The following is a 60948-nucleotide window of genomic DNA, read 5'->3' on the forward strand; positions in this document are numbered from 1 at the left end:
GCATCCTGAAGTGCGCTACGTTACGTGAGTCTCGGAACACAGCGCACTTCCGTGAGACACAAAAGCACTTTAAACAGTCGTTAAGAGTGTGGAAAAAAGGTAATAAAGAGAGAAGGTGGTTTAGTATCGGTATGGGGAGGGTTCATAAACGTTTAAATTACCGTAAATAATAAGATAATTAGTTTGTCGTTATACCGTGGAATTTTGTGTTTTACGGGTGATCCTGGAATGCATTCATTGCGAGTAACGAGGGATTACTGTATAAAAATATATATACAGTGATCCTCTACTGTATATACGTGTGTGTGTGTGTGTGTGTGTGTGTGTGTGTGTGTGTGTGTGTGTGTGTGTGTGTGTGTGTGTGTGTGTGTGTGTGTGTGTGTGTGTGTGTGTATGTATATATATATATACATATATATATATATATATATATATATATATATATATATATATATATATATATATATTACCGTTACTGTATATATGCCTCACACCCTTAGCCAACTGGGATAGGCTCCAGCTCCCCTTGACCCATGGCCGTGGTAGATGAATGAATGAATGAATGAATGAATCAATCAATGAATGAATGAATGAATCAATCAATCAATCAATCAATCAATCAATCAATCAATCAAAGTGATGCTGGTGCCTGGATGGTGTTTCCTGGTGTTCCGTCTTGATCTGGTTGTCATTACATCGGCCTCCAGCTCATCCTGTCTGGATCCCACCGATCTTATGGATGTGTGTGTGTGTGTGTGTGTGTGTGTGTGTGTGTGTGTGTGTGTGTGTGTGTGTGTGTGTGTGTGTGTGTGTGTGTGTGTGTTCTGATCCCATCCCATGGACGTGCAGCTGGTGTGTGGATCATGTGCTCCCCTCTGGAGGTGAACCGGTCATGATGGTCCTGCTTCTCCATCAGTGCACAGAGCAGCAGCTCCACCTGATCGTCTCGTGGCCCCTGATCCCAGCAGGGGTCCGAGGCGGTATGGACCTCCTCTCCCAGTCAAACCAGAGGTCTCCAGGCCGTTACATGTTCTGGTGAACTCCAACCAGCCACAGAAGGTTCTCCCGTCCTGCCGCACGCGGGTTCAGGGTATCTAGAACATGGATTGGTTTAATTGAATTTCCAGTGTCCTCCAGTCCAAGTCACCAGAGGAGAGATAATTCTCTTCTCCACATCGATGCGGGCCCTCTGCTGGGCGCGGTGAGAGGGGCCACAGACCTGCTGTTTGCTAGCAGGATCTGCCACAATCAATTACACAAGCCTTGTTAAATACCCCCGCGGTTTCCTGACTGCACTCGCCCCACCCTGACAGCCAACCGACACCAACCAGCAGCCGCTGAGCAAATAACCCAGATCAGCATCCGCATGCAATTTGGTGTCTTCAGCCGGTTTAAGCTGGCTGAAGTAATGCCATGAGAGGCTGGAGCTGTTCTTGTTCAGGAGGGGGGGTTGACGGGGCAGAGTTTTGCCCCCACAGTCACACCACCTATCTGTGTTCCCTCACCGGCTTTCATCTTGCTCATTCAGCCGAGGGTCCATCCTGGAGCCGGTCCATGTTACAGTCAGTCAGGGTCGTCCTGAACCCTGTAGGGTATCCGGTGCACCAGGACCCCATCTGGGGGCAGAAACGCCTCAAAGTACCACCCCAAACAGACGCGGACCTCAGGTCTGGACTGAGCGATCCATGTTCCGTTCACCTCAGAGGTCGTGGAATGTCCCAAACGGAGGCGCATGATTGGCCGTTGGGCTTGGGTGAGTCACCAGGTCCTCCGTCGTCAGGTCGCCATGACCCCACGGGGAATGTTCCTGCCCCACCCCCGATAAGATTTACACGTCTTTCTTCTTTCTGTCAGGCAGTCTTTGAAACTTTGATTTGTTCTTAAATGAAACCTGGTTTTGGACGTGAAACCTAATGTCACTAATGGATTTTTTTTAGCGCGGCTTCTTAAATTCTTTCTTTGAATTTTTGAACTTCTCTAAAGGATCACTGTTGAACTCCAGCTGTTGTGTTCTTCTTCTCGTGTGTCAGTCACTTCTTTCATCCAGACCAATACGAGCTCTTTGTGTGTCCAACATTTTAACAACTGTCATCTCTCAGAAAGTTCCTACGGAGCGGCGCTCTCATTGGATACGCGATGGACTGTGTAAGCTGATTTGTCTCTTTTGTTGGACGCTCTATAGAGACGGGTTTAAGTGCCTTGGTGGAGCGCCAATTCACCCAAATGTTCAGCACTCGCTCATGGCCTCTTCTCCATTTCCAGTAACCCAAAAAAAACATGTCATTGTGAACCCTGACTCCGTCCTGATCGACATCCACTCTCCATAAGGAAGCCAAACACACACCTGAACAATTAACTCCTGCACTGCCATCCATTTAGCCCAGAGGGAAGAAAGGAGCGAGTCACCCGGGTTCAGGCGAGAAAGAAACCAGAAGAAACGCCAGGATAAAATGGTTTTCTAATGAAAGACAGAGAAAAAACATGTTTTCAGTCCCTGCAAAGTAACTGTCACCGGAGTGACAAGGAGATACGATTGAGAGCCTCCGTTCATTCAGCCGGTTTGTCTGAAGCGTTCAGCGAACAATCACTGGAGTCATGAGGGTTATGTTTATCGTGAGGCCTGGCCGGCGTGGAGCTGCCTTAAAAGCCACGCTGAATTAAAAGCGAGTGCGTTCTCTTCATGAGCCGGTGATGCTGGAGCGCCGTATTGATTGTGGTTCAATGCAGCAGTTGATGGTTAACAGGAGCCTGATGTCAGCCTGACCCGCCGTCTGGTCCATTTACACCGAGGCCCGGACCCGGCTAATGCGTTCAGCTGCTTTAAAAGACAATACGGTCAAAACGAGTCGCGGTGAGATCACGGGTGTGGAGCCGACCGCCCCAAAAGACGAACATCCTTCAAGTGACAATGAAACAAGATCCATCAGATGAACGCCCATCAGAAATACCTGAACTCGTTTCAACAGAAGAAGTGGTTCTGATCCAGATCAGGTACGGAGACGAAGAATTCTGGGATATTCTGGAATATATCCCAACTGGGATAGGTTCCATCAGTGTGATGGAACCTATCCGATAGGTTCCATCAGACTGCCAAGGCTGAGCCACCGCCACCCCAACAAACAACAACCCGGATCAGAAGCTCATTATGGGATCCAAAATATTCAAGAGCATAAAAAATGTCAATGTTAAAAAAACAAAACAAAACATGTTCTAGTTAGTTGTTCAGTTAGTTGTTTAAGTTCGTTGTTCAGTTAGTTGTTTAAGTTCGTTGTCCAGTTAGTTGTAGTGAGTTCAGTTGGGGATAAGACTTGATGTAATGATGGAGACGTATTTATGTATTTACTTGGATCTGTGCGGCAGCAGAAGACTAGTTATTTCCGGCTTTAACTAGTCTTGTTGTCGTGACACTGGTGATGATGTGAGTCAACAGTGAGTTCACACGTGAGGAGCGACACACACACACAACGAACCGTCAACGTCTGCTGTCAGTGGACGTTTGGACGGAACCACTGGAGATGTGTCCAAACATCCACAGGAAACTAGTCTCTAGTCCACTAGTCTCTCAGACGAGTCTAACTAGAACCAGAAGAGAGAGACAGAGAGAGAGAGGGAGGGAGGGGGAGAGAGGCTTCCACCCCCCCACTACTGGAGTCTGAGCAGCATGCCTTCATTTCAGAGCTCAGGATCCTTCCAGAAATCATTCAGGATATCTGTGTTAAATAATGCAGCCACATTTTTTTGTAATGTAAAAAGCTAGCTTTTAGCAGCGTTAGCGGGACAGTAATGCCACCTGACAATCGCTCCCCAAAGTCTTGGCTGTGGCCTCCAGGAAGAGCGCGAGCCTCCTTGTGATTGACAAGGACAAAAAGACTAGTCCCCCCCCCCCCCTGTTTTTGAATTGTCAACTGCAGCCGGGGGATTTGAGAGCGGAGGATGAAACCGCGCCTTTGACTACAAGCGCTAACGACTCCAGATGACAAGTGTGATTACAGGATTGAGGAAAGTCATGTAGGGTATCCAGGTAAGAGAAGTCTCAACAGGACACTCAATTATTCATAACGTTGGGGAGGGCGAGGAGTTTCAAGGCCAAACAGCTCAGACACGTCAAGGTGTATACCAGATACTTGAGCAACACTCCACCATGTACAGGTACGCTGACAGGACTGCATGAAGCGATGCTTCGACACGTCAGATCTGTAGCTGTGTGTCGGTCAAAGGTCAGGGGGTGGGACCTTGTCGCTAACATTATAGCATCAGCTTCCTGCCCATAGGGCCGCACCTGTCCAGGACCACCTCAGCATTTACTGCGTATACTTGAGTACATAATGATTTCAGTCCCCCAAGCAGGAATTGCGTCTTTTCAGTGGAATTCCACTAATAACTCAGGGTCAGAGTTCAGAACTAGCTGGTCAAGGGTTTCATGAAGACCTGAATCCTGACCCCCACGGCCCCAGAACCCTCTAGCGGGTCAGGGGGTTCTTCCATCACCTCAGGTCCTGTGAGGTGTTCTGTTGAAGAACAGCTGATTCTCATTGGAACGGCGCTGCCAGTGGCATCATTCATCATCCTCAGCAGGGTCATCGGCCACCACCACCAGTGTCTGGACTCAAAGGGGGATAAACATATCACATGTCAATAATTACAAGTCATATGATGTAAGTGTTTATGTTAAAGCATTAAGACCAAAAGCAGTGAGGGGTTAATTAGATAAGAAATACAAACTGAGCAGGAAGCGGATTAAAAGAGGGTCAGAAATCCAATAAGAATAAAACAAGTCAAACCAGAAAAAGTGGAAAAATACAAAATACAAATATGTGTGTGGATAAAACCTGTGTGGATAATCCACCTGGACAGGATGAACAGCGAGTAATGAGAAGAAAACCAGGAATAAACAGACCACAGGTAAAAGGAGGAGAAATAAGACAGGTGGAACTGGGGGGAGGAGGCAATCAGATGGTGGAGAGAAAATGTTTGGGGGGGGGGCACAGAAATAGACGAAAAATAAATAACATACCTCACTTTAATTATAAAGGTTTTTAATTATTACAAACACAACACATATCTATCTATCTATCTATCTATCTATCTATCTATCTATCTATCTATCTATCTATCTATCTATCTATCTATCTATCTATCTATATATATATATATATATATATATATATATATATATATATATATATATATATATATATATATACACACACATATATATGTGTGTGTGTGTGTGTACACAAATAGATATTTGTATAATTACCTTTGTATAACACATATATATATATATATATATATATATATATATATATATATATATATACACCAATAGATATTTGTATAATTAACTTTGTATAACATAATGTTTGTGTTTGTTTCTTTCTACCACTCAGTTTTAATGTTTGACTGCTTTAGTTGATGAAGCTGTTTTATATTTAATCCGTTTTTTGATGTCACGTTGGAATCTTGAACTGGTTGTAAGTCGATGTTTAAAACAACAGTTACCAGAGTCTTGTGGTTTTTTGGTCGACGCCCGTGTTTTACTTCAGGCGTACGATCGTCTGCAGACGGGCTGCAGCTCTGAACACGTCTCACCACGTTAATAAAATATGGAGGCTGCGTGTTTTTACCAGGAATTAGTTAACTCAGATTCTCTGAGATTAACAAGTGGATTTCAGCCTACTGTAGGTTTCCTGTGTTATTGTAGGTTATTTACTGTAGGGTTATTTACTGTAGAGTTATTTGTTTTAGGGTTATTTACTGTAGGGTTATTTATTGTAGGTTATTTACTGTAGGTTTATTTATTCTAGGGTTATTTACTGTAGGTTTATTTATTGTAGGTTATTTACTGTAGGTTTATTTATTCTAGGATTATTTACTGTAGGTTTATAAATTGCAGGTTATTTACTGTAGGTTTATTTATTGTAGGTTATTTACTGTAGGCTTATTTATTGTAGGTTATTTACTGTAGGTTTATTTATTCTAGGATTATTTACTGTAGGTTTATAAATTGCAGGTTATTTACTGTAGGTTTGTTTATTCTAGGGTTATTTACTGTAGGTTTGTTTATTCTAGGGTTATTTACTGTAGGTTTATTTATTGTAGGTTATTTACTGTAGGTTTATTTATTCTAGGGTTATTTACTGTAGTTTTATTTATTGTTGGTTATTTACTGTAGGCTTATTTATTGTAGGTTATTTACTGTAGGTTTATTTATTGCAGGTTATTTACTGTAGGTTTATTTATTGTAGGTTATTTACTGTAGGTTTGTTTATTCTAGGGTTATTTACTGTAGGTTTATTTATTGTAGGTTATTTACTGTAGGGTTATTTATTGTAGGGTTATTTACTGTAGGTTTATTTATTGTAGGTTATTTACTGTAGGGTTATTTATTGTAGGGTTATTTACTGTAGGTTTATTTATTGCAGGTTATTTACTGTAGGTTTATTTATTGCAGGTTATTTACTGTAGGTTTATTTATTGTAGGTTATTTACTGTAGGTTTGTTTATTCTAGGGTTATTTACTGTAGGTTTAGTTATTGTAGGGTTATTTACAGTAGGTGTTTTTTTTAGATTATTTACTGTAGGTTTATTTATTGTAGGGTTATTTACTGTAGGTTTATTTATTTTAGATTATTTACTGTAGGTTTACTTATTTTAGGTTATTTACTGTAGGTTTATTTATTGTAGGGTGTAGGTGTGCAGTCAGAAGACACTGACTGGAACCCCCTCCCTTCATGTAATTTTGTACTTTATTTCATCGTGTCCAGAGGTATCAGTTCTGGTGCCTCTTGAATGAAGAACCTGGTTGAACATGTTCAACTCAAATTAAGAGTAAAACTGTTTTCTTTGTCCTACTTGACAAATTGGTTTTATATTTAGATTTCTGCAGGTTATACTGGGATATTTTTCCTTTTGCATCCACATCCCTCCATCAGGAACCAGAGAGCTGTTGTTGGCGTGAGCAGCCAGCTCTCCGGAGCTGCAGCTGATGTGTTTTGAGCGATCGGACTGAAGCGCTGCTCCATCTTCAGGCTGAATTATCTCCGTCTGACCCATGACTCGTCTGTCCCTCCCCAGCGCTCGCCGGCGCCGTGCTCAGTGGACTGCAAACATCTCGCTGGAGCGGCCACATGCTTCCACGGAGCGCCGCGTCCCGGACAGACATCCACACCAGATGCCGTGAGCGCCCTGGGCTCCGAGGCGTCGCTGCGAGGGGGGAAGCCAGAGCGGGGAAATAAGCACCTGTCATGTGCCAACTGAAGTGTTAAGTGCACAAATTGTGGAGGCGAGGCTGACGTTTCCGCAGGGGGGGGACAGCTCTGGGTCTGGGTGCCATGTCAGGCCCTGGCATATCACGGGGAGGTCCACCTCCCCATCCAGGCCGCCCTCGGCCCCGCCGCACGCCAACGGGCACAATGGCAACTGTTATTTACTGGATGTCTGCCTCATTTCCTAATATTCATCCTGGCTGGCCATCACAGGGCCACAGGGGCTGAGTACCCCCCCCCCGTGTCATCGCTGAGGGGCGGCAGTGAGGAAATAATCTCTGGCAAGCATTTAGATCATTTATTCAGAGCGCTGGGGTGTCAGCCACAAACTAAATTGCCCTGATCTGTGTCCCCGGGCCCACTCTGCGCCTCTCGCTTCAGGTTGGGCTTGAATGCGAGCCGTGGAAGGTGCGTGGAGCGGGTGTCAGCGGGCCTCTCCACAAATAACACTAATGCCACATGAAGGTCTTTCTGTGGACAGTGTGAAAGTGAAAAATGTCGGATAAATTGAGCGTGCCAGGGGGGCTTTACGGCTGTGAAGCGCCGCGGCCGGTCGCACACATTGTTATGACTGTGGCCGCTTAGGGTCATGGGAGCTGACAGGCGGCCGCTGGTGGCCATGGAGACCAGGCTCATGTGGGTTTAACAGCATCCAGAACGCCGTAACATCAGTGACCCGAGCTGCTGACCCAACGCCTATGTTTTAATCAACGTGTTCTCGTAGACGACGAGCTAATCCGAGGAAAAGCTAGGTGGGACTGGGTGGGCGTGGCCATCCGCAGTAGCACACAGGTGTAAAAGGCAGCTAATTGTTTTGGGTTCCTGTTTCCCTGATGCTGAGAAAGTGTCGTCGGAGTCGGGGTGAAGTCTTGTCTGTGTCTCTGCTGCCTCCTACTGGATGAACTCCTCCTGGGCTCGGCGTTGAGCAGTCCTTCTGCTTCACGCAAGACACCTGTGATGAGTTTCATGCAGTGGAGACACCATCAGTACCTGGTACTGGACCACACTAGACCAGGAGTGTACTTCACCTTCACCAGGATGGCTTGTTGGCGCCATCTAAGGGCAGACTTGGTGAAATGTTGGCAGTCATAAAAATGATATTAAACTGTTACAGAGCTCAAAGCTAAAAACTAAACCATACAACTGTAACCTGGGTTCTAACCCAGCTGGGTTCTGTGTGAAATGCAGGGTGTGAAGTGAACCTGTTGGATCGTCTCCAGAGTCTTGAGGGCACCTGACCACAGGTTAGTACGACATGGATCTGAATCACCATGGATCTTCACATGGTGACGGAGGTCTCTGGCAGACCGGTTGCCTGAAGGTGGTTGACTGACTGACTTGACTTGAAGCTTCTGGGATGTTTGCTGGTGGACTAAACAGAACCGGGGTGTGTCCATGGGGGCAGGGGCACCAAGCTGAGGACACCAACCTGTCATGTGACGCGTGGGTTTGTGTGTCAAAGGAGCACCACTGCTGCATTCCAATGAGTTTATTTAGTAAAAGTCATCAACAGCAAAAACAGTTCACAGGAAATTACAAACCTTGAAAATGCGAAGCATGTTCCAAATACAAGCTAATAAAGAAGACACGGAATTAAAAAAGCCAGTCTTTCTGTATACAATGATTATCTATTGTTGTAAATAAATAGTTCTATGTGTCACGACACAAAGAGTGGAAGCTTTAGGTCAGACGGCGCCATCTGGTGGCGTCTCCAGTCAGCTGACAAACACAGACTGGACAAAAGGTCGTCATGGTGGTGAAACCTGGTACGTCCATCACACAACAGGTGTGACATGAAAGTAAAGAGTCACTGACGTCATGGAGACATAATGTGAAGAACAGTAGAACATGCTATGAGCCGGTACCGAGTCCACAGACACACAACAGAACCGACACACCCGTCTCCACGCAACAAGCAGTCCATCAGTGGTGCTATAGTCTACCACAAAAGCACACACGTACCCCAATCACCATGGCAACCCATAGTACAACTAGTGATACCACCAGTAGTACCACCAGTATTACCACCACTAGTACCACCAGTAGTACCACCATTAGTACCAGCAGTAGTACCACCACTAGTACCAGCAGTAGTATCACCAGTATTACCACCACTAGTACCACCAGTAGTACCACCACCAGTACCACCACTACTACCGCCAGTAGTACCAGCAGTAGTACCACCACTAGTACCAGTAGTAGTACCATTAGTAGTACCACCACTAGTACCATCAGCAGTACCACTACTAGTACCGCCAATAGTACCACCACTAGTACCAGCAGTAGTACTACCAGTAGTACCACCACTAGAACCACCAGTAGTACCACCACTACTACCGCCAGTAGTACCACCACTAGTACCACCAGTAGTACCGCCAATAGTATCACCACTAGTACCACCAGTAGTACCACCACTACTAACGCCAGTAGTACCAGCAGTAGTACCACTACAAGTACCACCAGCAGTACCACAAGCAGTACCACCAGCAGTACCAGCGGTGCCAACGATACCACCAGTGATACCACAAAAGTACCAGCGGTACCAGCAGCGACATCACCAGTGATACCACCGGCGATACCACCGGCGATACCACGTACCAGTGATAACACCAGCAGTACCAGCGATACCACCAGTACTGGCCATACTGTTACAGACGTAGGTCCTCCAGTCGTCTCCTGCTGGAGGACGGAGGAGACAGGATGAGGAGTCATTCAAGCTACAGCTAAATAGACCAGTACACCATAATACCAACCCACACCAGAGATGGCAGAGTATATACTGTATATATGTGTGTGTGTGTGTGTGCGTGCGTGTGTGTTATACTTTATATATACTGTATATATGTGTGTGTTTTATACTGTATATTAATGTGTATACATATTTGGAGCTCAAATGTGTGTACAGTGAGGACCCACAGGAGATCATGTATGATATGTACATATGATGAGGACTGAGAAGAACACATCTTTCATTCAGGCTAAACATGACGAGCTGGACATCACAGTTTGACATCACAGAATGACATCACGGCGTGACACCACGATGTGATGTCACAGTGTGACATCACTGACATCACTGTGCCACATTTAGTTTAGAGAGGTTAGGATTGTTTTCCACAAACTGCTGTGAGACCGATCGTAGGTTTTGCCACGAGTTGAGTCGCTAAGCCGTCCATCAATGGTCTTGAGCTCCTGCAGGACACACACGTTACATACGTGTAATGTGTGTGTCCAACATATATTACATGTATTGATGAACGTTACGGTATGTATGAACCGTGACGCTCATACACACCAGCTGTCTTTAATGAACCAGAGGTTGGGTCCTCTTAGTGACAGACGAAATACACGAGGCAGAACCTGGAGGAGCTGCTGGCGCCACGTTGGTCCTCTGTGGTGTTCAGGTTTTCAGTTGATAATTAGCTGGTTAGCATAGCATCGGAGAGGTGAACTACGAGACAGAGGTCAGGGGTCATGAGTAAGACGACTCCCTGTTAACCCAGACATTTGTGTTGTCATGAGAAGGGATATCTAGAACATTCAGACTGTTTCCACTCAGAGGAAGTCCAGCTTCAGTTAGCTTCAGATAGCCTCAGTAGGCTTCAGCTTCAGTCAGCTTCAGCTTCAAATAGCTTCAGCTTCAGTCAGCTTCAGCTTCAAATAGCTTCAGCTTCAGTTAGCTGTAGCTTCAGTTAGCTGCAGCTTCAGTTAGCTTCAATTAGCTTCAGCTTAAGTTAGCTTCAGCTTCAGTTAGCTTCAGCTTCAGATAGCTTCAGTTTCAGTTGGCTTCAGCTAGCTTCAGTTAGCTTCAGCTTCAGATAGCTTCAGCTTCAGTTAGCTTCAGCTTCAGTTAGCTTCAGCTTCAGATAGCTTCAGCTTCAGTTGGCTTCAGATAGCTTCAGCTTCAGTCAGCTTCAGCTTCAAATAGCTTCAGCTTCAGTTAGCTGTAGCTTCAGTTAGCTGCAGCTTCAGTTAGCTTCAGCTGGGTTCAGCTTCAGCTTTAGTTAGCTTCAGCTCCAGTTAGCTGTAGCTTCAGTTAGCTTCAATTAGCTTCAGCTTAAGTTAGCTTCAGCTTCAGTTAGCTTCAGTTTCAGTTGGCTTCAGCTAGCTTCAGTTAGCTTCAGCTTCAGTTAGCTTCAGCTTCAGTTAGCTTCAGCTTCAGTTAGCTTCAGCTTCAGATAGCTTTAGCTTCAGTTAGCTTCAGCTTCAGTTAGCTTCAGCTGGGTTCAGCTTCAGTTAGCTGTAGCTTCAGTTAGCTACAGCTTCAGTTAGCTTCAGCTGGGTTCAGCTTCAGTTAGCTTCAGCTTTAGTTAGCTTCAGCTCCAGTTACCTGTAGCTTCAGTTAGCTTCAATTAGCTTCAGCTTCAGTTAGCTTTAGCTTCAGTTAGCTTCAGCTGGGTTCAGCTTCAGTTAGCTTCAGCTTCAGTTAGCTTCAGCTTCAGTTAGCTTTAGCTTCAGATAGCTTCAGCTTCAGTTGGCTTCAGCTAGCTTCAGCTTCAGATAGCTTCAGATAGCTTCAGTTAGCGTCAGCTTCAGTTAGCTTAAGCTGGGTTCAGCTTCAGTTAGCTTCAACTGGGTTCAGCTTCAGTTAGCTTCAGCTTCAGTTAGCTTCAGCTTCAGCCAGCTTCCGTTTCAGTTATCTATCTGAAGCGTCTATGGAATATCTACACAGCCGGTCAGACGGTTGGAGCCGTGACAGCCCTGCAGCTCGGGTTAAAAGAGAGCCACTCTCGTCCCACTGACCAGTTAACCTGCTTGTTTGGGGCTTTTAGCAGCTAAAGCTAATCATCGTTAACGTTTAGTTGACAGTAAACTTAAACATTCACTGGATTAAAGTCTGTAAAAGTTTGAATCTTGAGGGAATTGAGCAGAAGGCGTGGCTTCAGCGGCGCTCAGTGTAGGTGGCGTTTGGTTTGATGCCCAGGCGTGGCGTCGCACCAGCGTGACCTCATGCGACGTCCTCTTGAACCCAGCAGACACATGGAGGGATTGATGGCGGCCAGCAGGAGGCGCTGCTCACAGATCAGCTTAATGTTCTTCTATGAGCAGCTGGTTCTGAGGACGACATCACAAACACCTTCGTCTTCATCAGCATGTCCCTCACTGCTAAAAGTCCTCGTCAAACGTAGATGGAACAAATTCATGGATACAGGATGGATGGATGGATGGATGGATGGATGAAGCCCACCTTACTGTCAGTGTTCTGGATGTTGTTGTCTGGGTCCCCCCCCTCAGAGCCCCCCCTCTGGTCGTTGTTATTCCCCTCCTTCTCCAGGTCCTCCTCTCCAGATGACATCCTGGACAGTTTGGACGACTTCTGCACAGAGACACACCATATCTAATAGCATCTGATAGCATTTGATATCAGTGACTTAAGACTCACTAAAGCAATGTGTTTACATGTTTTCTTTGTGTTTACATGACGATTACATCATGTTTACGTCATGTTTACATCATGTTTACTTCCTGTTCCTGATGTTTGTGTTCTTTGATGAGACAAAAATGAGATGAAATGGTTAAAGATCCACGACTCGTTCATCAGCTGCACCGCTGCTTTAACCGGTCCCTTTAACTGCACACTAACCCTATGGTAACACACACACACACACACACACACACACACGCTGCATGCACCACATGTGCTGTGTGTGTGTGTGTGTGTGTGTGACAGCCCAGTTTCTAGGCAACAGCGGTTGCTAAGTCAGGAGCAGGATGCTGGTGATGCTTCAACCTGCTTCCATTTCGAGTAGCAGAGACCCTGCACACACACACACACACACACACACACACACACACACCACACACACACACACACACACACACACACACACACACTTGACATCTGCTGGACATCTGACAGTAGTTCTGTCACCGTCACCCTGAGGTGGAGGTGCCCTTTCCCTTCAGCTAACGCTAGCAGTGCTAACCAGCAACCGCTAACCGCTAACCCATACTGATCGGCGCTGCATTGATCAGTCCCGATCACATTGATCCTGTTTTGTCCTCAGTACCTTGGAAGCCGCCGTCTTTTTCCGTTTGGGCCCCATCTTGTCTTCCTTCAGCTTCCCCTTGTCATCTTCCTCCTCCACGGAGTCGCCCTCCTCTCCCTCGCTGCTGCCGTCAGCCGTCGGCCCCCCCTCCTCAGTTTCTGATGAGCTCTGCTGGTGGATGTCCTGAGCAGAACACACGAGCGTAATCAGAACCCTGGACCAAAACCCTGGCCCAGGACCTCGGACCAAAGCCCTGGCTCAGAACCCTGGACCAGGACCCTGGAGCAGAACCCTGACCCAGCTCACTCCAGCTCTGCTGACCCACCTGGTATCCCGTGAACTTGACTCCAGGGTTGTTCTCGATCTCCCAGAGGCCCTCGTTGAAACCCTTCCTCTTGTTGGACTTGCCAAACTTGTCTTTGAACTCCTTGTAGGGTAGAAGATCCTTAGAGCCCAGGAACGCCCTGAAGAAGAGGAGCAGCGTTTAGAACCCGTCTATTGTGGGGGCTTCATCACCCACAATGCCCCAGTGAGACTGAACCCCAAGAAAACCCACAATGACCCCCAGAGCTCAGCTACTGAACTGGTGACCCTGTAGTTCCATGTGGATGAAGCTGCTTTTACGTAGACCCCCCTCCTGTCTGGTTCCTGTCTGGTTCAGCCTCACCAGCAGGAGACGCTGTGGGGATGAGAGACAACTGACAAACTGACACCTGCTGGTCTGTAGACGCAGGTCGGCGACGTTCAGTAGCCAGACAAGACTCACATCCCATAACATTTAAACGTTAATCAATATTTCAGCTCTTTTCCAACACGGCTAAAAGTAAATATGGTTGTCCACCTTCTAATCCTCCACCTTCTAGACCTCCACCTTCTAATCCTCCGCCTTCTAGACCTCCACCTTCTAGACCTCCACCTTCTAATCCTCCGCCTTCTAGACCTCCACCTTCTAGACCTATGCCTTCTAGACCTCCACCTTCTAATCCTCCGCCTTCTAGACCTCCTCCTTCTAGACCTATGCCTTCTAGACCTCCACCTTCTAATCCTCCACCTTCTAGAACTCCACCTTCTAGACCTATGCCTTCTAGACCTCCACCTTCTAATCCTCCACCTTCTAGACCTCCACCTTCTAGACCTATGCCTTCTAGACCTCCACCTACTAATCCTCCGCCTTCTAGACCTCCTCCTTCTAGACCTATGCCTTCTAGACCTCCACCTTCTAGACCTCCTCCTTCTAGACCTCCACCTCTAGACCTCGACCTTCTAGACCTCTACTTCTGGACCTCCACTTATAGACCTCCACCTCTAGACCTCATCCTTCTACACCTCCTCCTTCTAGACCTACACCTTCTAGACCTCCACCGAGGGCTGCATCATGTAAAGACCACTGGGCAGACAGCCAATCATAGTTCAGGAAAAATCCAGAAAAAGGGTTCCTACGTTTCGTGGGTCCCAAAGAAGAAGATGGGGTACTTGTTGGCCGGAGGTTTGACCGCCCCCTCTGGAAGCTCGTCGATCTGCAAGCAGAGAAAAACCGTCACTGTGGGGGGGTTGTTCCACTGGTCACAGGTGGGGGGGCTGATGCAGACCCCCGTTGTGGAGCAGCAGAGGCGCTGCAGGTGCCCCCCCCCCCGGTCCGGGGCAACGTGGAAATAACCACATAGTAACACGTGTACGGTGTGACGCCATCTGATTGGTTGCTGTGGAACCTGATTCGGTGTAAATGAGCGGGTGTAACCCGGGTTACCTTAGGTCAGCTCGCGCGCGCCTCCGTTAAATGAATGAATGAATGAATGAATGAATGAATGAATGAATGAATGAATGAATGAATGAATGAATGAATGTTTAATTAATGAGCGTGATTCTATCACGCGCGTTCCGTTTCCGTTGTTTTCACTCAACATGGCTGAAAACGGAACCCCCCCCACGCACCCCCCACCGGCGAACACTCACCCTGGCCGGCCAGTGCGGGTATCCCTTCATCTTGGCGAACACCAGGTCTCCTGCGGTGAACTCCCGCGGCCGTGGGCGCGCCATGGCGCCGCGGGGAAAGGGGCGTGAGATGCGGGGGTGTCGTGTGCGCTCCTCCCGGGCCTAACGCGGCACTCAGCGGTCCGCCATCCGCGGTTTGCGTCAACACCGCGGTTTGCACCGAAATGAATAATGAACCTGCTCAGAAACCTGACGCGCACCTCCACGCGTGAACGGCCACGCGTGAACGCGACCGGGAGCGGCTTCAGACCGGAGGAGACACCGGCGGGGAACAGGAGCGAAGCCGCGGACACGAATTAACACCTCATCCTCACTGGAGACCCCCGCCCACCCCCATCCCTCCTCCAGATTGCACACAATGCCCCCCTCCCTCAAAAAAAAAACAAAAAAAAACGGTCACCGAGTAAACACGGAGTGGTTTGTTTGTTTGTTTGTTTGTTTGTTTGTTTGTTTGTTTGTTTGTTGTGATATAAATGTGACTTTGTAACTAAACACACATGGAGGGTTGTGTTCACTGTCATGCTGCGTCCCCTAACCCCTAACCCCTAACCCTAACCCTAAACCCTAACCCTAACCCAATTCAAAGGTCTTCCTTGTAATAATCAAACAACAACAACAACGCCTGAGAACAATCCAAAGATATGGCCCAGGTGATGGTGTTGGAGGAGGAGACATGGAATCCACATTTCTCAGCTTTGACAAACTTATTTTCCGATAGACTTGGTAACACTTCCCTTTCATGGCTCACCAAAGATTCATAATGTTGCAAATGTGTGTTTACAGCAGTTTTGCACTCACCCCCCCTTTTTTAAAAGAAAGTGATAGGCTGTGCAATATTTCCAAATTTCGTTTGTTACGGTAAAAACCTGACATGTGAAATGATGACTAAAGCATCCAAAGCTGTTTAAATCAATCTACTGGACTTTAAGAAAGTTTCTCAAAGAGAGGCCAAGAGGCTTCTTCAGTTCTAGTGGTGGTTGATCTTGTCCCAGCTTACTAAATAATCATTCCCAGTGACATGAGGGTGGTTGGGGTTGGGGTGTGGACAATGATTGTGTTTTTGAAATGTCGAGGTGTGGCCAGTGATTATGCTTTAAGGTACACATCATTGGTTTTTACTGAAAAACAACCTCTCTCCTAACTGTCTCTACCTTAACCACCTATTCAAACTGTCTGTACCTCTCTCCACATTGTGTCTACCTCCATCCAAACTATCTCTACCTCAATCCAAACTATCTCTATCTCTATCCAAACTATTTCTACCTGTCCAAACTGTCTCTACCTCTTTCCGAACTATCTCTACCTCTACCTCTCTCCAAACTATCTCTAACTCGATCTAAACTATCTCTACCACTACCTCTATCCAAACTATATCTACCTCTCTCCAAACTATCTCTACCTCCATCCAAACTATCTCTACATCTGTCCAGACTATCTCTACCTCTCCCCACACTATCTCTACCGCTATCCGAACTATCTCTAATTCAATCCAAACTATCTCTATCTCTATCCAAAGTATTTCCACCTGTCCAAACTATCTCTACCTTTATCCAAACTATCTCTACCTCTCTCAAAACTATCTCTACCTCTCTCCAAACTATCTGTACCTCTATCCAAACTATCTCTATCTCTATCCAAACTATTTCTACCTGTACAAACTGTCTCTACCTCTTTCCAAATTATCTCTACCTCTACCTCTATCCAAACTATCTCTACCTCTCTCCAAACTATCTCTACCTCTCTCCAAACTATCTCTAACTCTATCTAAACTATCTCTACCTCTACCTCTATCCAAACTATCTCTAATTCAATCCAAACTATCTCTACCTCTATCCAAACTGTCTCTATCTCTATTCAAAGTATTTCCACCTGTCCAAACTATCTCTACCTCTTTCCAAACTATGTCTACCTCTACCTCTATCCAAACTATCTCTACCTCTCTCCAAACTATCTCTAACTCTATCCAAGGTATCTCTACCTCCGTCCAAAATGTCTCTACTTCTCTCCAAACTATCTCTACACCTATCCAAACTGTTTCCAGACTGCCTCCTATCTCTCACTGACCACATGTCTTCATCAAACAACCACATTCTGAATTTATTTCGCTGTCAAAAGTCACAACAAAATACAAACCACTTCCTCAATATCAGCTGCGAGGCTTCGGAGATCATCACTTTCAGGTCCTCCCCAAAATGAAGCATGCCTGGATACACGCATCGAGTACATGCCCTCTCCCCTACTCTGCACGTGCTTCAAAGCCTTGATTCGGAACATCACATCACTATATTTCACCTTTTTTGTTAAGTACATAAATTCACATGTGTTCATTCAGAGTTCTGATGCCTTCAGTGAGAATCTATAATACTGTATAAATATTCATGAAAATAAAGAACAAGCTTAAGAACAAGCTGAATGAAAAGGTGTGTCCAAACCTTCGGCCAATACTGTAAATAGATACATAGAAAATGAGAGAAAGACAATAGATTGATAGATATAATTAGATTTTAACAGAATATCTTAAAAGTATCTTAAATCTATTATTGGTTTAAGATACTTTTAAGTAATTATTGGTTTTTGTGTTATCTGACACTATTGCTTTGGGTTTTTTGTATGATTGAATAAATCTAATATTACAGAGGAATAAATTAAATCTTAAATAAATTCCAAATTAATAAATAAAATATAAATTAAATAAATCTAACATTACAGAGGAATAAAGCTAATGAGCCGTACAAAGAAGTTATGGCAAACAGTAGTTGAAGCTAGACTAAGGGTTAGGGTTAGGTAGATCTGGAGAAAGCTGATGACAGGGTGTCCAGAGAGGAACTGTGGTATTGTATGAGGAAGTCTGGAGTGGTAGAGAAGTATGTTAGAGCGGTGCAGGACATGTATGAGGACTGTAAGACAGTGGTGAGGTGTGTGTAGGTGTGACAGAGGAGTTCAAGGTGGAGGTGGGACTGCATCAGGGATCAGCTCTGAGCCCCTTCTTGTTGCTATGGTGATGGACAGGCTGACAGACGAGGTTAGACAGGAATCTCCATGGACTATGATGTTTGCAGATGACATTGTGATCTGTAGTGAGAGCAGGGAACAGGTGGAGGAGAAGCTAGAGAGGTGGAAGTTTGTCCTGGAAAGGAGAGGAATGAAGGGACCCAAGTGGAAGAGAGAGGTTACAGGGAGAAGAGATCAAGAAGGTGGAGGATTTTAAGTACTTAGGGTCAACAGTCCAGAGCAATGGAGAGTGTGGAAAAGAGGTGAAGAAGCGTGTCCAGGCAGGATGGAACGGGTGGAGGAAAGTGTCAGGTGTGATGTGTGATAGAAGAGTTTCAGCTAAAATGAAAGGAAAGGCGTACAAAACTGGTGAGACCAGCGATGTTGTTTGGTCTAGAGACAGTGTCACTGAGGAAAAGACAGGAGACAGAGCTGGAGGTAGCAGAGATGAAGATGCTGAGGTTCTCTCTGGGAGTGACCAGGATGGATAGGATCAGGAATGAGTACATCAGAGGGACAGCACATGTTAGAGGTTTTGGAGATAAAGTCAGAGAGGCCAGACTGAGATGGTTTGGACATGTCCAGAGGAGAGATAGTGAATATATTGGTAGAAGGATGCTGAGTTCTGAACTGCCAGGCAGGAGGCCTAGAGGAAGACCAAAGAGGAGGTTTATGGATGTAGTGAAATAGGACATGAAGGTGGTTGGTGTGAGAGAAGAGGATGAGAGGACAGGGTTAGATGGAGGCAATTGATTGGCTGTGGCGACCCCTGAAGGGAAAAGCCGAAAGGCAAAGAAGAAGAATGAATCCATTTTTACATTTAATAAAGAAATATGTCAACGACATTAAACATTAAATAGAATGAATTTGATGATTCCTTTCCCGTGTGGGAGGGGGTCAGAGGTTGTCCCGGTGGAGCTCCGTGAGGCTGTGGATTTTAATGCTGTACCTCCACCTGCTTACCACCAGGGGGCGGAAGTCGTCGGTCAGACCGTAGAAGAAGAAACTGCTGAGCCCAGAGGGAAACGGTTCGGGTTCGTTTGACCTCCGCACGCAGGTAAATAACGACCCACGGACCAAACACGTGACACGCGCGTGGATTACGTCAATGGAACCGCGTGCGCCGTGTCGGTCCACGCTGGTGTTCGGCTAAAGGGACGCGTTCCGCCGCGGTGGGTAGCATTAGCATGCTAACGAGCACCTCGACGGTACGGAAGTGCCGTCTTTGCTCAGCGCTCGCGCGAGCAGACACGCGCGTGGAGCAGAAACACGCGCACCACACGGACTGGACTGGAGGTACCGGAAGTAACGGTGTCCTCCAGTAGGAACCAATGATGTAGGAACCAATGTTGTCCTCCTGTAGGAACCAATGATGTAGGAACCAATGTTGTCCTCCAGTAGGAACCAATGATGTAGGAACCAATGTTGTCCTCCTGTAGGAACTAAATGATGTAGGAACCAATGTTGTCCTCCTGTAGGAACTAAATGATGTAGGAACCAATGTTGTCCTCCTGTAGGAACTAAATGATGTAGGAACCAATGTTGTCCTCCTGTAGGAACTAAATGATGTAGGAACCAATGTTGTCCTCCGGTAGGAACTAAATGATGTAGGAACCATGTTGTCCTCTGGTAGGAACCAATGATGTAGGAACCAATGTTGTCCTCCTGTAGGAACTAAATGATGTAGGAACCAATGTTGTCCTCCTGTAGGAACTAAATGATGTAGGAACCAATGTTGTCCTCCTGTAGGAACTAAATGATGTAGGAACCAATGTTGTCCTCCTGTAGGAACCAATGATGTAGGAACCAATGTTGTCCTCCGGTAGGAACCAATGATGTAGGAACCAATGTTGTCCTCCTGTAGGAACCAATGATGTAGGAACCAATGTTGTCCTCCTGTAGGAACCAATGATGTAGGAACCAATGTTGTCCTCCTGTAGGAACTAAATGATGTAGGAACCTATGTTGTCCTCCTGTAGGAACTAAATGATGTAGGAACCAATGTTGTCCTCCTCTAGGAACTAAATGATGTAGGAACCAATGTTGTCCTCCTGTAGGAACTAAATGATGTAGGAACCAATGTTGTCCTCCAGTAGGAACCAATGATGTAGGAACCAATGTTGTCCTCCTGTAGGAACTAAATGATGTAGGAACCAATGTTGTCCTCCTGTAGGAACTAAATGATGTAGGAACCAATGTTGTCCTCCTGTAGGAACTAAATGATGTAGGAACCAATGTTGTCCTCCAGTAGGAACCAATGATGTAGGAACCAATGATGTAGGAACCAATGTTGTCCCCCTGTAGGAACCAATGATGTAGGAACCAATGTTGTCCTCCTGTAGGAACTAAAGGATGTAGGAACCAATGTTGTCCTCCTGTAGGAACTAAATGACGTAGGAACCGATGTTGTCCTCCTGTAGGAACTAAATGATGTAGGAACCAATGTTGTCCTCCTGTAGGAACTAAATGATGTAGGAACCAATGTTGTCCTGTAGGAACTAAAGGATGTAGGAACCAATGTTGTAAAAGTCCTAAAACTACCAACCAATTTATGATTACAATAAACGTTATTAACCAGTTCAGGAACGTCAGTTCATGGGTGGAACCTAAAACCGGAGGTAGAGATGGAGATGTTAGAGGTAGAGATGGAGATGTTAGAGGTAGAGATGGAGATGTTAGAGGTAGAGATGGAGATGTTAGAGGTAGAGATGGAGATGTTAGAGGTAGAGATGGAGATGTTAGAGGTAGAGATGGAGATGTTAGAGGTAGAGATGAAGATGTTAGAGGTAGAGATGGAGATGTTAGAGGTAGAGATGGTGAAGTTACATTAAGGAACTACAGGATTTAATTTATTCTGTGCTGTTTTCCTGTTCTTCATCCTTCAGGTGTTTCTGGTGGGGCTCCTCGTCGCCGTCCCTCCCCGTCTGGAAGATGTTTGAGCAGAAGAATGGAGACGACCACAGCGATGATGAGGACGAGCTGTCGGCCAGCGATGAGTCCGAGCCTGAAGAGCCGCCCAGCAGCACTGCGTTTGTCCCGGAGCTGGAGGATGAGGAGGAGGAGGAAGCTGAGGCGTGTGCGCCGGCGGCTGGAGGCGGAGCTCTGAGTGTGTTCAGCCTGAGAGGAGGGAGCTCCGCTTTCACCAACCGCAGCCACAGCATCTTCGACGGGCTGGACAGCGTCGCCCGGCCAGGCTCCTCCGGGCCGAAGCAGGGCGGGGCCGTAGGCGGGGTCTCAGACGGGGTGTTCGCCCGCCCTCTGCCGCCACGGCCCAGCAGGAAGACCAGCCAGGCTCCGCCCAGCTGCCCCACGCCAGCCAAGAAGAAGGGACCCCCCGACTACGTGGTGCACCCCGAGCGCTGGACTCACTACAGTCTGGAGGACGTGACCGAGACCAGCGACCGCGGCAACCGCATGGCGGCGCATCACTTCCTGTCCAGTCTGCGTCAGAGCAGGGAGCAGCAGGAGGAGCTGGGCGGGTCGTCAGGTGACGGCCAGCAGAGGGTGGTGTTCTCCAAACCCAGGAGGCTCCTGAAAGAACACCTGTCCCCCGTCAGGGACAAAGAGAAGGAGACACACCTGAGTCACCTGGAGGAGGAAGAGGAGGAGGAGGAGCTCAGTGAGGAGAAACGGAAAGCTGGAGGACGGAGGAAGGACCAGAGGGACCAGGAAGGAAACGTCGATGAGGAAACAGAAAAGCGACCTGAGGAGAGCAAACAGGAGCAGAAACGTGAGGAGGAGGAGACGGAGGAGGTGCAGCCCGGCTTCACCTCCTTCAGGAAGAGCAGGCTGAAAAACTACAGGAGGAGCTCAGGGCAGGAGGAGAACTGAGCTAACCGCTAACCGGAGGTGGAGGTCTGGATCCTGCTGGCACCGCCCCCTCTGACCAGTGAAGGGACGCACCTGAGGACACCCCAAACGCACCCGGAAGACCAGGAGACGACGTGTGTGTTAGCCTGAACGTCACGTCCAAGCAGCTAATGTTAGCATGTCTGTAGCTAGTGGCTAATGTTAGAATATCTGTAGCTAGCAGCTAACGTTAGCATGTCTGTAGCCAGCTGCTAACGTTAGCATAGTCTGTAGCCAGCAGCACGGTTTTTTTTTGTTCTAGTAGTCATAAATGCTTGCTATATTTGTTGCCATGGTAACGTGACCTGAGCTTTGGTTCTCACACGTGACTCAGGTGTGTTTTGTGTGTCATCAGGTGTGTGTGCGGTTCACGTGTTTGGTCTCGTCACGAGACATGAGGACATGAGTCACATCCTGTTCTTACCAGGTGCAGTCACATGACCACCAATTCAAGAAAGGAAATCATCCAAGAATTTCAAAATAAAGGTCGGCACAATCTTTAAAATGTGTCTAGAAATAGAACTTAAATGTGGAATAGTAACTTTAATGTTTCCATCGTAGGTGGTGTTAATGTGTGTCGCTCCGGTGTGTGTGTGTGTGTGTGTGTGTTATGTAAATATCACATGTGCATCTCTGTTGTGGTAAATTAAAGTTGTTTACAATGTAAACATCTTTTTTTTTGTTCTTAAATGAACAAACCTGATGTTTCTGGAGCGTCTCTTGTTCTTTATACAAAATAAATGCAGAGAATCCGTTTCAGTGGGTGTCCGTCCATCAGCACACACACACACACACACACACACACACGCACACACACACACACAAAACAGTCACCACACGGCGCTGACAGTCTGATAAACATTTATTTCAAGCTTGTTTTTGGACATTTTTAACAACACTATAAAAATTCAAACAGTTTTTTCCAACACATCCAAACAATTTCTATAAAACTACTTTATATTATAGTTCTTTTCAAAAAAAATAAAATGTAGCATAGATATAAATACCAAGGCACACAGGTTGGTAACAGAAAACACACCTCGTTACAAAACAAACACCGAACAGCCACACAGTCTTCTTCCCTTTAAAAAATATATTTAAACTGGCTTTACTCTGTCAGCGAGCGCCGGATGTCGTTACGGAGTTCTAGTGTAAGTTTCTACATCGTTCAAACGTGGAAATGGACATCCCAGATCGCCAGGAGAGTTTGCTGACAACACACTTTTATACTCTTGAACATGTTGCGTCATCACTGACTAGTTTAGTTTGGAATGTCAAAGCAGTGCCATAAAAAACTACATCTATAAAAGAATAAGGAATAAACTAACCCAACAGGAATAAATCAAGCAATCAGTAAAGGGGATGTGGACGTAAAGAGACTATAAAGTGATAAATGTGACAATTTTCATTTAGCTTTACTTTCATTGGTTGATTTATTTCTGTAATACTTTTATTGCTACTTTTTGGAATGTACATTTATTTCCCTTTAAAGCATTTTTGTGTACGACTAAAAGTGCTTTTACTTTGACACCACGTCTGTTTTTACTCTTATTACTTTTTCCCTTTAGTTTTTCTCACACGTGTTTAGATGGCATCGCTCCATTGTGTGTGTGTGTGTGTGTGTGTGTGTGTGTGTGTGTGTGTGTGTGTGTGTGTGTGTGTGTGTGTGTGTGTGTGTGTGTGTGTGTGTGTGTGTGTGTGTGTCACCACTGCAGGTCTAAGTGCGGGTGCTTGTGGAGGTGACACACCAGCTCCTCCTCCGTGGGCTCCTGGATCTGAGCCCTGCAGAGACACGGATCAGGTGTTGGACAGGTTCACACTATTAATCCGGATCAGGATTCAGTTTTGGATCAGGATCCAACAGCAGTGTGAACGTACTTAAAGATGAGCTGGACAGACGTTTCATAACTGATGTTCTCTACCTCCGTTACAGAACAGCTGTGACTGCGGTCCCACTTATAAATGAAGTTCTGTAGGGAGACAAAAAGAACAGGTATTGATGTGTTCTTACTAGAACACATGACTAGAACTTCGTCCAAACGCCGGAGCGTTCAGGAACAACGTGACGTCATCAGCAGAGAGGATTCTGATGAGCTGGGATACTAAACCAGTCTGTACTGCACACTAAACCAGTCTGTACTGGATACTAAACCAGTCTGTACTGCACACTAAACCAGTCTGTACTGCACACTAAACCAGTCTGTACTGCACACTAAACCAGTCTGTACTGCATACTAAACCAGTCTGTACTGCACACTAAACCAGTCTGTACTGCACACTAAACCAGTCTGTACTGCACACTAAACCAGTCTGTACTGCACACTAAACCAGTCTGTACTGCACACTAAACCAGTCTGTACTGCACACTAAACCAGTCTGTACTGCACACTAAACCAGTCTGTACTGCACACTAAACCAGTCTGTACTGCACACTAAACCAGTCTGTACTGCACACTAAACCAGTCTGTACTGCACACTAAACCAGTCTAGGTGTCTACTCCTGGAGGAGGGGAAGACACCAGGACTCCCCAGGAGGAGTCCATACGGTTCTGATCTGACCCGTCCCGCCACGTCTCCACTGACCTCCAAGATGAGCGCCACAAACAAGTTGACCCACATGACCGAGGAGGTGATCCACCAACACACAAAGTAGATCTTCGACCATCTGCAACGGAGCAACAGAGGAAACTTCACCGTCAGCTAACGCACAGCCGATGAGGAGGACGATGTGTGAGACGTGTTGTGTGCTTCGTCCTACTCAGTGGTGTATCGGGTGTAAACATCAAGGAAGACCTGCCAGTTGTTGATGACCATCACGTCGTACAGCAGCACGATGGCTGCCTGGAGGGGACGAGGAAGAGAAGGAAGTTGGTGTTCGTTGATGAAACAGCTTAAAACCGATCCCACGAGTCACAGACAGGAAGGACACGAGTTCTACAGACAGGAGGGTGAAGATCCAGACTCACGGCAAAGTCGTCAAAGTTCTTTGGCCAGTAGCCCAGCTGTTCGTAGGTTCCACACGCCATGCTAATGTTGGAGGTGATGTTCTCCATGCTGCTATAGAACACGGTGTCAACACGTGTTGGGGTATCCATCACATTGATCAGATGTCACACACAGATTCACACTCTACCCGCTTCCAAGTTGGGGTTTGATGGTTCCTTCAAACAGCCAGATTCCGACCATAGCAAACACGTAGTACACCACCTGGGGGGGAGGGGGGAGAGATGAGAGGTTCTCCACCCACAAGACCAGGAACCACATCAGAGCTGGAGCTCAGCTGGAAGGTTCCACTCACCACCAGGATCCCTGCAAAGGCTCTGAGGTTCTTCACCAGGTCCAACAGCGTGCTCGCCACCAGCGCCATGAGCTAACGGCAAGAAGAAGGAAAGGTGTGTGTGTGTGTGTGTGTGTGTGTGTGTGTGTGTGTGTGTGTGTGTCTGTGTGTATCAAATGCAGTTAGCTTAGCACACGCTCCAGTTGCTAACCTGTACCTTAATGTTTGGGATGATGCGCAGGAAGCGGAAGACGATCAGCATGTTGACCAGACGAATCATCTCCCAAAGAGACAGGAGACTGTGAAAAAGACGCTCCCTGTAGACACACACACACACACACACACACACACACACACACACACACCCCGGTGTGCATCTATTAATTGGTTTCTCCAGTCTTTTAGGAACTAAAGGCTGGAGAAACCATCTTTTTGCTCATTTTGACTGATATTCTGTTGTGGCACTAATGATTGTCTACCTGCATCAAACACTAAACACAAACCAAACACTTACGACTGCGATAAAGGACTCTTGTAGGTGATGAATATGGTGATCAGTAGAACCTGATGGGACACAAACAAACATGATTAGTGATAAATTCAACAATGATAAATGATAAATATAAGTCGCAGCCCAAATGTTGACATCCCAGAAGGGGCATTTTAAAATAATGTCCAGCTCCTGCCCACCAGTGATGATGTCATCACCTCTGGACTTTCTGTCCGATGACAAAGCACAGAACTCAGCTGGTGTTTGTTTGAATGACAACAGGAGTTTCTACCTAGTTTCTACTTCTAAGACAGACAGAGATGAGGTTAAAGCTAATTTAGAGCGCTCCATTGATCATTCAAACACCCAAATGTCTCTGGGGCTTTATGAATACAATCACTGGATACAAACCCAGTGAGTCCTGTTTATAGAGTCAGAAAAACACCAATCAAATGAGTCAATACTTTGATTTGATTTGTCTCATAAACATCAAGCATTGTTGTCTCCTTTAACTTGTAATCTGGAAAACTCTCCTCTTGAAACTGTTCTTGATGATGTTCAGCAGCAGCTTCAGCGTCAGAAGTCCCATAATTCATAATTCTCTATCAGACTCTGAGATCCCTGCAATGTGGAAAACGTCTCGCTTAGTGCTGATTCCAAAAAAGGTAGATGCTGGTGGCACCTTGTCCAATCTGAGAACCACTGAAATGTGGGGTGAGCGTGGACGATGCCATATTGTTTATGCTTCATACAATCTACCAACACCTGGAGAAAGACGGTAGCTCTGTTCGAATAATGTTTTTTTAATTTTCTTATAATGCTATTAATAGTTTACAACCAATTATTTTAACCAATAAGTCATTGAGTTTTAAGTAGCACAACACCACTGTGGCCTGGGTTTTAGACTACCGGTACCTTTAAATCGTCCCCAGTTTGGTTTGGACGTCTTTTCATTATAATTACAGAGAAAGAAAAAGAAAAAAGGACAACCAAAGAGTCCACATGAATGTCTGAAGCAAAGTGGTTTACAGTTCTGGCAAATACCTTCATTTGTTTGCAGTCTGGGTAAATAAAAGATTGAATGAGTGATTATCTCTTGTGTTTGGACAGTCAAATGTGTTGTGGTGCCTGTGGGCATGGCACAGCGCCTAGCATCAGGGACTCACACGACTTTACTACCTGGCGATGGCGTCTGAACGCCTTTACATGTTTCACTTGGAAAAACACAAGCAGATGGCAAACCTGTTCCCGCAGGAACACGACTGGAATTGTCAAGAAAAACAGAAGAATAAGTCCAGAAATAGTTTCGAAATAAGTCAAGAAGACTTGTAAACAACATGTTAACTAACTAACCAGACAGATTTTACATGGCGCCACGTTTAGAACAATTTGCCTTCGATGTGATATCCTGGAAGTTACTAAGAAAAGTTACTGCTGTTCTCTGTAACCACATGGAGTCCACAGCAGAACATTTCAGTGGTGTCGACTGAGGAGACACTTTCATCCCTGTCCTCGCTCTACGTTTGTCAGGTGGGTTGTTAAGTGGATTTTCCACCACGTCTTCAGAACTGTCCTTTTATAAATGAGAGTTAGCGCCAAAGTTACCAATAGCAGGACGGTGCAGAACCCATCGAAGATGTTGTTCCGGTAGGACAGGTAGCCTCTCCAGCCAAAGGCAAAGATCTTCCCACACATCTCAACCAGGTAGTAAAGGATGAAGCAGAGGTTGATGATCTGACAGGGAAAGAGAACACATTACGTACATGTTCCCTGTTCACATTATGTACATGTTCTCTGTGCACCAGGTGATGTGAAACCCTGTATGACAAACACATGTGGCCATGTTGACCTGAGGGGTCATCACATTTCTCCTGGTGTCCATTGGGTCAGTCATATGTTTGTGTTTGTCCTGAAGTGAGGAACCTATTCAGTAGGAAGGTCACCAAAGAGACTAGGAATCTCCTTTGAGGTCCACGACCCTCTGTAAGACACTTGACGACTGTTCACCTCAATGATGTGGTTGTCTCGGTCCACTGTGGCTTTTTCTGAGTTCAACACCAGGACGGTCTGAAACAAACAAAGGGAACATCGGTATAAGATAGCTTAGCATGCTACACTCGACAGGCTGCCTAACAGTCAGCCTCATTAAAAATCTCACTTTACTGTTTTAGAGAGAGAGATGTCTTCTGTGTCTACAGACACAATACATGTCCCGTCACAGTACTAGTAATCCTCAACTTATGAACATCCGACTTACGAACATTCGACCCTCGAACATCTGTAGATACGGACAAAAGTGCGTCACCATATCCAATCATCCTGCAGTTCCCCTTTCTACCACAACGCCTGCAGGGACAGCACCGCTACGTTCATGCAGCTCCAACACTTGGCTCCCCCCTCTTGTTATACCCCCCTCTAAATGAGTGATGTATTCTATATACGATGTATAAGAGTGATGTAGCTTTGATCTTTGACCGATGCAAGTAGGTCAGGGTAAAATTTTTAATTCGGGTACGTACAGTGGATCATCAATATCAACAGCTAACTCTAAAGGCAGGCTAAATGCTACATGCTACTGTTTGTAGGGTGAGGAATACTTGTTCCAATGATTAATGAACGCCGTCAAGAGAAAGTCCATGGGGCCCCTCTGACTCCATACAGAGCATGTTTCCAATATTTGTTTATCGATTGGCATTTTCCAAATGTCTGCTCCGCAGTAGTTACTGCACCGCAGCTCTCATTCAAAACAACCAACCTGGAAGAGGCTGCGCCTCTGTGGTTAGCTGTCTGACTACTAGCATCCGACCACAGCAGGGCGGTGTCTGGTGTCACTGATCGGTTTAATGGTTGTCAGGAAACAACAACCGTCGTTCTCTTGACCGTTTCCCACGGTAATATTTAAGCTGTGCTCACTTCAGTATTAATTTACACTTCGTGGTGTTTTGTGTTTGAACTGAAGGTCAGTGTCTTTTGAACCTGTTACATCAGAACACAACCAGTCCTCCATGGATCGGTAACCTGGTTACGTCATATGAACTGCATGTATGTTCATGTATGATAAGGGTTGTATGTAAACTCACACATACGGCCAACACGTGGGCCAGAGCCACCACGTTACCCAGAACTGTCAGGTAGTAGTGACTGAAGACCTTCTGGATCTTCTGGAGAAGAGGAGACTCGTACTGGGGCAATGGAGGATGCTGGGGAGGACAGACACACGGGTCAGTCAGACAGACAGACAGGTCAGTCAGACACGTCAGACAGATGGGTCAGCCAGAGAGGTCAGATAAGCAGACAGACAGACAGGTCAGACAGACAGGCAGACAGACCAACCCACCTCCTGGACGCGGTCTTTGTCCAGCTCATCAAAGATCTTCTTGAACTGGTCCCGGTCCATGTAGCCCACCTCCCCATGCTGCTGCACCTCCTGAGCAGAAACAGTGGAGCTGAACAAACTGCAGAGGAACCTTCTCTTTCATTGCAAATGTTTTCTGGTGAAAAGGATCCATTAGAGGAAGGTTTAAGTTACCTGTAAAGAAGTGACGACTACCTGAGCTGATAACCAGTAACCAGTAGTTCTAACAACTGGTTGGGGGGAAAGGATGCTGTTTAGGACTGATAGCTGGTTGGGGGGCAGAGAGTGTTTAAGACTCGTAGCTGGTTGGGGGGACATGGACATTATTTAGGACTGGTAGCTGGTTGGGGGGACAGGACACTGTTTAGGACTGGTTGGGGGGACAGGACACTGTTTAGGACTGGTAGCTGGTTGGGTGGACATTAACATCTTGTGACTTCTGTCTCTGCTGTTGCCTTGACAACTGAACGTCCCCAATGTGGCATAACGTTTAAAGTCTCATCTTAATTTCTATAGGTCATGATTAATTAGGAGCAATATCAAATCCTCTTGTTGCTTAAAACCATAAAACTGGCTGTGTGTGTTTGTGTGTGTGTGTGTGTGTGTGTGTGTGTGTGTGTGTGTGTGTGTGTGTGTGTGTGTGTGTGTGTGTGTGTGTCTGACCATACAGATGGCTGTTCTGTAGTAGTTTTCCATCTGGACCCTGTTCATCACCTCCTGCACCATATCAACGCCCACCTGGACCCTACAACGTAAAGAGCACCAGTTACCAGTTGGGTGGCAGTAGCCCAACTGGGGTGGGTCTCGGACTGGAGACCAGAGGGTGGCCGGTTTAAGACCCACGTGGACCAAAAAGTCCTGGCAATGGAGAGTTGTTAGTTCACTCCCTGAGCACTGTTATATTCCGTCATCGATCTCTAGTTGTGATATTACTTTTAAGTTACGGATGTTGGGCAAACAGCTGTTTCTTGGTTAGATTTGATTGTAGCTTTCGAAGCATTCGCCCCATACCAATATATCCTCTCTCTCTGGGATTGCTGGTACAGTAGCATCCCAACAATTCCCTATTCACTTGCCTGAGGTATGGGTTCATCCTCAGCTGAAGTTGTATCCATCCGCAAACACGTGGTAAAGAACACGATCAAGTCTCACTGATGTTGTATCCATGTGTTCAACAGGGCCCACGAACCATGTCTATGTGTGTGTGAATGCGTGTGTGTGTCTTACTCAGCAGTGTCCTGAGCTGCCTGGCGGGTGAGGACCTGGAAGGCGGCTCTGATTCCCAGACGTCTCCTGATGATGGACGTCTGGACTGACATCTGGACCGGGACAAGAACAAAGACCCTCTTAGTCCTGCCTCCACCCGTCTGACGTTCCAACATGTGATGAGCCACTGGTCATGTGACTGTTGTGGGCGGGTGAGAGGAGGCGGAGCTTACCAGCAGGTACCCCCTGAACTGGTTGTAGATGATGGCGGTCAGTAGGTTCATCAGGCAGTAGGTTCCTGCCAGGGAACCGACACGTTTACACAAACAGAACCCAACGACCAATCAGCTCCAGCCCTGAGAGAACCAACAACCACAGCCTACCAATGACGCTGAAGATCACAAAGAAAATGCAGTAGGCTCTGTTCAGGGAGTATGCCGGGATCATCACTGCGGGACAGAACACACACATGGGTCACAGGGCTGGGGGACTAAGGGGGGCACTGATCGAGTCAAGAAATGGGTTCGGTACCATCAGGGTTGTTGGCTGTGGTGAGCAACACCAGCAGGGACGTCAGCGAGGTTGGCATGTTCGTGAAGTAGGACCTCCACTCGCTGTTCTTCTGCACGTCCTGCAGGGGACAAGGAGGAACCAGGTCATCTGATCCTTGACCAGCAACAACCAAACCAAACCCCTTCCCTTCATAAGACCATCTGATCCTGGACCAGCAAAGAGGCATAGGGTTTGATGGGTGGTATGAAGGTCTTCTGGTGGAAGGCTGTGATTGGTTGATAGGAGAGGAGGAGCTTTTCCATCACCCCTACAGATGCCCCGGCAGACGCCCCAGCAGAAGCCCCAACAGTCTGACACCCCAACAGTCACCCCAATAGTCACCCCAGCTGAGGCCCCAACAATTGCCCCAGGAGACGCCCCAGCAGGCACCCCAACAGTCTGACACCCCAACACTCCCCCCAGCAGAGACCCCAACAATCACCCCAGAAGACACCCCAACAAATGCACCAGCAGACTCCCCAGCAGACACCCCATCAGACGCCCCAGTAGATACCCCTGCAGACGCCCTAGCGGGGCTGGTCTCACCTTGGTCTTGGCAAACAGCAACATGCCGATCATGGTGAACAGACAGAGGTGGACGGCCAGCAGCAGAAGGACGCTGAGGGAGGACAGATGTGAATGAGGACGTAGGTGTGAACAGTGTTCACACCCTGTCTGCAGATACCACTACAGACGACCTCCAACCACAGGCTGTCTGTCATCTGGACTGACGTGCTGCTCTTCTGCTGTGGTATCGACGTCTGTGCTTCCCTTACTGACAGTTTGACTCACGTTCTGACACGTCTAACATGTCCACAGTGTCCACAGGGTTGACAGTGTCCACAGGGTCCACAGTGTTCACAGTGTCCTCAGGGTCCACAGTGTTTAAAGGGTCCACAGGGTCCACAGTGTCACACTACAGTTGCAGCCACATGTCAGAGGGCGACTGACACGCCCACTGACCTGGAGTGTGACCTGTGGGGTGTGTGTGACCTGTGGCAGTACATGTGACCTGTGGGGGGCGACCCACCAGGTCTCACCTGGCGATCTCGGGGAGCGTCCTCTTGATGCACTTCAGCGTCTTCTTCATCAGGGACGAGTTCTGAAGGAGGAAGAATGGCCGGAGGAGGCGTCGCACCCGCAGTCTCTGAGGCACAGGTGAGAGGTAGAGGACTGTCACACACACACTGTCACACACACACATACTGTCACAAACACACACTATCACACACACACTCTGGTATCTGACAGTTTCCGGCTACAACATGCTAACATGCAAACAGCTCACCTCATCACAGTCCATGCTGACAGACAGCACCCAGTCAACGATGGTGACTGACAGGACAACCATGTAGCCAATCAGCCATTTGGTCTTTTTGAACTCCTCCCAGCCAATCAGGTAGCTCTGATAGAGAAACACAGTGGGACCGTTTCTGGTTGGACAGGAAGTAACAGGAAAGTGGAAACATATCCACACTGTGGAGCGCCACACCGGACGGGGCTCACCTTGGCAGTGAGATCCAGACAGAAGATGATGATGCAGACAACCTCGATGGTCTCAGTGAATCCACAGGGGGGCTCCCAGGTGGGGGAGCGAAGCCGGGGGTCCGAGGAAATGGACATGGAGGATGGGCGCTCGATAAAAGCCAGCAGTAGCACCACTGCAATCGTTAGGTTCAAACCCCTACGGTGGACAGAGAGGGTCGATGTTCAGACCAACGGAGACGAGGAGGAAGCAGGAGACAAGGAGGCAGCAGGAGACGAGGACAGAGCAGGAGACGAAGAGGTGAACTCACCACTGACAGATCCTGGAGTAGTACCATCGATACAGGCGGAGCGACCTGGCGTCCACCCGGTGGTTGATGGACCGATACTAGAAGCAAGAAAAAATGATTAGTAGAGGCAGGCAGGACCAGGGTCAGGACTTGGACCAGGACCAGGGTCAGGATCAGGGTCAGGTCCAGGGTCAGACATTCCTCAAGTGTCACCTGGATCCAGAAACAACAACACAACCACACTCTGGAGATACGTAACAGCTAGACTACAGAGTCAACTACAAGATCAGTGTCTCCACTGTTTGTCACCATAGCAACAGATCTGGATTGTGACCCGGATCAGAAGCACGCTTTACACACTCATAGACACACCATAAACAAATACTACAAATATAATTTCATAACTTCTGTCTCTGCCAAGTCATGTGACAGCCTCCAGTCTCTACTGGGTCGTGTGAAAGGCTCTTTATCAGTAACGGAGACACACTCACCTGGATGGCGTCCTCGATGAAGACCACAGCCTGTTGGATGTAGAGCTCGTCATCGTCTGTGGACAGAGAGAAGAGAGCGCGTAGCAGGACCATGTGGACGACCAGCACCTTTACGTGGACGACTAAATCCTTTACGTGAACGACCAGCACCTTTACATGGACCACCAGCACCTTGACAAGTCCCGGACGCAAACACAGCCTCACTGGCGTCTCATCGGCCCAGACGCGCAGCGTGCGTCTGTTAAAGCCATTCACACATGTTGTGTGAAGAACTGGTCGGATGACTCTGACAAGTCGGTTTGTTTGTTCTCAAGGTAAAACTGATTAATGCGATCGTGTATTGGGAGGAGCCCATGGTTAGGGTGTTGTTTCTGAAAAACACTTTGTACCGTTAGAGAAAGAAGAACTCCCTACAGCAGCGCCAGAAGGCGTTCAGGAGAGCCTATCACTTGTAGTTGTGCTTCAGATGACATCATCAGCGTCTTTATAGCAATTAAAGGAGCGCCACCTAGAAAGATATCATGAAATTCACCTCTACTTGACAAAGACCCACAAAACCTGTTGGAAAGAGGCTAGAGAGGGCTTCAATCTATTCTAACCTGAACGTGTCATGTGAGCAAAAGTCACTTCAAGCTCACTATGTGGACTGACTGGGGGGGGGGGGTCTGAGAACCTCCCTTCATGACCTGCTGAGGACATGAAGGTGAGACGGACTTTGTCCCTGTGAGGACAGCAGTGGGATTTGTGGAGTATTGGGTTGGTTCCGCCCCAGCCTCAGAAAAAAACAAACAGAAAACTTCCCTAATAACAGAAAAAGCCCTAAGGTTAGGCTCCTCCCACCTGCACGCTGCTCTACTATTGACAACATCGATGGTTTGACTCCCTCTGTCGTCCAGCTTCACAACCAACAACACGCTTGTTGCTGCAGAGAGCTGAATGAGGCAGCGCTGGTGCCGATACTGGTCCAAACGGTTGTACTGGTTTCTGGTGCTGGTCCAAATGGTTGTAGTGGTTTCTGGTGCTGGTACTGGTCCATATGGTTGTACTGGTTCTGGTTGAAAGTGAACCCAGTCTTAACTGGTGTTCAGCAGCCCAGATGTGACCCTGTATGGGTTGGTGACCTGGGACTTTTCACCTCCAGGCATGATACCCCTGCCTGGCCGGGAGGTGGCGCTGTTCACCCATTCTGATGACGCTGTGACCTAATGACCTAAGGGGCATCAAACACTGACGACAGCTTGTGTGTGTGCATGTGTGTGTTGTTGTGGGGGGGGGGTTGACCTGGTTGAAGGGAGGGCCAAACTGCCACCAGGACAAACAACATAATGCTCGTTTCTCATTGGCTCAGAGCTCCAGACTCCATCAGCACACATCCTTTAAATACTGGAGGAACTCGACTTTCTACACCAGTCACAGAGCACAATGTTCCATTAGTTTATCAGAACGCACTGGAGAATAAACCCATGACAGAAACACAGCTATAACCCAACTGGGCTGCAAACATGTTGTGTGTGCTGGTTAGACCAAAGCCCTGGACCTTTGGTGATCACTGGTTCCCTGTCCCCTTCCCATAGGTTCTAGTCCCAGGTACCAAGAATTAGCAACCAGAAGACAATCAGAGCAGAATGGATTTGCGTTAGTCTACGATGTATTCTCATTGTATTCTCATGGTGTTCTCATGGTGTTCTCATGGTGTTCTCATCGTGTTGTTGTGTAGTCATTTTGTTGTTATTGTGTTCTCATTGTGTTCTCACTATGTTGTCAGTGTGATATCATGTGTTCTCATTGGGTTCTCATTTTGATCTCATTGTGTTATGATTGTGTTGTCAATGTCATCTCATGTATTCTCACTGTGTTCTCGTTGTGTTCTCATTGTGTTATTGTGTTCTCCTGTTCACATTGTGTTGTTATTGTTTTGTCATCATGTTGTCATTGTGTTTTTATTGTGTTCTCATTGTGTTCTCATTGTCTTGTTATTGTGTGGTCATAGTGTTCTCATTGTGTTGTCATTGTGTTCTCATTGTGTTCTCATTGTGTTATTGTGTTCTCCTGTTGTCATTGTGTTGTTATTGTGTTGTTATTGTTTTCTCAATGTAATCTCATTGTATTATTATTGTGTTGTTGTGTTCTCAATGTGGTCTCCTTGTGTTCTCATTGTGTTACTGACAGTAACAAGTGAACAAACCTCCAATGAGGTCGTGACAAGTAGAAGTCCACACATACTGTACTTCGTAGAACACGGGGCGGCACTGTGGCGCAGTGGGTAGCGCTGTCGCCGCACAGCCAGGCGGTTCCTGGATCAAGTCTATGTGGGTTCTCTCCGGGTTCTCTGGCTTCCTCCCACTTCCAAAAACATTCAGTTGAATTAGACGTTCTAAATTGCCTGTAGATGTGAGTGTCTGTGTTTGTTTGTCCTTTGTGTGGCTCCGTGGTGCACTGGTGTCACGCCCGGAGTGTACACTGCCCCAGCTGTCGCAGGTACCCAGCACCGGTGGCATGGTTCTAAAGTTTCCATCCAAAGAAAACTTCCCGTCACCTGTCACACACTGGCTTCGACCTCACCTGTCACACACTGGCTTCGACCTCACCTGTCACACACTGGCTTCGACCTCACCTGTCACACACTGGCTTCGACCTCACCTGTCACACACTGGCTTCGACCTCACCTGTCACACACTGGCTTCGACCTCACCTGTCACACACTGGCTTCGACCTCACCTGTCACACACTGGCTTCGACCTCACCTGTCACACACTGGCTTCGACCTCACCTGTCACACACTGGCTTCGACCTCACCTGTCACACATTGGCTTCGACCTCATCCAATCAGACATTCAAAGCAAATGAAAAGAAAAGCTTTCCAGACAAATAAAATCTAACTCAGAACATATTCCATTAATCTAACATGCTAGACGTCCCGACTAGGAAACATTCCAAACACATCTTTAGCACATTCACGCATCAGGTTCTACATCAGGTTCTACATCAGGTTCTACATCAGGATCTACATCAGGATCTACATCAGGATCTACAGCTAGATCTACAGCAAGATCTACATCAGGACCTACATCAGGATCTACATCAGGATCTACATCAGGATCTACATCAGGATCTACATCAGGATCTACATCAGGATCTACATCAGGATCTACATCAGGATCTACATCAGGATCTACATCAGGATCTACATCAGGATCTACAGCAGGATCTACAGCAGGACCTACAGCAAGATCTACATCAGGACCTACAGCAGGACCTACAGCAGGATGTACATCAGGATCTGCATCAGGATCTACAGCAGGACCTACAGCAGGATCTACAGCAAGATCTACATCAGGTTCTACATCAGGATCTGCATCAGGATCTACAGCAGGACCTACAGCAGGACCTACAGCAAGATCTACATCAGGTTCTACATCAGGATCTACATCAGGATCTACAGCAGTACCTGCAGCAGGACCTACAGCAGGACCTACATCAGGACCTACAGCAGGATCTACATCAGGACCTACAGCAGGATCTACAGCAGGATCTACATCAGGACCTACAGCAGGATCTACATCAGGACCTACATCAGGACCTACAGCAGGATCTACATCAGGACCTACAGCAGGACCTACAGCAGGATCTACAGCAGGACCTACACCAGGACCTACAGCAGGATCTACATCAGGACCTACAGCAGGATCTACAGCAGGACCTACAGCAGGATCTACAGCAGGACCTACACCAGGACCTACAGCAGGATCTACATCAGGACCTACAGCAGGACCTACAGCAGGACCTACAGCAAAGAGCAGGGGAAAGACAGAAGGACAGAAGGAGAGTGCCCTCTAGAGGAACTGCAGTGTTCTTTCAATGGATTACCAGTGAAGGGACAGCTGAGGAGAACCCTGAGGGCCCCACCCACCACGGAGTGGCCCCACCCACCACGGAGACGGAGCGTGCTGATTGGTTACTGGAGGGGGACCGGTAGCTGTACCCAAACAATCTGCCTCTGTGGGTGATCAGAACACGTTTGTCCTACAGTCCCTGAAGGTAACGTCTCTACCCAGCAGCTACACAGATCGAAACAGGGGGTCACACACACACACACACACACACACACACACACACACACAGACACACACACACACACACAGACACACACACACACACACACACACACACACACACACACACACACCTGATGACTCAGCATGGAAGAGCAGGATGTGTCACAGCAGCTGTGATACAGCCTACAAAGAGACACCAGTTTAAACATCTGCTGATCCACACAACAACATACAACAACATACAACAACATACAACAACATACAACAACATACAACAACATACAACAACATACAACAACATACAACAACATACAACAACATACAACAACATACAACAACATACAACAACATACAACAACATACAACAACATACAACAATACACAACAACACAAACACAACAACATACAACAACATACAACAACATACAACAACACAAACACAACAACATACAACAACATACAACAACATACAACAACATACAACAACATACAACAATACACAACAACATATAACACGCAACAACACAACAGTGACCGTGTGTCCCAGACAGGGACGAGAACCAAACACACACACACACACACACACACACACACACACACACACACACACACACACACACACACACACACACACACACACACACACACACACACACACACACACACACACACACACACACAGTATTCAGTCGTGACTCACTGATGTGTGTTTTTAACTTATCTTGGTCATGTGACTGTTCGCTGCTTCCTCTCAGCGCCTTAACTTTAACTTGGGACTCAAACCCACGTCCTTCACGGGGGGGTGGGGGTGGGGGGGTGGAACAGGGTCACAAACTGGGCTCTGACCGGATGAACCACGTCTAAAAGCGAAAGCACCTTCAGTGTGTGTGTGTGTGTGTGTGTGTGTGTGTGTGTGTGTGTGTGTGTGTGTGTGTATCCCAAGGCTGATGATAGGGTTCCCACCCCCCCTCCACTCACCTCCCCACGGCGCCCCGGTGACGGGGTCCGACGGCCCTACGCTGCCCGGGGGCCCCCCGCGCTCCACGGTCCCCGGGGAGCCGTAGGCTGCGTCCGTGGACCCAGCGATCAGCCGGTCGGTCTCCATGCGGGACAGTTCGCGCCTGATTTGCGGTGAGAGCCGCGGACCTGCAGGTAGGTCGGTAGGTCGGTAGGACGAGCCCCAGGCGGCGGACCGGGAAGCGCCTTTTAGGAAGTCCTGCTCCACTCGGCCCCGCCCCCATGCTGTCCTCGGGGAAGCTCCTCCCACCGTCCGTGGCACGCGCTCAACTTTTGCGCCCACGTTTCTGATAGGTCCACGAGGGATCAGTGGGCGGGGCTAACAGACAACGGAACCCCTTTGAATCCCGAACCCGCGTCCCTCACGCGCACGCCACGTTCGGCTGACTCAGCAAGTTCCCCTCGCGGGCTTGTGGACGGTGTGATGACGTCACGTCTGCCGTGTCACCGGACACCTGGAGTTTGTGGTAGCTTCTGGAGGTCACGTGACAGACTGAACCATGCGTGAAGTCAGGCTGTGGTGCATTGTGGGTAAAAGGTGTCTGCTGTGGATTACTGTTGATGTCATCAATATTTTCCTGCGTACGGAGGACTGGGGGGTGGAGCTAGGGTTTCTCTAGCTGAGACACGCCCATCCAGGAAGGGGAGGCGAACTCTGATTGGTTGAATTGACTAGAACCCAAACACACCTGTGTGAGCAGGTGTGTTTGGGTTCACAGGTGTGTTTGGGTTCACAGGTGTGTTTGGGTTCTACTGCTGACGAAAAGGTAGACACACCGAGTTCCTCACTAACTACACAACGTTCTGTAGGCACGGACAACCGACAGACAACCGACAGACAACCGACAGACAACCGACATCGGGTCAAGAGGAACACCCCAACCAGAACATAGGTGTGTGTGAGCAGCTTCCCAGAAGAAACCTGTAACCATGGAAACAGGAGAACAAACCTGGTGTGAAATGTGCTCCTGTTGGACAGGTGGGGCTTCCTGGAGGCGGTTCCATCAGAACCAATCAGAACCAACGATCCCCATGTGGGACCAGAACCAATGTCATTCTAAAAAAACACACCAGAACCTTACAGACAGCGTTTATTTGGTTTCACCCCCCCCCCAGGAGACCAGAACCCGTCTCTGACAAGATGTTCTATCAGGAACATGAAGGTTCCAGGAAGTTGGAACCCATGGTGGAGCAACACGGAGGTCGACTCAAGGTCATTCAAGACACAGGAAGCATCGGACGCCGGACTACTCAGTTCAATCAGTTTCATTGCAGGACGGGACGGGAGGACCAGAACCAGCAGAGGTCCATGATGAGGTCCGGTTCTTCTGGCGTAACGTCTGGAGGAACCCTCACTGACTCGGGGCGTTCGCTTCCAGCTGGGACACCTGAGAGACACAGACACAACGGAGCACTTGAAGGCACCGCGGTGACCCCCACCCTCCCCAGGTGAGGACCCCTGAGCGCCGCGTGTCGGTTCCTCACCTGGCTGTCAATACACCTGAACTGCCAGGGCCAGCGCGTGTTGTAGAGGAAAGGTCGGAGGTCGAAGCGATTGTCGTCGGGGCTGTAGGCCTCGGCGTGGTAGGACGGCGTCACCGTGGTCATCTTGTGCCGGTTCACCGAGTACATGGTGAAGAAGTGCTTCACCTTCCGGGCCACCTGGGGGAGGACAAGCGTGGACAGGAAGGCCAGGGTCACGCCTCGGTGGGGACCGCCCCTGGGGGCGGGGCTTCACTCACCTCCGCAGGAGACAGCACGTCCTTCCACAGGTGAAGCAGCTTACAGAACATACTGAAGGGGCCACACTTGGAGATCTTCCTCAGCCGTCCAATCACAGACAGCTCGGCGTAGGACACGCCCATGTCTGCCTGTTGAGGAGGGCGGGGGCGTGGTTAGTGACAGGTGGAGCCAAACAGGAAGTGAGAACAGAACACGTGGACGTACGGCGGTGATTCTATTGAACTTCCTGTTTCTGAACAGAAATGGCGCGTGACTCCTCCCCTTTTCTTCGGTGCCCTCCTCCCAAATGTCTCCGCCCCCAGAAAAAACACCACACCCCCACTGATCCGTTTCCTACCTCATCCGTCTGCGACACCTGTCCGTCTGTCAGGGGCTCCAACTCTGCTGTGGGCGGGGCCACCAGGATGCTGCAGAGGGACAGGCGACACCGGATTGGTTCATTCTGGAGCAGACTGACAAGCTAACACGTGTGTGTTACGTGTGTGTGTGTGTGTGTGGCGTACTCTTGTAGCGCTGTTAGCCCGTAGCGGTCCACGCAGTGCTGCAGGAAGCCCCTCAGGTCGGTCTTGCTGACCCCCCCAATGGGGTTGATGTCGGCGCTGGAACAGTCGTACTTGGTGAAGTAACCTGTCAGACTGAACGGGACACGAGGTGTCAGGTGAGGAACGTCTACCGTAACCGACTGAAGTCAGTGATTGGTGGAGAACCCGCCTCCCTGTGGACGTCCTCCAATCAGAAACATCCCGGCCACCAATCAGGGAGCGGTCCTGGATTACCTCTCGTCCACGTTAGCAGAGCCCAGCACCAGCAGCCCACCCGGCCTCCCCCGGGACCACAGGCTCAGCTGGGCAAACAGGTAGGCCAGCACCATCCGGACCCGAGCCTACACACACACACACACACACACACACACACACACGCGTAGGTTACCAACACCAGATCACACACAGAAACACACACGTAGGTAACCTTTTGTGTTACGTGTATTGTGTGTTACATGTGTGTTGTTACATGTGTTGTATGTTACATGTGTTGTGTCACGTGTGCTGTGTGTTACGTGTGTTGTGTGTTACATGTGTTGTATGTTACATGTGTTACATGTTGTGTGTTTTATGTGTTGTGTGTTGTTACATGTGTTGTATGTTACGTGTGTTGTGTGTAACATGTGTTGTGTCACGTGTTACATGCGTTGTATGTTTCACGTGTTACTTGTGTTGTGTTACATGTGTTGTGTTACTTGTGTTACATGTGTTGTGTGTTACTTGTGTTACATGTGCTGTGTTACGTGTGTTGTGTTACATGTTGTGTGTTACATGTGTTGTGTGTTACGTGTGTTGTGTTACATGTTGTGTGTTACATGTGTTGTGTGTTACGTGTGTTGTGTTACATGTTGTGTGTTACATGTGTTGTGTTACGTGTGTTGTGTTACATGTTGTGTGTTACATGTGTTGTGTGTTACGTGTGTTGTATGTTACATGTGTTACATGTTGTGTGTTTTATGTGTTGTGTGTTACGTGTGTTGTTACATGTGCTGTATGTTACGCGTGTTGTGTGTCACATGCGTTGTGTCACGTGTGTTACATGCGTTGTATGTTTCACGTGTTACTTGTGTTACATGTGTTGTGTGTTACTTGTGTTACATGTGCTGTGTTACGTGTGTTGTGTTACATGTGCTGTGTTACGTGTGTTGTGTGTTACGTGTGTTGTTACATGTTGTGTGTTACATGTGTTGTGTGTTACCTGTGTTGTGTTACATGTTGTGTGTTACGTGTGTCAATCTCCAGACTAATGACAGTCATCTTGTAACGAATGTCTCCTTGTAAGGCATGGTCGGTTAGCCACTCCCACACCTGTCCTCATGTGACCTGTACCACGAACAGGAGGTGGAGCTGCTGGGATGCGTGGGTAATGGAGGATCTAAGGTGGTGACGGCCGTGTTCCTGAGACGCTGCCGTTCCACATTCTTTAGTTCAGTGAAAGAATTCTGGCAAAGCATCAAGATGAATTTCCCTCGGGAAATGCGTCCTGTATTGTGTCCCTTGCGTCCTGAATTTCCCTTGGGATCATTAACGTATGTATGTATGTATGTATGTATGTATGTATGTATGTATGTATGTATGTATGTATGTATGTATCTAGCTATCTATCTATGAGGATCATGCATGAGAGGAAGTCCAACCTGAACGTTCTGCAGAGCCAGGTTCTCTCTGTGGCTTCCTCCATTCACGCGAAACTGAGGCCGACTTCCAGTAACCATGGTGAAAACACCCATAATGCCTTTCACTGCCATGTCTATGTTGACATTCATGTGTGTGCTGGCGTAGTCAGAGACAAACGACAAAGAATAGATACATTTCATCCCAAGAAACTCCAAGGACGATATGAGAACATGGGGACATGAGAACATTAGTACATGAGGACATGTGAACATGAGAACATGAGAACATGTGAACATGAGGACTTGAGAACACGAGGACATGAGAACACGAGAACATGAGAACATGAGGACACAAGGACATGAGAAAACGAGAACATGAGGACATGAGAACACGAGGACATGAGAACACGAGGACATGAGAACACGAGGACATGAGACACGAGGACATGAGAACACGAGGGCTTGAGAACACGAGGACATGAGAACACGAGGACATGAGAACACGAGGACATGAGAACACGAGGACATGAGAACACGAGGACATGAGAACACGAGGGCTTGAGAACACGAGGACATGAGAACACGAGGACATGAGAACACGAGGACATGAGAACACGAGGGCTTGAGAACACGAGGACATGACAACACGAGGACATGACAACACGAGGACATGACAACACGAGGACTTGAGAACATGAGGACACAAGGACATGAGAAAACGAGAACATGAGGACATGAGAACACGAGGACATGAGAAGACGAGGGCTTGAGAACACGAGGACTTGAGAACATGAGGACTTGAGAACATGAGCAGAAGAATGTTCTTCACTCAGAGTTGCTGAACGTCCCTCAGCTTTAACCCTTTATACGACACTGACAGGAAGTGAGACACCAACTCTGAGCAACGCTGAAAAAGGAAGTGAACGGAGCAGCTGACTGAGGTCACAGGAAGGTCGTCTGAGGGCGTGGCCGGGCGACGTGGCGGTGCAAACGCTCACAGGGTTCCAGGGTAATAATCAGATAAGAGCAGGAAACACACACACACACACACACACACACACGAGCTGAACCAGAGCTGGAACGGCCCGGCGATCTTGTGGCAGAAGAGGCGGGGCCATGTTGAAACAGGGTAGATTGTGATTGGAGGAAGGAATCGGGTGTGGGTCTGCTGGCGGGTGAGGATGAGGAGGGATTGAAGGTGGGACACACAGAGGCCCTCTGAGGTGACGCTGGCCTACCTCCCGATCTGATTGGCCAGCTGCTTGGCCCTGCTGCAGGTGTCGGCGGAGGAGTTCTCGCTGGGCATGTAGCAGGTGGTGAAGACGCGACCGCACAGCTCCGCAGGGCCCTGGGGCCAGTAGGAGGCGTCGCCCACCACCCTACGCACATCCTCCAGGACCTGAGTGTCTGACAGGTGGGGGGGGGTGGACAAATGACAGGGCAACAGATGGGGTCATTCAGAGGTCAATCAGAGGTCAATCAGAGATCACGTCCACCCTGGACGACACCTGAAACCACCTGACACCTGGTGGGCGGGGCAGGAATTGCCATGTGATTGGAATGGAACATACTGGGGGGCGTGGGGGCTACTTACTGCCGTCCTCCACCGCCTGGCAGAGCAGCACACACATGGAGTGGACGATGCAGGCGGTGGACGAGCTGTCGACGCCGCCGCTCAGCGGCAGCAGGAAACCAGCCTGGAGGGGAAGTAGACGTCAGCACCTGAGCTCAGACGGACGGGTGGGGTCCAGCAGGGGGGGGGCTTACCTGTCCACTCCTCCTCAGGTAGTCCCACAGCCAGCATGCCGGCCCTAGACTGGACGACACCCCCATCATCAGCTGCCCATTCTGCTCCGGCTTCCTCTGACGCCACACAGTGAATGTCGTTACCTGATCTCCTCCTCCGGGGTGTGGAGCCGACATTTGATTGGTTGGTGGGTGGGGAGGCAGGCGTCGTCCCCCCCGGACAGACAGAAGTCCACTTTGACCCTGTGGCACGGCTTGGTTACAGGGTCCTGCAACAGTGAGAGGGTGGGGGGGCATACGACCACCGGATGTTGTAGCTCTCAGTGTGTGTGTGTGTGTGTGTGTGAGTGTGTGTGTGTGTGTGTGTGTGTGTGTGTGTGTGTGTGTGTGTGTGTGTGAAGGTGGTGGCTTCTCACCATGAAGGACTGGCACAGTTCTCCTCGGTAGCTACGCACATCCTCAAGGTCAAGAGTGGCTGTAATCACCTCCTGTAACACACACACACACACACACACACACACACACACACACACACACACACACACACACACACACACACACACAGGTAGATAAACATTTCCAGTTCTTTAGTAATGAGATATTTATAATACTTTAAAAATATAATACTTTATTATAGAATTTTATATATAATTTATGTGTATATATATATATATATATATATATATATATATATATGGTTTTTTACATATATTATTTTTTAATATAATTATATACTTTTATATATTTTTTATTTTATATACTGGTTTGATATATGGTTTGTGTGTGTATATATATATATATATATATATAATCTTATTCTTGAAAAATACGTAAGTATTTTTATATTTTGTTAATATGAATCTATTTTAAGCTGACAAATATTTTTTTTTATTATAGTACAGAAAAACGTCTCCGTCTCGTCTTCCGCTGATTCGTCCTCCTTGTGGGTGACGGGGGTTGCTATGGGCTACTAATATGATATGTTGATATGGTGGATCTACGGGGGGTACGTACCACGTCCTCCAGGGAGAACTGCGCTCCCTGGGCCACCACGTCTCCGTTGATGACCACCATGGAGCAGCCCTCGTAATAGACGCGGTCGCCGTCACAGCCCCTCTGGTTGGAGAACAGGTAGATCCCCCCCACCTGGAAGAGGACCAACACACGTCTTCAATAGAATCGCTCTATTCCCTCGGCTGTGCCTGACAGGATGTGGGGTCCAGCCCACCTTGTTGGTGGCTGACGTCATCAGGTTGACTCTCAGGTGGGCCTTGCGGAGCTCGTGGTGGCTGGCAGACGAATTAGTGAAGATCTCCACCCCGTCCAGACCCATGTGAATGTGGGGGCTGAGGATAGGACGAGCCGTCAGAGATCTGGGGCGGGGGTGTCACTGAACTACAACTCCCGTGTTAGTGCTGCACCTTCTGGGGCTCCACAGCTCGGCGCAGATTTCAGAGCCGATGCAGGTGTCTCTGGTGGAGAGCACGCAGTCGCCGAACGGGACGGTGTCCTGAGGGGCGGGGGGGGGGACACAGGCGGTGAGAACTGACCGGCGCCACGTTTGTGACCTGAACACGGTGCCGTACCTGTCCCGTCACCTCCTGGATCATCCTGGGCAGGAAGTACTCCTCCACCTGCCTGGACACACAAACAAACCAGCGTCCGTTTCTGCTTCTTTGTGTTGCAAATGTTTGTAAGAAGAAGCTGGGGGCACCCTGGGGAGTGTCTGACCCACCTGAGCTGGTTCCAGGGGGAGAACCAGCGCCTTTCTCGGTAGTTCCCGCTGTCGGCCATCATCATTTTGGGTCTGATCAGAAGAATCTTTCTGCATGGTGACAGAAAGGGTGTTAAAATCAACCGGTGGTGGAGTGGGGAGCGAACTACCTGTCACAGTTCAGAGCGACCGGACGCACCTGTTGAGGAACAGCACCCGACAGTTGTAGCGCACGTTGTGATGCATGATCGGCCTGAGGGAACAGAAGCAACGCGCTCAGGGAAACGTGGACGCCCAACAACTAAACGCCTCGACCAGTCAGAGGTCCGAGGTGTGATTCAATCCAACACATGGTCTTAAGTCATGAGGGGTCGGTGGGGGGTGAGGAGGTCATGAAATAACCCCTAACCCTAACTTCTAACCCTAACCCCTAGCCTGCAACCCCTAGCCTCTAACCCTAACCCCTAATGTCTAACCCCTAACTTCTAACCTCTAACCCCTAACCCTAACCTCTAACCCCTAATCTCTAACCCCCAATCGCTAACCCCTAATCCTAACCCTGACCTCTAACCCCTAACCTCTAACACTAAACCTTAACCCTAACCTCGAACACTAACCCTTAACCTCTAAGCCATTACTCTAACCTCTAACCCTAACCTCTAACCCTAGAGGTGCAGCCAAACAAGCACTGCTCCTTCTGAAGACACCGACAAGGAGCCACGCCTCTTCCTGTGTGTTGCTCCTGATCAGTGATTGGTCAGAGCAGTGACTGGCTGCTGTACCCACATTCCCACGTCACAGATGATGTCCTGGGTGAGGGGAGACTCCAGGAGCTTCCTCAGCACCTGGAAGCTGTGGAGCAGCGTGTCCGACTCGTAGAAGTGGTCCGCACAGCCGTAGCCACTGGAGAGACGGGGAACGTGAGAACAGAGGGGTCACGTGACCCCCAGAGCTCCGCCCTGCTCAGGGAGCAGGGTGGAGCCTCCAGGACCCCTGGAGCCCCACCCTGCTCCCTGAACAGCTGGGTGCTGCTTGAAAGGTCAAAGCAAACAGAATGTGATGATCTGTAGGACACTGGAGAACCAAACACACACCTCAACTATCAAATGTTAATAAAACACAACGTTCAGTCATTCTCAGGTAAAGATGGGGGGGGTGACCCCTGACCTTATCTCCAGCTCTGGACCCAGTCTGTACGTGGCTCCTTTGGCCTTGGCGATCTCGATACCTGCAGAGAACCACAGACAGAAGAACCACAGACAGAAGAACCACAGACAGAAGAACCACAGACAGAAGGACCACAGACAGAAGGACCACAGACAGAAGGACCACAGACAGAAGAACCACAGACAGAAGGACCACAGACAGAAGGACCACAGACAGAAGAACCACAGACAGAAGGACCACAGACAGAAGGACCACAGACAGAAGGACCACAGACAGAAGGAAGCAGCGTCATGGGTTGATGTGGTCACAGAAGCACAGATGATTGCCTTCAACGTTAACGTGTGACTAAAGTAATTAATTGATCAGCTTCTGATCATTGATCTATAACATAGGAAGTGAACTGAATAACACTTATTATTGTGTGATACCATGGCAACTGTCAGGCGGTGGGATACTAGACAGGAAGAGGACATTTTGTGAATTTCAGTTCTGTCTCAGTTGTGTCTCTCTTGATGTTTTAGAGCAGGGGTGTCAAATTCGTCTTCACCGGGCCAGATGTAACTTATAAATGTAACTCAATGTAATGTAAAATAAATGTAACTACTCCTTAATGTTAAATAACTCTGGATTTATTACTTATTCAAGTTACAAACATTATAGTTACACAGAAAAAAATGTTGGTTTCTGTTATAACATGAATCATTTTAACTCCATTGATCAAAGTTTAACCTATCCAATGAATAAATAAAAACAACAACAAAACAAACATCAAACACAAGTTAGGATATTAACTTTGTTCAAAATGTTTTTGTCAGTGTCAAAATGGGCTGAATTACTGCATTGTGGGAAATGTAGTTTCTGGTCAAAGCACTTTTGACTATTTTTAGACACTGTGTCTTTTAGACCTTCTGTGGTCTCGCGGGCCACATAAAATGATGGGGCGGGCCACATTTGGCCCGCGGGCCACCCCGTTTCTGTCCTTCCACCTACTACAGGATATAAACACACCACAGCCCCCTTGTCCCAGCATGCACCGGGGTCCAGTAACTACTATACTCACTCTTCAGTATTCTCTCCATGTTACCGTCAAAGTCTAGAGCCCATTGGTTCAGAGAGCAGGTAGCCAGAGTCACTTTACGTCCCATTTTACCGGAAGTACAGACTTTAACCAGTCAGTCTATTTAAAAGTCTCGGTTTTAAATGTCCCGGTTTTAAATGTCCCGGTTTTAAATGTTTCGGTTATTTCTGTGCAGGTATATAAATCTGACGTGACTGAAAAGTGACTGTCTAAACAGCATCCCGTCTTTTCTTCTCGTGTTTCCTGTTGGCCACGGTCAGACTAGGCGTCCCGCAGCGCTTTACCGCCACCTGATGGACAGAGGAGGAATAGCGCCTGCAGCGCGGTACAAACCGGAAGAGGTCGCTGTAGGACCGTTCCTTCCGCCGGAAATCCTTCATCATCCGGTGAAGACATTAGAATGTTTACTGTTGTGTGGAGCCACAGACATTCTGACGTCTCCTTGATACTGAGAAAAATATTAGTTACCAAAAAATAAACTTGTTTTGACATTCACACAAATGTACAGTATAGCACTGAAAGTCATAAATTTAATGTTACAGTGGTACCTCTACTTACGAATGTCCCTACATACGGAATTTTCTACGTACGAAACGCCTCTACAGGAAAATATTGCCTTTAGTTACGAAAGAAATTTTGAATTACGAAAGGTAAAAATACAGTATGGGCTGATACTCGCAGCTCCCAAAGGTTCCTGAACGCAACATTCTTAGAGCTGCTCTGCCATTTGCTATTACCTAGCATCCTGGCATCCAATTGGCTAACAGGGACCTCTGTGTGGAGCTAGATCGGTGTTTATGCAGCGTCCTCGTCATTCGGCCCTCGACCAATGTGGTGTTCTGATAGTTTTACGTAAATATATTAACTTTTAGAGTATTCACTATGGACTCCAAGAAAGTGACGGAGAAAAGAGGAAAAGAAAAGATGAAGAAAAGAGTTTTTTTGTCCGTACAAACAAAGCAAGAGATCATAGAAAAATATGAAAAAGGGATGCGTTTGGTTGATCTCGCCAAAGAATATGGCCGTAATGCATCTACAATCACCACGTTATTAAAACAAGAGGAAGTTTAAGAAGGTTAAGGCATCACATGGGTTGGGAGGACTGGAATTCACTCTGTGGTTCATGGTGGGGCAAGAGGGTGTGAACCAAAGAGGGCAAAAAACAATGAGGACAGCAGTTAAAAGGTAAATGACCATCATTTTTATTCTCTATTCTATTCTTTGTTTTTTACATTATGCACAAATCTCATTTATTGTGTAATAATCTAAATGTAACATGTATTTGTTACATGGTTTGATGCATTTTTATGCTTTATAAAACATTTATGTCTGAATTTTGGGGGACTTGGAACAGATTAGGACATTTGCATGGAAAACGCGTCTCTACTTACGAAATTTTCTACTTACAAAATTTCTTCCAGAACCAATAAACTACGTAAGTAGATGTACCACTGCACCTGTTTTTATACAGTGGTATGAAAAAGTTTGGGCAGCCCTGATAATTGTCCAGATTTTCGATTATAAATCACTCGTTGTTCGGATCAACAATTTCAGTTGAAGGGACAGTAAGGTTCATTTTAAGTGACATATTTGTTATTCATCATTATGAAAAATAGAAGAAAAAATCATTTTTATATGTGTAGCATCATCTGTTTGGTCAGCCTTGTTGTTTATTGATTTGAATACCTTTAGCACTAATTATTGGTACACAAAATTTGTTTAGTAAGCTCATTGACCCTTGACTTACATACAAAGGTGAAGCAAATCACGAGAAAGGGTATTTATGGTGGCCAATTGTAAGTTGATGTCCTCTTTGCACTTTCTGTGAGGAGTGGCAACAGGGGAGCCTCAAAACAACTGTCAAATGACCTGAAAACAAAGATTGTTCAACATCTTGGTTTAGGGAAGGATGCAAAAAACTGTCTCAAAGATTTCAGCTGTCAGTTTCCACTGAAAGGAACGTAGTGAGGAAAAGGAAGAACACAGGTAGAGTTGTAGTTAGGGCCTGGGGTGGCAAGCCAAGAAAAATGTCCGATAAGTGGAGGCGACAGATGGTGAGAACAGTCAAAGTCATCCCACAGACCAGTTCTATGGACCTACAACGTCCTCTTGCTGGTGTCACTGTGCATGGTTCAACTATTCAACACACCTTGCACAAAGGGATGATCTACAGAAGAGCTACGTGGAACAAGCTTTGCCTATGCCCATGCCACAGAGTTTCATGAAGGATATTAAGCACATTTGGACAAGACAGCTTCATTTTGGAATGAGGTGCTCTGGACTGGTGGAAATAAAATTGAGTTGTTTGGACATAACAAGGGGCGGTATGCATGGCAGACAAAGAAAACAGTGTTCCAAAACAGACACATGCTACCGACAGTAAAATTTGGTGGTGTTTCCATCATGCTGTTGGGCTGTGTGTCCAGTGCAGGTACTGGCACTCTTGTTAAAATTGAACAAGTGAAGGTCGCATGGATTCCAGTCAGTTTCAGCAGATTTTTGCAAACAATGTTTGAGAATCACAGACAAAGCTGGAGCTACGCTGGGGCTGTGTACATAGACAGGACAGCAACCCTAAATGAATTCTAGTAAGACATTCATGCAGAGGAACTAGTACAATGGTCTGGAAAAGCCATCTCACTCCCAGACCTGAATATTGCTAAAAATGTTTGGTGTGATTTAAAGCCAGCTGACCATACTGGCAACCATCAAACTAACCGAACTGGAGAAGTGTTGTGAAGATGTATAGTCAAAAATAACCGACCAAATTCCAGACCCTCCTTGGAAGCTATAGAAAGCTTTTAAAGGCTGTTATTTCTGCAAAAACAGGCTCTACTAAATACTGTCCTGATGTCCCCAAATTTATGAACCTGCCTACTTTTGTGTAAACAACTATTGCACATTTCATTTCTCAAACACCACTATGTTCATCTGCTACACCAATAAAACCAAAAATAAAATGCAGTGATTTAAAAAGGAAAATCTGGAAAATTATCACGGGTGCCCAAACTTTCTCTTACCACTGCATATCTTCTCCTTTCGGCTTTTCCCTTCAGGGGTGGCCACAGCGAATCAGTTGCCTCCATCTAACCCTGTCTTCTGCATCCTCTTCTCTCACACCAACTACCTTCATGTCCTCTTTCACTACATCCATAATCCTCCTCTTTGGTCTTCCTCTAGGCCTCCTGCCTGGCAGTTCAAAACTCAGCATCCTTCTACCAATATATTCACTATCTCTCCTCTGGACATGTCCAAACCATCTCAGTCTGGCCTCTCTGACTTTATCTCCAGAACCTCTAACATGTGCTGTCCCTCTGATGTACTCATTCCTGATCCTATCCATCCTGGTCACTCCCAGAGAGAACCTCAGCATCTTCATCTCTGCTACCTCCAGCTCCAGCTTTTCCTCAGTGACACTGTCTCTAGACCAAACAACATCGCTGGTCTCACCACAGTTTTGTACACCTTTCCTTTCATTTTAGCTGAAACTCTTCTACATTTCATACCACTGTATATATGGGATATTAACACTGTCATTGTTCCAGTCCCGCATTGCTCCAGACGTTGCTCTGGACTATCAGTACATAGCTCCACACCGATTTCCAGAGAGATTGATTCCAGCCGGATCAAGAAGTCCAGATGTTGACAATCAGTCTCTAAAAACACGGAGAATGTTTGTCAGACTCATGTACGTGCTTTTATTCTGAAACTAAGTTTGGAGTAAAAATAAAACCCTGACTCCAGAGTAGCTGCTTAGCAATGAGGACAATGTCTTCACACAGGAACACTGTTTGAATATTTTATTACCATTTGTCCCTGTTCAACTAAACACTGAGTTCTTGCATTAATAGGACGAAAGGAGGACACTGGATTGTTCTCTGTGAGAATACACAAGAAATCACTGTGTGTGTGTGTGTGTGTGTGTGTGTGTGTGTGTGTGTAATGAATTCAGTGAGTTGTGCTGTTACTAGTAGTAGCAGGTTCCTGCTGGAGATCAGTCCATAGCTAAACCAGCACAACTTTTTGAACTTGAACCAGTCAGAAAAGACTTGTTGAGGGTGTAGTCAGCCTCCATCCCAGTCAGCTAATAAAATAAATAATAAGATGCCGTTTATTAAATTTCTCTTTGTAGAAGTCCTCTGTCTGGTTTGTAGGGGTCACTGTATTCAACAGCATCTGCTGCTACCTGGACAGGTGAGACAAGCAAACAAGACTTACATCCAGTCTGCTGCAGTCGTCTCATTGGACATCACACGAGTGGGCGGTCCTTCGGTGTGGATAAAGAGGCAAGTCACACCTGTATCTCTGAGCCTGTGATTGGACCACTCAGGTGAGTCTGAAAGCAGGTGGGTCAGCCATCATCGATGTACGCTACACAGGGTACCAGTGGGTGGGGCCTATACAGTGGGTTCTCCCCTCCCCCAGGACCTCACCGATCACCTCTGGTACTATCACATAGTTTAGTCACAGTTTACAGTGATGGGTAGGAAACCATGTTCTTATTGACAGCAGAGCCGTGGTGAACCGGTGGACAGCTGGGTGGATGTGGCAGTCTATGAAAACTGTGGGGTTCACTTCACCAAGTCTGCTGCTCACATCCATGGAAGATGAACTGAAATCAAATCCATATGCAGTTTTTTCTTGAGGGCTTGTCAGCGCTCCATTGTGAGGACCCGTAGCATCTGCTTGCAGCGTTTGGTTCCAGGTCCTGCTGTCGGCGTCCAGGATAGTCAGCTAGCAGGTTAGCATCAAGTTAGCCTCACATTAGCCTCACCATCCCCTGCTGCCGGCTGTGAAACCTGTACAATGAGGGAGTGTGTTTCTTCAAGTGAACAGTGTGTGTGTGTGTGTGTGTATGTGCACTTTTCCCCCGTCTACCTCTGCGTGTGAGTGTGTCACTGTCCAGGGAATGTGGGGTGGTGTGTCGGGGAGAGCGTGTGTATGTCCGGTTGGGACCATGTGTGTGTGTGAGCCAGAGGCAGCGTAGCGTGGCGGCTGGAAGGCAGGTGAGTGGAAAGCAGCTCATCTTCTGCAGAGTCACCTGCAGACAAGCAGAGAGACAGCGTCAATGCAGTACAGACCACACACATATTCCTGCCGTTCTCACCTCCTGGGGACAGCCCTGCCTAGCGTCCCTTGTGGGGACAGCCCTGCCTATTGTCACTCTTCTGGGGGAACTTTTTTTTTTTTTAAATAAAGGCCAAATCTGCTCAGTGATAATGGTGTCATAGTTTCTAAATTTAGTAATGGTCCACCCACTACGGATTTAATGGACCAGTTTTAAATTGTGTTACTTTGGATTTGGCTGTTCTGGAGACCTATAAAGCCCCCCTCCTCCTACTATTAGATCTGCTTTTATCTGTTCACATCAGGCCCATTAATGGCACAATTATCATTGGGGAGTTCATACTGCATTTTGAAAAGGGTTTTCCTTCACATCATTAATACAAGACTTCACAGCAGGCTGTATGTACAGTATGTCATCAGTAGAGTAATGTAAATGTTCTCTGCTGCTTCATCTTCCACCTCCACTCATCCCCTGTCTTTGGCCAGAGGGTAAAGCTCGTGCGAAACATCAGTGAATTCTGTCCAGCAGTAACTGACAAACCATTTCCTGTTACAGAGACAGAAGGCAAAGGATTACCCAGTCAGACCACACGTGTAGGCCATCTGTAGGCTGGTCTGAGACCTACCCCCTCTAGAGTCCATGCCAGGTTGGCTTCCATTGATGTGGTGCCAGTAGGCAGATCGTGGCAGGATAGCGGTGGGTGTGCAGGGGTAGGAGCCTGGTTCTGAACCCACGGACCTCAACTGGAAGTCACAGACACATGATAATGAAAAAAGAGAATTCAAAAGAGCATTCGGCACCCGGTTGGTTCTGAATGAGGCCAGGTTGGTACTGAATGAGGCTCTGTTCTCTCTGAATGAGGCCTGTTTGGTTCTGAATGATATCTGGTTTGTTCTGCATGAGGCCCAGACGTTGCATCTCACCCGGCTGTTCTTCTCAATCTCCAGCAGGACCTTCTTGTGCTGCTCTGCGATGGCCAGCGTGGAGGAGTGGACGCGCCGGTAGATCTGCTCCCCTTCTCTGGTCTGGAAGGTGTAGAGGCCTTCACCGGTGTCACACATTCTACAGAGGACAGCAGGTCAATGAGCACAGCAGCTGACCTATGGCCTACCCAGGACCCTACAGGGATTGCAGGAGGGAAGGGCCTTTCTGCCCAGAGGCCCAGGAGCCTTTAAAGAGAATTTTTTTCATGTTCTGATTGTGAATTCATTAGCTGGTCATGGAAAACAATCAAACCGTCTTCAATTACTGGTCTATATACTTCATGTGGCTGAATGATAAAGACAACGGATAGATAGAACAGCTAGAACAGATAGAACTGATGACAGGTAGAACAGGTAGAACATCGTTTGAGGTCCTTTCGCTGTTGAAAACGAGTAAATGAACATTCGCAGAAAAACGCAAGGATAATTACCAAAGATTTCAAAACCAAAGTCCGACATTTCCTCATTTTAAATAGCTAAAATCATTTTAATTCCTTCCAGCCTGTTAAAGAGCCCAAAACCCCCTACATTATGAAAAAAATTCTATCAACCAATAGACATGCAGACTTTACCTGTGTATAGTTAATGATATACATAAGTTACGTAAACAATTATAAAGAATGAAAAGAAACGCAAAAGTCACAGCAACACATGAGCTACGTCTTTACTCCACCAACGAGAACGAGATCTGGTTTCACTGATGTTGTATCCATCCGCCAACACGTGGTGAAGAATGAGATCCGGTCTCAGTTGATGTTGTATCCATCCACCAACACATGTGAAAGAACGTCATCCAGTCCAACACGTGCGAATTAACGTCATCCAGTCTCAGCTGATGTTGTATCCATCCGACAACACAACTAGCTCTGGTATCCTACAGCTCATATCTGGGATTTTGCTCGTATATCAAACAAAAATACGATCAGAGCGACAGCTCATATCTCTAATAACTCATATCTCTAATAACGCGGATGTCACGGTACATCTGTACTGTGAAACATAAAACCAAGAATCCACTGAGACAGACCTTATGATCATGTTTCACCACCGCTGTGTGGTCGGTAGTTAGTTTGAACTGACATCTTGTCAGTAACCTGACTGTCTTCTGGGCTGTGACCCAGTGTGGCTCAGCTTCACTGAAGTGCCCAAACGTCTCTAACCTCCACCCCCTAGCCCAACCACTCCCGGTCTTACCGTCCAGCCTCAAACGTGAAGCGGGTGGCGTCGCGTCCGTAGCGCCGCAAAGAGCAGAGAGGCCAGGTGACCAGCTTGGTTCGAGGGTTGTGGACGTCCCACAGGTAAATATTCTCATGGGTGATCTGCATCGTGCACTCCCCATAGATGTCCAGGTTGGGACAGGGGAGGAGGAACACGTTGAAACGCTCTGAAGCAACAACAAAACAAAGAAAACAACAAAATGAGGGTGGACCAGTCAGAAGAGCCCAAACCAGCAGTGGTGGTTCAGAACCTCCTGCAGCCCCGTACCTGTGTGCTCGCATTGAACCCCAGCTGCCAGGAGGTCCGGCTCCCCCAGACTGATGTCGTTGAGTCGAGAGCCCAGACACTCGATGGACAGCGTCTTGAACCAGTCCTCCGCCTCCAGCTCTACAGGACGGACAACAGCAGGAGACCCCACGTCAGGTCACATGACAATCAAAGACAGGGTGGACACCAGGATCTCTGGTTCTCCACAGTGGGCTGGGACCTCATGCCAATGTTCTATCATACTCATGGTCATCATCAAGGTGAGGCAGGTTGATCATAGTGTGTGTGTTTCCACACCTTACCTGAATCACAGGTGAAGGTGCGTGAGGTGTCGTCGGTGAAGACGATGGCCACTGCTTGTCTCTTGGTGTCTCGAGGCAACCTGGTGACGTTCTTGACATTGCTAATCTCTGTCACCTAGGCAACGGATCAAAGGTGACACGTGATCACTAGGAGGTCAGAGGTCATTAGTGTGTTCCTGTTTGATTTGAGAGATGATCGCTGTCAAAGAAGAAGTTTGTGAAGGTGTGAACATGAAGGTGTTCACTAGTGAGATGACCTACACGCTCTGGTAGGTAAGAGTCAGCGGAGCCTGCTAGCTGCTGCCATCATGTGGTAAGGATGAGGCACTTCAGGCAGCAAGCACAGAGACTCTCCTGCCACCGTAGTGAAGCATCCTGGGAGAAGGACTGTTCAAGATGTTCACCAGCTCAGACACACATTATACTCAACACACACACACACTGAGACACACACACACACACTTGTTACACACACACTTACTTTAGGACAGGCTCTGCTGTAGGCCGACTTCTCATCAGGGTACTTCTCCAGACGGCGAGGGCCTTTACTGGACGACTTCTTGAACACCAACCAGCAACGACGATAGATCTACACACACACACACACACACACACACACACACACACACGATCAGAGTGAAATTCAATAATGTGCCATGACACATTGGTACCATTAACCTAAATGAACGCTGTCTGAACTTGAGTCGGGTAGACCACTAATCCCTCAGCACACACCAGAAATTGTTTGAATCCCACCTTTCATCCACGACTCTTCCTTCGTTCTGACTTCTAGTGTTTTACCTGCTTGACTTGATGTGCCGTAGTTTGATATTTATTTTCTTATTTCTTTCACTCTACGTTTTTTTCGTCACCTCAGTGTTTTTGCGTTGCTCTCCTTCTTTGTCTAGTTCCGTTGACCTGTTTCCACCTCCTCCCGGTAGGCCTGGGCTTTCTTTCTTTCTTGTGTCTTTCCTGTATCGCTTTTGGCTCGGTCGTGTCTTTAAGGACAGCTGAACTCAAACCTTCCTCTGTCCACCTTCCTGTAAATGAGGCGTACAGCCACTGCACTCATTAATTCATTTCAGTCAGAATGCAGCCGCTGTCACTGAATCATTAATATTCAGGACAACCAGATGAAGGGAATCCTATTTGTGCACACTTCACCAGGAGTGTCTCACACTCAGATTCGCCCTGGAGCTCATTAGGAAGTGTTCATTGTCTGGTTCATAATTAAAAACTCATCTGCAGATGCCATCATGAAGGTCTCACGACTCTACTGGGTCTCATTATTATCATATCCTTACTCAAACATCTCAGCAATGTGTAGGTTGTATTTGTACCCAACTACTCAGCACCATCATCCTCCAGATTCCAGGCAGCTAAGTGAGGAACTCTTCCCCAACATCCTGCAGAATGACCGGTTTGAGACTAATGCCGTATTCCACCAGTCAACACCATTGGACGTTGACTCGGGATAAAACAGGTACTGGAAATAAAAGCCTACCTGAGCTGCTGCTGAAAAAAGATGAAGATGTTTGGCTGAGGATGGGAGAAGAAGTTAGGTTGTGGCTGGAGACGAGACCATCAGGGTAAAAAGTAATGGAGCATTAAGGAAAGTGTGTTTTTGAGGTGTTGGGCAGCTGCTGCTCAGTGCATGATGGTAATACTTGTTGCCACTGGGCACTGAACTGCTACCCTGTGTGTACCGACGTTAATCATTACCGCCACTCATTAATGGCTGTGTGATGCAAACCCATTATGGAGACTCTGTTATGGATGTGCTTGAAGTCTGAACACACTTCTCTTCGTCTTTATGGGTATTGGATGCAGTAAATACTCGGATAAGCTGGACCTGGGAAGGAGCCAGCTCACATTCACATCATGGAAACGTAGTCAGTGTGTTTTTGTATGTTTGTCAATATCAAGTGCAATCAAGGGTCAATAAGGGTCAATATCAAGTTTTTAGTCAAGGAAGCACTCATTGCCACTTGCTTTTTCTCAAACTTTTACATCTTTTTCAGAGACATGGTGATAATGAAAGACTAACTCGTCGATCTCTCACTGCAGCTTGTAAAACAAGCAGAGATCAAAGCATAATGGTGATTTCCAGGTTTTAAAATATAACTAGAGAAATGGATAATTGTGAATATTTTTGTTGAATGAAAGTACATTTTTCCCCAACATTATATCACGGAGAAAGGTAGCATCAATTTTTTTATTGTGAGTATTTAAAGCTTGTGTCGCGGCGATGCACGTTGTCTGATGATCGTGCTTCCCTGTCAAAAAATGTACGTCAAAGACGCAAGGACGCACGCAAGCGAGAACACTGAAGTCAGACCTGTTCCAGGTGCATGTTGGGGTTTTACCCAAAAGGAAATCGACTAACATATGATCAATACATCAATATATATGACCAATAATTCACCTGATGTTAAAAAATACTAGACTTTAGCCATCTTGACACGGACCTTTTGAAAAGTATCTACTGGTTATTATAGCTTTATGGTTTAATGGTGTAAAATAGTTTTGTGATGATAACACACACACACACACACACACACACACACACACACACACACACACACACACTCACACACACACACACACAGACACTCACCCCAAGCTTGCGGCTGCGCATGCGCACGTAGCCCTGCTTGACGATGTCATTGAAGTTGGAGGCCATCGTTGGTGGGGCGGCAGCCTACTGGACGTCCTTGTGGAGACCATCCGGATGTTCTTTCACCTCCGCCCGTCCTCTTCGTCGCTCCTCACACTCTTCTTCCTGCAGGACCGTGTGGTTCCTCCTGGTCTCAGTCTGTCCTACGCTCCATCTCCTCTGTCCTCACCACCTCCATCTTTGGTCCTCCTCCATCCGGCGTTGGGTTCCTTGGTGCTCCTCACTCACTTCTCACCAGACGGGTCGTCACTCATCGCCTCTTTGGCACTTCTGAGGAGCTGAGACAGAGATGGGCAGGAATGGATACCAACACAAATATATTATTCATAGACGGTTCAGAGCAGAATATTATCCTCCATTATTAATGCTGATGGAAGCCACTCTGATAGAGGCGGGGCCTCAGGTCGGCCACACCTCCTGATAAACTGTACGATGCTTATGCTAGCTTTTCTTTGAAAATGCTCGAATGTGTGTGTGTGTGTGTGTGTGTGTGTGTGTGTGTGTGTGTGTGTGTGTGTGTGTGTGTGTGTGTGTGTGTGTGTGTGTGTGTGTTCTCCTTGTTTTACCCATTAAGCCGTGTTTCTTTCCTGCCTCCCTCAGGTTAAAGTTCCGTTTCAGGAACCGGGTTTGTTTTTACGTGTCCTGGTTTGTTAAAGCTCAACTTGTTTCATCTGGTTCTGTGAATCTCAAACTTGATTTGCATTGAATTTTGAAATCCTCACTAATTCACCTGCTCGAAGACGAGACGATCAGAACCTTTCCGTCTTCAGCAGTGTCATCGCCTGAGCCCCTCCTAGCAGATAACGAGCGAGACGCGGGGTACACTCTGAATGAGTCGCCGCTTTAGGGTAGGGCCACGCAGAAAGACAGACGACCGCTGACTAAACTCGGTTACATGTGAACAGGATCCTCTGAACATCATGAACCCTGAGGCGTCCACCGTGTTCACACACACACACACACACACACACACACACACACACACACAAACACACACACACACACACACACACACACAAGCTGTACAAGGACACACATAAGTTGTGATCAGGGATGGCTAAACCAAAGACAACGTGTGTGTGTGTGTGTGTGTGTGTGTGTGTGTGTGTGTGTGTGTGTGTGTGTGTGTGTGTGTGTGTGTGTGTGTGTGTGTGTGTGTGTGTGTGTGTGTGTGTGTGTGTTACAGGGCCTGTACACACTAATATATGCATGAGACTTAAAAACTAACAGTGTGATCTAGGGTGTTCTAATAATTTCCCTTAAGGATTACTAAATGACAGTATATAAAATAACATTTTTAAAATTATCTGTGACGTCATCAGCTGTACGTATAACGTCACTGAACTTTCACAAATATCCCGGCGCGAGCTCCGTCCTCCGAGGTGTTACCTGTGTGACCATCCGGTTCACCGGCGAGGGCTCCGGTCAGCCCACCGTCCGCTGGTCCTCCCCGGGTCACCGGGGCTCTACCGTCCGCTGGTCCTCCCCGGGTCACCGGGGCTCTACCGTCCGCTGGTCCTCCCCGGGTCACCGGGGCTCTACCGTCCGCTGGTCCTCCCCCGGTTACCGAGGCTCCACCATCCGCTGGTCCTCCCCGTGTTACCGGGGCTCTACCGGCTCTGGTCCTCCCCCGTGCAGGTGTAACCGTCTCGGCTGATCCAGCCGGAGCCTCCCCGTCGCCCCACGGACCGGACGTCTCGGTATCACACGGGCTCTGCTGCGGGTCTCGCCGGCCCTCCTCCTCCTCCTCCTTCCGGTGCTGGACGCGTCTGAGACCGGAGCCGTTCCGGTTGATCGGTACCGGCGCTGGCAGCAGCCTCACTGGACGGACACAAAGAGAACACGCCCAGCCGGTGCGCCCCGCTCCGCCAGGCCACGCCCCCTCCTACCGTAACACTCCGAGTAGCCGGTGGACCGGAGAACAAGGGTGTGCGGGGCCTCCTGGTGACGTCACACAGGAAGTCATCAGCGGAACAACTAAAATAGTACAATCAAAGAATCAACCAATGATCGATCAATCAATCAATCAATCAATCGATGGAGGATGATCAATTGGCTCAGCTCCGGTGTGTTTCTGGAGCTCTTTCTGACTTTGTTAATTCAAACAGCCATCTGTCACGTGACGAGAATATCAACACACATCTTTGGAACATGTTACACATGTGACCTCTTCATGACGTCACACCCCCACAGAAATCAGCCCTTTCACAAGTGTGAGTGTGTGTGTGTGTGTGTGTGTGTGTGTGTGTGTGTGTGTGTGTGTGTGTGTGTGTGTGTGCAGGAGCAGAACTAACAACACTAACAACAACCCTAAGACCATAGATCAAAACACTAGCTTTGATCTACGGTCTTACTCACACTGACCTTCTCCTTCAACTTTCTATCTTATCCAGTTCCTGAGTGTACAAAAGTTAAAAATTTGACCTTGACCTAGTTTTCTCAAGGTCAAAGTCATCATCTCATTTCCATCCCCTTCGCTGCCTGAGTCATGTGCTTTTAGTTTCGTCTTTCTATCTGCA

General features: G+C 47.5%; 5 protein-coding genes across 9 annotated transcripts; 1 reads left to right on the forward strand and 4 right to left on the reverse strand.

The window, feature by feature from the left end:
* Positions 1 to 11863: 11863 nt before the first annotated feature.
* On the reverse strand, positions 11864 to 15333 carry hdgfl3 (HDGF like 3). Its single transcript, XM_068321418.1, has 6 exons — positions 15212 to 15333; positions 14699 to 14775; positions 13584 to 13722; positions 13280 to 13441; positions 12457 to 12585; positions 11864 to 12323 (listed from the first exon to the last, which is right to left on the reverse strand). The coding sequence occupies exons 1-6, from the start codon at positions 15293 to 15295 to the stop codon at positions 12297 to 12299; spliced, it is 618 nt and encodes a 205-aa protein (XP_068177519.1). The 5' UTR covers positions 15296 to 15333; the 3' UTR covers positions 11864 to 12296.
* A 3883-nt stretch (positions 15334 to 19216) lies between these two features.
* On the forward strand, positions 19217 to 22845 carry tssc4 (tumor suppressing subtransferable candidate 4). Its single transcript, XM_068315191.1, has 2 exons — positions 19217 to 19298; positions 21127 to 22845. Exon 2 carries the CDS (start codon positions 21173 to 21175, stop codon positions 22070 to 22072), a length of 900 nt encoding a protein of 299 aa, XP_068171292.1. The 5' UTR covers positions 19217 to 19298; positions 21127 to 21172; the 3' UTR covers positions 22073 to 22845.
* An 89-nt stretch (positions 22846 to 22934) lies between these two features.
* Positions 22935 to 38557, reverse strand: tpcn2 (two pore segment channel 2). Of its 2 annotated transcripts, none has more exons than XM_068314426.1 (25): positions 38270 to 38557; positions 33237 to 33292; positions 32767 to 32843; positions 32477 to 32654; positions 32259 to 32375; positions 32011 to 32117; positions 31517 to 31589; positions 30950 to 31049; positions 30802 to 30867; positions 30652 to 30716; positions 30440 to 30531; positions 29876 to 29957; positions 29195 to 29284; positions 28938 to 29057; positions 27865 to 27924; positions 27463 to 27591; positions 25882 to 25931; positions 25585 to 25684; positions 25389 to 25460; positions 25224 to 25297; positions 25057 to 25144; positions 24849 to 24931; positions 24674 to 24755; positions 23969 to 24060; positions 22935 to 23872 (listed from the first exon to the last, which is right to left on the reverse strand). In XM_068314426.1, exons 1-25 carry the CDS (start codon positions 38394 to 38396, stop codon positions 23794 to 23796), a joined length of 2259 nt encoding a protein of 752 aa, XP_068170527.1. In that variant the 5' UTR covers positions 38397 to 38557; the 3' UTR covers positions 22935 to 23793. The 2 variants fall into 2 exon arrangements, with proteins under 2 accessions (XP_068170527.1, XP_068170535.1); XM_068314434.1 differs by having other exon boundaries at positions 25057 to 25147; positions 38270 to 38531.
* An 833-nt stretch (positions 38558 to 39390) lies between these two features.
* On the reverse strand, positions 39391 to 48145 carry LOC137600061 (glutamine-dependent NAD(+) synthetase). The gene is made up of 21 exons (XM_068321431.1): positions 47897 to 48145; positions 46837 to 46897; positions 46456 to 46572; positions 45869 to 45922; positions 45691 to 45780; positions 45542 to 45593; positions 45377 to 45465; positions 45184 to 45301; positions 44970 to 45101; positions 44372 to 44443; positions 44100 to 44224; positions 43977 to 44025; positions 43804 to 43906; positions 43448 to 43616; positions 42231 to 42366; positions 40828 to 40934; positions 40555 to 40686; positions 40389 to 40458; positions 40051 to 40179; positions 39794 to 39970; positions 39391 to 39696 (listed from the first exon to the last, which is right to left on the reverse strand). Exons 1-21 carry the CDS (start codon positions 47979 to 47981, stop codon positions 39661 to 39663), a joined length of 2103 nt encoding a protein of 700 aa, XP_068177532.1. The 5' UTR covers positions 47982 to 48145; the 3' UTR covers positions 39391 to 39660.
* Positions 48146 to 51709: 3564 nt separating this feature from the next.
* dok4 (docking protein 4) lies at positions 51710 to 60214 on the reverse strand. Of its 4 annotated transcripts, XM_068315347.1 has the most exons (10): positions 59819 to 60214; positions 58370 to 58707; positions 56234 to 56341; positions 55753 to 55867; positions 55451 to 55570; positions 55160 to 55349; positions 53906 to 54044; positions 53608 to 53725; positions 52793 to 52955; positions 51710 to 52713 (listed from the first exon to the last, which is right to left on the reverse strand). In XM_068315347.1, exons 2-9 carry the CDS (start codon positions 58433 to 58435, stop codon positions 52810 to 52812), a joined length of 1002 nt encoding a protein of 333 aa, XP_068171448.1. In that variant the 5' UTR covers positions 58436 to 58707; positions 59819 to 60214; the 3' UTR covers positions 51710 to 52713; positions 52793 to 52809. The 4 variants fall into 4 exon arrangements, with proteins under 4 accessions (XP_068171448.1, XP_068171440.1, XP_068171457.1 ...); XM_068315339.1 differs by having other exon boundaries at positions 51710 to 52955; XM_068315356.1 differs by lacking the exon at positions 52793 to 52955 and having other exon boundaries at positions 53559 to 53725.
* Between the last annotated feature and the right edge of the window lie 734 nt (positions 60215 to 60948).

The sequence above is a fragment of the Antennarius striatus genome, chromosome 1 (assembly GCF_040054535.1).
Source record: "Antennarius striatus isolate MH-2024 chromosome 1, ASM4005453v1, whole genome shotgun sequence".
Taxonomy (NCBI): domain Eukaryota; kingdom Metazoa; phylum Chordata; class Actinopteri; order Lophiiformes; family Antennariidae; genus Antennarius; species Antennarius striatus.

Excerpts from the sequence above, each read along its gene's own strand:
- hdgfl3 (XM_068321418.1), bottom strand. The coding sequence starts at position 15,295 with ATGGCGCGCCCACGGCCGCGGGAGTTCACCGCAGGAGACCTGGTGTTC. Across the intron at positions 13,723-14,698 it reads TTCTTTGGGACCCACGAAAC|GGCGTTCCTGGGCTCTAAGG; the intron begins GTAGGAACCCTT and ends CCTCTTCTTCAG. Across the intron at positions 13,442-13,583 it reads TCAAGTTCACGGGATACCAG|GACATCCACCAGCAGAGCTC; the intron begins GTGGGTCAGCAG and ends TGTTCTGCTCAG.
- tssc4 (XM_068315191.1), top strand. The coding sequence starts at position 21,173 with ATGTTTGAGCAGAAGAATGGAGACGACCACAGCGATGATGAGGACGAG.
- tpcn2 (XM_068314434.1), bottom strand. The coding sequence starts at position 38,396 with ATGGAGACCGACCGGCTGATCGCTGGGTCCACGGACGCAGCCTACGGC. Across the intron at positions 27,592-27,864 it reads GAGACAACCACATCATTGAG|ATCATCAACCTCTGCTTCAT; the intron begins GTGAACAGTCGT and ends TTTCCCTGTCAG. Across the intron at positions 25,148-25,223 it reads AAACCCCAACTTGGAAGCGG|CAGCATGGAGAACATCACCT; the intron begins GTAGAGTGTGAA and ends CGTGTTCTATAG.
- LOC137600061 (XM_068321431.1), bottom strand. The coding sequence starts at position 47,981 with ATGGGACGTAAAGTGACTCTGGCTACCTGCTCTCTGAACCAATGGGCT. Across the intron at positions 45,923-46,455 it reads ATCATCTGTGACGTGGGAAT|GCCGATCATGCATCACAACG; the intron begins GTGGGTACAGCA and ends CTGTTCCCTCAG. Across the intron at positions 45,466-45,541 it reads TCCAGGAGGTGACGGGACAG|GACACCGTCCCGTTCGGCGA; the intron begins GTACGGCACCGT and ends CCCGCCCCTCAG.
- dok4 (XM_068315347.1), bottom strand. The coding sequence starts at position 58,435 with ATGGCCTCCAACTTCAATGACATCGTCAAGCAGGGCTACGTGCGCATG. Across the intron at positions 55,350-55,450 it reads GGTTCAATGCGAGCACACAG|AGCGTTTCAACGTGTTCCTC; the intron begins GTACGGGGCTGC and ends TTGTTGCTTCAG. Across the intron at positions 52,956-53,607 it reads TGGCATGGACTCTAGAGGGG|GTGACTCTGCAGAAGATGAG; the intron begins GTAGGTCTCAGA and ends GCTTGTCTGCAG.